The sequence below is a fragment of the Hippopotamus amphibius genome, chromosome 8 (assembly GCF_030028045.1).
Source record: "Hippopotamus amphibius kiboko isolate mHipAmp2 chromosome 8, mHipAmp2.hap2, whole genome shotgun sequence".
Taxonomy (NCBI): Eukaryota; Metazoa; Chordata; class Mammalia; order Artiodactyla; family Hippopotamidae; genus Hippopotamus; species Hippopotamus amphibius.
In genome coordinates, this window is record NC_080193.1 from 83,595,465 (window position 1) to 83,647,569 (window position 52,105).

The window sequence follows — 52,105 nt, forward strand, 5'->3', positions numbered from 1 at the left end:
CAGGCTAATGGTCCTAAATTCGGTTGAGCAACTTTCATGTTCCAGAGGAACCAGCTGGGAAAACCCAACCAGCTCCTAGCAACACCTGGACTTGCTCCTAGCAGGTCTGGCTGATGGTAGTTGGCCATCTCCTAGAGGTTAAGGGCTGCTTTTCTCTTTCTCATAGCTTTGTGACCTTAAGCAAGTGATTTAACTTCTCCATGGTTCAGTTTTCTCATCTCCAAAATGAGATTACAAGAGCACCCATCTCTCCACCTCTATGATTATTATCAGTATTGAGGTAACCCATGCACAAATTTTGGGATAGTGCTTGGTATATAGTCACCTATCAATGAATGTCTTTCAAAGATTCTAAATTGCACTCTGTTTTCACACTTTAACATGTCTGGAATGGAGATGTGGTCCAAACAAAGGCTGTTTACAATGGATACTATGTGGAATTATTATTTTCAAAAGGCTCTGGTTTGGGGGACAATTCCTCTTCACCGGCAAACTGCTAAATCCATACCTGGGTGCATGGCTTTACTTTTCAACCCTTGTCACTCTCCCCACTTCTCTGGAGAATCCCTACAGGCCTCTCTCCCGGCCACGTAATTTTAGGTGCGCGGCTTCCTCAGCCAATACGGGCGGCGGCGGCAGCACTCAGGAGCTTACGGCGGCGCAGCACCCACGCGGCGGAGGCGCCGAAGCGAAACCGGCTGGTCCCCGCCCGCCCAGCCGTCAGCTGATGGGCCGCCAGCCGCGAAGACCGCCGCCGCCGCCGCCGCCGCTGCTGCTGCTGCCGCCGCTGCCGCCCCGCGAACATGGCGGCCGAGATCCACTCCAGGCCGCAGAGCAGCCGCCCGGTGTTGCTGAGCAAGATCGAGGGGCACCAGGACGCCGTCACGGCCGCGCTGCTCATCCCCAAGGAGGATGGCGTGATCACCGCCAGCGAGGACAGGTAGGGCCGGAGGGTCGTGCGTGCGGCCGAGGCGCGACGGGGGCGGCCCGGACTCCCGCCGGCGACCGGGTGTGGGGACCGTGGGGTCGGCGACCTCGTCCTTCTCTGCGTGGGGGCGTCCACGGCCCCCGGGTCCCGCGGCCTGTCGCCCCCGCCGGCCCCTCTGGCCTCTGGGGCCCCCCGCCCCGGGTCCCCGTTCGTGGGTTCTGCAAGTCTCGACCCCCGTCGCTCCCCTCCGGCCCGGGACCCCGTCCCTGTTTCGCATCTCCAGTCCGGGACACCTGTCCCAGCCCGGTCCACTGCGCTCTCCCAGCCCGAGACCCGCGTCCCTGCCACCCCCCTCCAATCCGGACCCCCATGGTAGCCCTCCAGTCCCGGACATCCCCTCCTCCTCCTTTGTGGGATTTCGCCCAGAGCTGGACGCGTCCCCTCCGCGGTCAGTTCCAAGCCGCCTTCTCTGGGAACCGGGACTGGCGGCCGGTTACCGCGGGACCCAGTGCCAGGAATTCCCTTCCTGCAACAAAACTCCAGGGGCTTTAAAACTCTTCCTTCTGCTTTACACTGGGTTTTACACCTCTTTCGCGCACAGCAGGTCCCTAGATCAGTTGTTTTTCCACAGCTGTTAGAACCACCGGAGTTATTTACAAAATAGTTTTTTTCCCTAAAAGTGACTCACTTAAGAAAAGACTTAAAATAATAATAGTAAGAGATATTTTTTAAGAAAATATTTTATTTTTATTTTTATTTTATTTTTAAGAAAATATTTTACTTTTATTTTTAAGAAAATTTGATATTTCCACTGTTAATGGAAAATCGGTTATCACTTGGCATAAAAGATTAAACTTATAGCTAAACCATGTTCATCTGTTCGCACCTAAAGTCAGCTCTATCTTGTAACAAGAAGTCTTGGGCTCACCATACTTTGGGAAACACTAATGTGACGCAATTTTGTCTTTCTACCCAAGAGGAAACTGAGGCCCATGGAGAGGCACAGAGATACTGGCATAGCCAGAAATGCATCCCAGTCCAGCTCTCTGGTCTTCCCAGGCTGTGTGATTGGACAGGAGAGAGATTATTTGTTTTAAAACTTGAACGTTTTTTAAACTCTGAAAGTTTAAAAGGCTTAGCGGCTTTATTGTGGGAATTTGGAGGAAATGACTGATGTAACTGAGAGAAACTGCGTTTCCTCGCTACAGTGAGTGGTCTTAAATGGTGATATTACAAAAGTGGAAAGGCTTTCTCGAAGAAGCCTGTCTCGTAAGGCCAGAGGCACAGTCCAGCCTTTCGTAATCTATCTTTTGAAGTCAGTAGCTTTGAGGGCCTGTCCCACATGGGAAGAGGAAACCTGAAGCCCCCAGTGTCTATTAGACCTTTGTATTTGCTTTTGAGTGAGTTTATTGTGAGCAGCCAATTTACATGTAGCTAACCTCAAACAAGGTGGGGGGTGATTGGTAGCACCTGGGTGTGGGTATGTCCCCAAGAAGGAAGTGGGAGAGAGACGGGTGCCTGCCATAGGGAGAAGAGGGGAATGTAAAAAAAAGGCAAAGGACAGAATAATGATATTTGCATGATATGAACATAGATGCAGACAACACTATACAGGTTAGCTGTCTTTATTCAGTAAAATATTTTATTCATGACTCGTGTGTTGGATAAATTGCTGAATATTTGAGATTACTGGCCAGGAGCAGTGCTGATAAATGTTTTATGAAAAGTGATTACTTAGCTGCTCTGGGACTGAAATGTTCTGGGGGAGCCTTAGATCAGCTCATTTCTTCACTGGGACACAGCAGGGTCCTGGCAGATGACTGGACCAGGTGAGAGTTGGGGCCTTGGGTTTCTAACTTGTGTTTCAGGCCCATGGAACTTCCTGGAAGATAGGACACTCTTTTCAGCAGGTGCTACACTTTATGAGATTTATGAAAGCACATGGCTATGGGATTTTTGTTGTTGTTGGATGTGGTGGTTTATTTTTACATTGTCATAAGTAGTGTCATATTCTTCAATCATTTATTCATTCACTCATTTGTGTATTTAGCAATACTGTACTTATTGAGTGCCAGGCCCTAGAGATAGAACAAGGATCGAAAGTCATAACACCTGCCCTTATATAACTTCTGAATCATTGATTTTATGGCCTCGCCTCTGACCTACTAGAACCAGCCTGTTGAGGAAACAGAACACTGACCACCCTAATTCATCAAACAAGCGTTTGTTGGATACTTATTGTGTGCCGGGCCTGTGCTAGACTAGTGGGTAGAAAAAAGTGATGCTGAAATTGGTGTTTCCAAAGGGCTGGATGGTGTGGTGAAGAGATGGCCCTGTGCTCTCAGCTACCTGGGTGCTAGGGAGACACAGAAGGGGGAGTATCCTTGGGTGAGGGCTGGGTTTCAAGGAAAGCCTCCTGGAGGAGAAGTCATTGGAGAAAGAAGTGGTCTGTGTGACCCTGGTCCAGGCAGAGGAAAAGGACAGGTGAATTTGGACTTTAGTTTGCAAGCAGTGGGAGCCCATCAAAGAGTTCAGAGCAAGCAAATGACAGGATCAGAATTTGTACTTTAGGAATAACAATAGTTAACCTTTTAAAAGTACCTTTCCTCTCAGTACAGGAGTGGACCAGTGTACCTGACTGCATCCAATCCTCACATATCCTCGTGAGGTGGGTTCAGTCACCTCGTCTTATCAGCAGTTCCAAAATTCAAAGTATTTAAAAAGTCAGATGTGTTTTCGCTTGTTTGTTTCTGAGTTAGGCCTGAAAACTCATTGATGCTAGAACTTGACCTACATAGCTGAAACTATTTGTAATCTGTATTTATCCTAGGGGTGTGAATATTCATTTGTTTTACTGCGGAAACAGCAGTGCATTTAATTGCAGGTGCTACCCTAGGCCTGGCTGGGAGGTTTACGGAACATACGGTATAGGCATCTTACTGCAATGGGCATTTGACCATTTAGAAAACTGGGGCACGAAGGACGTTGAAGTAACTACCCAAGGTCATGTAGCTAGTGAATGATGGGATTGAGATCTGAACCCAGGCCTGACTCTGAGGCCCGTTTTTTTCTGCCATGCGCCTAGTTCTCCACATTTGGAGCACCTGAGTCCAGGCAGTGTCAATGACTGACTACCCTGGCAGCAAGTGTAAAATGCTAGGATTCTGCTGTCCCCCAGATACTTGTCAATATCTGGAGACATTTTGTTGTCATAACTAGGGGAGGGTACTCGTGACTTCTAGCGGGTAGAGGTTGCTCAACATCCTGTAACACACAGGTCAGTCCCTCATGAGAAGGATTATACAGCCCCAAATGTCAGGAGTGCCGAGGCTGAGAAACCCTGGTCTAGGCTTAACGTACTTGTTTATCTGGTCTCTCTAGACACTGGTTCTCAAACTTGAGTGTGCATCAGAGTCACATGGAGATAGGTCTCGTTAAAACGCAGAGATTCTAGTTCAGTGAGCCTGGGGCGGGGCCTGAGAGCTCGCATTTCTGTCAAGTTCCCCATGCTGGTGCTGCTGGTCTAGGAATCACACTGCTGTACGCAAAAGGAGGATTATTTGTCATGGTGCTTGCCTGTGGAGGCCCACTGGGAGAGAATACTGTTTATACTTTCTTGTCTTTTTCGTCAGCTTTTGTCAGGATGTATTTGCCTGGAGTCATTTACATATACCCACCTATTTCCCAGTAAAACCAAACTATATCTGAGAGGTAAACACAGACAATCTGCCCAAGGAGTAGTAAACCATTGTGGAGTGTGCAGCTTAATTCCATCAGACCTGGAGTCACTGCTGATGGTTTGGGCAGCGAACTTAGGGGTCTAATCAGAAACCTTGAGGGGTTACTGTGCTGTGAAGTTAACAGAGAATGGTGCTAGTCTCTCATATGCATTCAGTTATATTTTGTAGAAGTAATAAGTACCCTAAGCTGTTTTGTTTAAACTTCGTTTTTCACGAAACCTTAATTAATATTTTTATTTTTATTTTTTTATTTTTTTTGGGGGGGGCATATTTTTAAATGTTATTTTTCAGTTGCTTGCACTTGCTCTTTGGAACTAGAATATTTGAGCAAGCAGAGTAGAAGAATGATACATTTGTAAAGTGAAAAAAGATATTCTTGGGTCAATGGAGTATGACTGTATTTCTAGTCAGGAAACTGTAAAAATAAAAGTAATAACCTCAGTATTACGTTTCAGAATTTGAACTACAGCAGTCTTTTCCTGGTAGGGGAAACAGAAAACGAGACTGCTTTCAGGACAGCACTGAAATGTGATGAGGCAGCAGGAACTGATTCCCCAGACAAGTTTGCTTTTTGAGCTTCTTTGCTGTGAACTGCACCAAAAATTTAGACAGTCAGTTGGTTGAAAAGGATAGAGGGCATTTTTTTAAAGGTAAAAACTTTATTAAAAGCCTTACCTGTAAGTTAAGGCTGTGGGCCTGCTGTCCTCATTTTAGAAAAATAGAGTTTGGAGAAAAACTTGCTAATACTGCTGTTTCAGGGGCCTGTAGGCCAAGATTGATTTCTGTAAGAAACTCAACTTCGTCTGGCCTAAGTCAAACAAAGAGAGAGCTCATATGTTTTACGATATTTTAGGATGTTGCTCTTAGGCTGTAAACTAGAGATTACAGAAAATCAACTTTTAAAATATTTTTGGTAGCATCTTCCTTCCTTTTTCTATTTTTGGTACACCAGCAATTTTTTTTTTCTTTCAGATCTTTTTTGGAGTATAATTGCTTTACAACGTTGTGTTTGTTTCTGCTGTACAACAGAGTGAATCAGCTATATGTATACATATATCCCCTCCCTCTTGAGCCTCCCTCCCACCTTCCCTATCCCACCCCTCTAGGTCGTCACAAAGCACCAAGCTGATCTCCCTGTGCCCTGCAGCAGCATCCTACTAGCTGTCTATTTTACTTCGGTAGTGTACATATATATCGGTGCCACTTTCTCGCCTCGTCCCATCCTGCCCTTCCCCACCGTGTCCTCAAGTCTGTTCTCTACGTCTGCGTTTTTATTCCTGCCCAGCCACTAGGTTCATCGGTACTGTTTTTCTTTTTAGATTCCATATATACACATTAGTATACAATATTTGTTTTTCTCTTTCTCACTTACTTCATTCTGCACCAGCTATTTACTTTAATTTTTTGTTTCCTTTTAGACATTTCTAAGCATATTAAGATGGTTTTAAGGAAACATTGTGTATTTACTAGCCGTTCACATGGAAACAATCTTAAATAAACAACTTGCTTTTTACCTGTTATGCTTAGGAGGAAACCTGGCATAGCTGGAAGTTTTTAATTCATATAGAAAACCAGAATGTTAACTGCTGTGTTTTTGTGTTAACTGCTGTATTTTTGTCATCATGCAACAACAGTGCCTAAAAATAGATTCTTTCATTGTTATAAAGTGAAGAAGTGAGAAGGGAGGAAGCCTGGGTGGGAAAGCATTTATTCCTCTATCATTAGTTTTTCACTGTTATTTTATTTTTATAGCATAGTTTAGAACAGATTCTAGATCCAGAATGCCCAGGTCTGAATCCCAGCCATGTGACCTTGGGCAGGTTATTTATTCTGTCTGTATCATAGTTTTTTTATCTGCAAAATGGAGATAATAACAGTACCCACCTCATAGGGTTTTGTGGGAGTTAGATGAATTCATGTGCAAAGCACTTTGAACTGTGCCTGGCACAGAGAAAGTGCTTTATATGTGTTGGCTATTACTATTTTCATTCCCATTTGTTTTCCATTTAATTGCTTTAATCTCATCAGAAGCTAAAGATGTCTGTGCTTACTGTGTCTGCAAGTGTGTGTAAATAAAATGACATTTTCCCTGTCTAAGTCGGATAATACCATTTTGGAGGTCATTTACAGAACTAAGTCCTTATAATTGTCTTTGAGTCATGCCTTTTCATCATTTCCATATTTGGTCACTTACAAGTCATATCATTTGTAAGTTTTCCCTTATAAACATCTTTGCCCTGCTGTGTTAGGAGCCCCAAGACCACCGCAAGTTTCCTTGATTCACTAGGACTGCATTTATACCATCATCCTCACAGCCATGATTTCTTACAGCAGATAGCACAAAAGAAAATCGCTGAAGGGAAAGGTATGAGGTGAAGTCTAGAGGAAACCGGGCGTGAGCTTCTAAGAGTCGTGGCCCTGTGGAGACACTCAGGAGGTGCTGCTCTCCTCCAGCAGTGTGTTATACCACGTGTGAAATACCAGCTACCAGCAAGCTGGCTAGAGACTCAGTACCCAGGGCTTTTACTGGGGCTTGGTCATGAAGGCAGCCTCTGCCTCACGCGTGCCATAATTCCAGACTCCCAGCAGTGAAGCATGTGGTCAGTGGTCTCTCAAATGTTAGTTTGAAGTCGCGGGAGGGAGGGGATATGGGGATATATGTATAAATACAGCTGATTCACTTTGGTGTACCTCAAAAGCTGGCACAAGAGTGTAAAGCAATTATATTCCAATAAAGAGCTTAAAAAAAAGTTAGTTTGAGTGAATCAATAAACAAACAAACCTGGTAGGAATGAAGAAGCATGGACCAGAATTGAAAAACAGGCTACTCTTTCTTCCTGCCTCCAACTGCTGCTTTTAGGTTAGTTTAACCTTGTGTTTCAAGACTTCTAGGCTGTGAACAGTTTGAAACTTTTTTTTTATTTTTTAAGTTCAAGAATCAATGTTGGGACTTCCTAGGTGGCACAGTGGTTAAGAATCTGCCTGCGAATACAGGGGACATGGGTTCATTCCCTGCTCCAGGAAGATCCCACATGCCACAGAGCAGCTAAGCCTGTGCACCACGACTGTTGAGCCTGTGCTTTAGAGCCCATGAGCCACAACTCTTGAGCCCTTGTGCCACAACTGCTGAAGCCTTCGCACCTAGAGCTTGTACCCCACAACAGGAGAAGCTATCACAATGAGGAGCCCGCGCACTGCAACGAAAAGTAGCCTCCACTCACTGCAACTACAGAACGCCTGTGGGCAACAATGAAGACCCAATACAGCCAGTAAATAAGTAAATAAAGTAAATAAATGAACAAATAAATAAATTTATTTAAAAAAAAAAAGAATCAATGTTGCGGGACTTTCCTGGTGGTCCAGTGGGTAAGTTGCATGCCATAACTAAGGATCCCACCTGCAGCAACTAAGGATCCCACGTGCTGCGACTAAGACCCAGTGCAGCCAAAATCAATCAATCAACCAATATTAAAAAAAAAATAGAATCAGTGTTGCATGGACTCTACATTGACTCTATCCTGTCTTGCTCCTGCTCCTCAGAGGTTGTGATAGCTTTTACCCTCCTGAGTGGCACTAAAGTCACAAAAAATAATTTTGATGCTAACAGTGAAAAGATAACTGAAGGAATGGTTCCTCAAGTAAAAAAGAAAACATCTGCAGGTAAAAAACCCAGCCATCCGGCTTCTGGAGTGGCATTCATTATTCATTTTGGGACTAGCACAGGTACCATGCACGTGCAAGTGGCCTCCCCTGCCAGGATAAAAATCTGCCTGTGACATACTCGGCAGTCTGTGAGTCACCATCATCACGGACCCTTGAAGCTGCCCAGGATTCCTTCCCTAGACTGTAGAGGGGATGACATTGTTTAATTTTAATTTTTTCTAAGCCAGTCTGATTCTCCTTTATAAAAAGGCTGGTTTCCCCACCTTTCAGTTTAGATAATCAATTCAATAAAAGTCTAGTGTTTTCCACCTTTGTTATCAAAGGAGAAAGGCTGCTTTCTGCCCCAGTAATGGAGAGGGCAGAGTTCAGGAGACTTGGCTAGAAGGAAACTGCTGTTCATTTGATAAAAGCAGATTGTACCATATCCTTTCCTTTCCCTTTTAGGCTAACATCTTAATGTTATAGAAACCACCCAGGCTACCAGAATTATGCACTTGTGTCTGTAACCCAGGAGGTATTGCCAGACTAGAGAAGAATATCCTTTGTAGTAGGTACCACAAATGTTTGATGATTTACCAAGATATAAAATAGCATCAGCAATCCTAAGAGTGACTGGAAAATCAGATTTCCCAAACTTACAATTTGTTCAGAGTTTAAAAGAAATCATGCCTGGGGCTTAATTAATTTGTAACATATGCTATACTCTGTATTCTTTTAAATCGATTTGTTGAATAACCCCTTATATCAGTTTACAATTTAAAGATGGTTAAATTGCTTTAATTTAGCTATTTGGGGATGATTAGGGTGTTTTTTGAGAACATTTTTATTTTCCTTTAAATTTTTTATTTTTAAAAAATATTTATTTAATTAGGCTGTGCCGGGTCTTAGTTGAGACATGCGGACTTCTTAGTTGCAGCATGCATGTGGACCTAGTTCCCCGATCAGGGATCGAACCTGGGCCCCCTGCATTGGGAGTGCGGAGTCTTATCCACTGGACCACCAGGGAAGTCTCCCGAGAACTTTTTTTAAAAGAGCTGGTTTTAGAAATGCTGATGTGTCAGGCGATTGGCCTTGTGATTTTACAGAAACACTTGTGTGCTATTTGAATCTATTTGTCAAAGTGTGGGCATGATTTTCAAGGTAATCATACCAGAAAATAAAATGTATTGAACCCAAATGTATGTTCTCGTGGAGTTATAGGTTTGAAAATGGTATTAATCATGACTTACACAAGTTGCCTCCTAGTTTAAAAGCCAGTGCTTTTCAGAAGAAAAATTATGCTTTGAATCTGTCTTTGTTCTACTATGTTGTAGCTTAAGTGGATGAGGCTTTATAGACTTGGTGATTTCCTAAAATATATTTTTAACTTGCTTTTAATCAGCTCTTTGAGAGAGTCAAACAAAGGTACTAGAAGAAATAAAAGGAGCCTCTGTGCTCCTCATCAGGAATATTTTTGAGCAGATCACAGATTAATCTCCCTGGAATAAGTACTTCTTTCTTAAAAAAACCTGTAGTTTTTAGTCTTTTTCTGTGCCTACTGTAGTAAGGTAAAAGAACATACAGAATTATTATCCTCGATAGACAGTATGAAAATATTGAATAATATTTAATTAAGAGTAATGACTTCACTTATGCTTTTATAATAACATCTTCAGTTTCTTGGGACTCAAATTAGCATCTGAGCAAAGTGAGGATCCTAGAGTTCAGTTAAAAGTTAAAGTGGACTTATGTGTTTACTCAGCACTCTGAAATTCTTGACACTCGGTCAGTGCCAAATGCTGTTTTTTACTTCCAGTTTTAAGGTCAGATTCCTAACTATTCTTAAAGATATACTACTTGGAATGGATAGCATTGTATCTGTTAGCTGTTGCTGTGTCGCAAACCGCCCGAAAATTCAGTGGCTTAAAACAAGTGTAATCATTGCTCATAAGCCTGTGGGTCACCTGGACAGTCCATCTAGTAACAGCCAGGCTCACTTATACATGTGTTGGCCCTGCTCATCATAGCCGGTCTCTTTTACGTGGCTTGCTAGCCTCAGACTAGTGGAGGATGGCTTCACCTGGCACTGTGGGGCTCTCTTCTGTGTGCTTTCTCATCCTCCAGCAGGCTAGCCCCTCTTGTTCATGTAACCATGGCAGGCTTCCAGGAGAGGGGCTCTTTACTCAGAGCTGGCACTGCATTGCTACAACCACATTCTTTTGGCCAAAGCAAGTCACAAGGCAGCCCATTTTCAAGGTCAGAGAAACAGATTCAACCTCTTGATGGGGAGAGCTGCAAAGCCACATTATAAAAGGCATTGATGCAGGGAGGGGTAAAGAATTGGGTGCGTTTTTTGCAATTGACTGCCCCAAGCACTTACATATTGTATTGCATACTGTAATTGATGTTGAGATAGTGAGAGATTTTGTTAGAATCACTGTTCCTGTTTAGCACAGAAGTCAGGATTTTTTTGAACTAAGTGAGAATTTTGGAGTTAGGCCTATGCTTTTCCACATTCTGCATTTATTTGGAGAAAAAAGGAATTTAATGCTTCGTGTTTCCTTATTGTGTATGAGTTACTGCTTTGGAGGATAAAATGTAGAGTTTTCTGAATGCCCTTAAAAATTGTTTTATGTATTAATTAATTACCATATAAAGCTTCTTTGCTTTAAATTCTCACTTTGGTAATGTTTCAAAATGTGAATTTCCATCACCTTCTGGCAGAATAAGTAGACAGAGTCAGAAAATCTGGTCCGGCGCTGCTGTGGGTTTGTTTGATTTTAGGACTTTCTTCCTCCTGGCTTCTGCATCCCTAAGTATAAAACAGAGGTCTTGCTGCCATCTTTGCCAGGAGGATGTGGCATCATCTGCTCCACAAACCACAGCTTTTCTAGACTCCTGATGACGGGCAGAAGGTGGGAGGTAGCGTTGCCTGTACCACTGGGGCTCCTCGTCCGTGAACCTGAAGAAGTTAAGCGGGGGCACGTTTGTGAAGAGGCACGGTTTACTGCCTTGTATTCTTCAGGCCACCAGGTCCGGGGCTTTTTGGTGTCCTCACTCTCCTGCCTTTCTGCACCATGCTTCTTCGCCCAGCTCTGCCCCTGCTCACTGCTCCCGGGGAGTGGCTGATGCTCTCAAGGCCCCGTCCACGCAGGCCTGCCTCACCCCTCTGCGTTGACCTCCACGGGTGCATGGGATCCCCTGACAGAACCTCTTAGAATCTGCCGCACTGAAGAAGGAAGGTGGTCGTGCCCTGTTTGAAACGGCCTCTGATTCTAGTGCCTGCAGCTGCGCCAGAGCGTCAGCCTGATCCCTGTTTTACTTCTCAGCCTCACGTGCTCTCAGTGGTAAGGATTTAGCGGGCACACTCCCAGGGAGCGGACGGTTTTTACATTTAGAATCTAAGATAGCGACACTTGAAAATCAGACAAAATAAGTCCTTGTGTGCCTCAAGGCTTATGAGGAGGTGTTTAATTGTTGGTGGCCCTGCTGTTCTTCTGCTTCTCAGCTGCTCCACATCTTTTCTCTGGGGACCAGCCCACCCTGGGAGCCAGAGTCCTTGTCTGCCCCACAGGTATGTTCCCTTCTGTCCTTCTTTCTGCCCCGATCAACCTCCTTGCCCTCCCTGCCCAGGCCAACTCAGTGTAGTTACGGAATTTAGTTCTATCATCTTATATTAAGCTCAAAAAAAAAATTATTATAAACATTTTTTTCTTGGTTCCATGGTCTTCATAACTAATTTTAATGACTAGGCTATTGAATTACTATGTTATTAATGCATTTCATTATTTAACATTTTCCCCTAATTTTTGCTCCTTTCAATAATGCTCATATGAACTTTTAAAAATATATAGTTCTTTTTTTTTTATCTTCTAGTAAAAAATGTCTTCAGAATCAGTTGCCAAGCCTGGAATTCCTAAATCAGTGTGTTGTTGCTGTCGTCCTCATCCTCATCATCATTATTGTTATTATTATTAGGCAGGAAATGTGTTTCTCACTAAATGGGGCAAAATTCTTGCCAAAGAATTAATTCTAACGTACAGTGCTGACAGAAGATCGCGAGAACCCTAGAAATGGCATGCTGTTATTGCTTTCAGTCGTTCCTTCGCTTAGCCCTGCCCGGCAGTACATTTTAAACACATCTCAGTCTGAAGTACTTAAAGAAATGCTCCAACTCCGGCATTTCATTTATCTAGAAAATAAATGGGTGGTGGTCCACCATGTTGAACAGCGAGATAAGGTGATGGTTTGATGTGCATACAGGGGATTGTAGTCTTACCGAGAGACCGCCTCTCATCTCTCCAGGGAAAACCCTGCAGTCCATGCTTCTCAAACTAAGAGGGCAAAGGAGACTGATGGTAGAGCCCTCCGCGGGGACCGCAGGAGCGTGGGGAAGTTTGAAAAGCACTTATGTAGGCTCTGAAAGAAATGACACATTTCCTTTCTAAGTACCTTTTGGAAAAATATCAGGCTATTGTTTTTAAAATAACTTAAAAATAGAACTTGACAAAGATGAACATGTTTCTAAGGTTCTGGTTTTAAGGAAAGACTTTTTTTCCAAATTGACGCTGTCTTGGAACATCAAACAAAATCCCTTACTAGAAAAATGGTAGAGTGAGCAGCAAGCAGAACATGAAATGAGTTTAGGTGAGTGGGTGTAAAGCTGTCAAAATAGTGAAGGGAAAGTGAAGTTGTTTTATCTCAGTCAGGGGGTGGCTTAGCCATTCATCTAGGCAGAACATATTGTGGCTCTTGTAAAAATAAAGCCATCTGATCTTGACGTTTTGGTGATTATACAGTTCATTAATGTCATCCTAGAGTATTTAATAGTTTGCTCCTGTAAAGTGTTGCTAAACTGCATTATTGTGAATAGTAGATTCTGTTTCCAATTTACTAAATAGTAAATTATTTTAGTCTGTGGAATTTGTTGAGTTTTTTAAAATAAACAGCTCAACTTAAGGCTGTTTTTATAACCATTTTTTAAACCAATAAGACATGTTCTGAATATAATACAAAACAAATTTCTACATTACTTAGTAGAAATTGTACAACTTTGTTTAATATCATAGTTTCTTGAGAGTGCTGGAGTATTAGGAGTTAAAGTTAATATTGTTTTGATTTTATCTCAGAAGTGGGAGATTTTAATGTGTTGCCCAAGGAAGGAAAAGAGTATGGCTTGGAAAAGAGAAGGAAGGGTATTCTAGGTAGAAAGTGTGAGTGCAGGGGTAAAGCCAACTATCAAGGTCAACTGCCTCATTTAGAACCTGATTCCCAAGCAAGGATGGGCTTAGCCTGGATGTGATAAATAATTTTCAAATGAAATACCCCAAGAAATAATTTCAGTCTTACCAAATTCTAAGTGTGTCAGCTGGGTGCAGACCAAATGGTAGTAACTGATATTTGTCCTCCAGAGGAAATACTGCTGCGTTTCAAAGATGCTGGGGTCTGGGTAGGTCCCATTTTGACCTTGGGCTAGTGTAAATATCATTCTGAAGCTGCATGAAGTTAAAATTTGACTTTTCCAGGTTAGGTGATTGGATGGAAGAGACAACCTTTAGGGTTTCCTGCTCACAGCGACTTCTCGGCTGTTTGAAATCACTCTTCTTTCAAGAGGACACAGGGAAGAGCACGTGCCACTGACGCAGTCATGACCCACAACTTTTGGGGTTGATTTGGGGGATTTTAGACTAGTCGGCATTCTGGTCTTTAGCCCCTTAAAAAAAAAGGGACAGATAGGTTTAATCCCTTTGAGTGAATGGAAGCGCTGCATGGCACCCTCACCTTCAAGTGCCTTGGCCTTTGCTGTCCTGTCTTTGCAAGTGGAGTAAAATCCTTGAGCAGATCTATTGCTTAGGGCAGAGTTGCCTTTAATTTCTTATGACTCCTGTTTCATCCCCTACGTTGAACATAAATAATGAAATGAATTCATAAACGTTCTGTACTAAGTAACATAAAATGTAGTCAACAAAAGGTAATATTGTGTTAATAGTTCAGGCCCAAGGATCATCATTATAAGCTTGTATTGATTAATTTAGGTGAGGGAGGTCATGCTGAAATGGTACCCATCCTGTGTATGCTGCCCAGCTGTACTACTGCCTGGAGAGAAAAGTCCTTGGTAGGGTGGTGAGGGAGGAGGACTTAGCATGTAACCTGAGTTCGGCGTATTTGGGGCACCTGAGGATGACAGCTTGCTGGGATGCAGGTCAGGGTCTGGGAATCATAAGTGTGTCAGTTGAACCCCTGATTTGAGACACTCAGTGGTAGGGTCTGGGAATCATAGGTGTGTCAGTTGAACCCCTGATTTGAGACACTTATTGGTAGGCTCTGAGCACAGGGGCAGTGGGACGCATGGCTTCTTGGGAGATGTAGCCAGTAGTCGACATGCCCAAGGTGGACCAGAGGGAAGAGCCCACCACGTAACCTGAGAGGAGGCTGCACTGAGGCATGAGTGATGAGGGCTGGACGTTGGCGGGCGTGCTGAGAACAGAGACAAGGGCCAGTGTCCCAGGTGGGCATTACTGCTTACTTCTTCAAAAACAAGCAAAAACAAGCAACACCACTATCACACCTAAAGAAATGAACAGTATTTTTTAATATCAAATATCTAGTCAGTGTTCATATTTTAAGTTGTTTCATGGTAATATATGTATATTTAACCATTTGATTGAATCAGAATCTAAATAAGTCTGCACATTGTAATTGCTTGATGTGTCTGTTAAACATCTTTAGTCATAGCCTGGTCCTCCACCTCTATTTTTTCTCCCTTGCAAAATTCATGTTGAAGAAACTGGGTCATTTGTCTTTAGAGTTTCCTGTAGTCTTGATTTTTGTTGACTGTACCCCGGTGGTGGTGTTTATTGTGCTTCTCTGCATTTCTTATAGGTTGATAGTTGGATCTAGAGGTTTGACCAGATGTATTGTAAAATAAAGTTGGTACCATACTGCACTTATTTGTGTAGGGCTTTTACTTAACATTGTATCATGAAGATTTTCCCATGCCATTAAGTATTTTTCATAGCTTCATTTAACTGGTTGCAAACTAGAAAGATCTGTTCCATGAAAATATCTTAACCTTAAACCTTTAATTTTTAGAATAAAACTAAATAATCATGAACAGTAACCAAGAGCCCACAAATAATAACAGAGTAGTTTAAACGTTGCCTCAAAGAGTGTCAAATTTTGATATAAGATGTCGAACTACAAATTGTAAGAAGTATAGGTCTGTTCACAGATGCTTTAGTCTGATCTTCCTCCCTCTTTCCCTTTTAATTTTGATGTGAACTTGAACTTTCTAGAACTTCCTATCACAATGTAGGCGCTCATGAGTTGGCCTGAGTGTCTTGCCTTGTGAACCTTGTCATGTAGGAGCTTGTTTAATGGTGCTTGAATGAAGAGACTGTGTCCGAGAGTCTTCCTGGTTTCCCGTGCTATGTCTGCATAGTGTATTAGTACCTGCTTGACTGCAAACAACAAATGTAATTCAGATTCACTGAAGCCACTGAGGGTGTTTATGGTGAGGATGCTGGGGCATCTGCCTCACAGAACCTAAATCTAGGAAAGTAGCAGCTTCAAGAGCAGCTGGCATGTGGGACTCTCCACCTGGACTCTCTCCAGCTCCTGCTTATCCTCATAGGTCAGTTTCATTCTTTACATTTTATTAATATACAGAATTCTCCAGTCTAAATTGCAAAGTGTGTGACTACTGGAGACATGCTGATCTATTTCTCTCTCTCCGGGTTTCCTATTTCCCAGGGAAGGAACTGACTGATCCCATTTCTGGTCTGGCCAGTTGTTATCAGAGGCGGGATGTAGAGAAAAATTCTGAGCGATTGAAGTTGGTGAAAGGTTCCATCATGACCAGTTAGCAGTGGTTGGAAGATGGGGCGTGTTGTACAAATGGCTGTTCCTACACTAAGGCCTGTATCCAGTTCACATATAAAATAGCATGATGCCTGCTGTGCTGCTAGGTCATCTTATTTATTTGGATGAATGAAGGTCAACAGCTAGTCTTTATTTGCTTTTATTAAGGTCTAGTCATTTACAATAGTCTGTAAGATCTTAAGTACAGCTGGGCAACTTCTGACAAATGCACACACCCATGCCCACCTACTCCCCAGAGCCTTGCCGTGGCCCCAGGAAGTTCCCTCGTATCCCTTTGCTGCATTCTGCCCTCATCCCCAGAGCCAACCACTATTCCAGTTTTTATCCTCACAGACCAGCTTTGCTTCTCTTAAACGTCAAACAAAATGGACACGTATAGTGTCAGCATTTAGCCTTAATGTATTTTAGTTCAAGGTTGTAAACATTAATTTGGTGCTGGCTGTGGGCCAGAATCTGTGCTGCTGTTAGAAATACAAGAGTGGAACAGAGCTGACAGTAAGGGACACTGAGATACTTAGGAGTCATTGCGAAGGCAGAGCACAGCTGTGCCGGAAAAGGCTGCGATTGTCCTACTCAGAAGAGGAAGAGGCCCAGAGCTTCCTGGAGGTTCCCTGAGCACAGGAGAGATCTTCCTTACTGTTATTGTGAATAAGCCAGAATATTAAACCTTGGCTATTTTGGTCGTGTGTCATTTTCCTGCCCATGTCCAGGATTTCCTCATCTCCCTGTGTGTGTTCTGGTAAAAGGAGAGTCCCAGACACTAGTGTGAAAGGATTTCCCTACGGGGCTGAGACTGGGAGTTGTGTGTGAACGAGCAGTGGTGCGGGCTCTACTTTGTATACGTCTCTTCCAGTTCTCCAGAAGCGTTTTCTTTCCGTTTACGTCTCCTACTCTCATTTGGCTGAGACAGCCAAGGGACCAAGTTTGCAGTTTGTTGCCCAGGAAAGTAGTTAATAGTTCTCAGCTTTCTTTGTATATCATTATATAATGAGCATTTTCCATATTATTAAAGTTATTTAGAATCCTGACTCCTAGTTACTGCATAACTTACCATATATGGACATACTGTAGGTAACTATATAGAATGTGTGTGTGTATACACACATATATACTAGTATAAAATATACTATATACTCTGTGTGTGTGTGTGTGTGTGTATTTGTCTAATTTGTCCAGTTGATTCATGTTTATAAGGTCAATGGAAAATAGTATTGAAAGTAAAATAAAAAGTTTGCTTGGAGCAGAAAAGAAGATAAAATTATTAAAGGCTACTCGTTTTTTTCTTTTCTTTTCTCCACAGAACTATCCGAGTATGGCTGAAAAGAGACAGTGGTCAGTACTGGCCCAGCATTTACCACACGATGGCCTGTGAGTAGCCGAACTGTTCCACCTGAGGAAAATGTCTCTGATACCTTTGATGATTTAAATTTCAAAATTCCTGATTAAAAAGTGCTGCTGGATTTCAAAATGAGCTTCTTAGTTGCCTAATACCTCTGACAGGCTGTGTTAAACTGCAGGAAAACTTCCTTCCTCTTGCAAAGGAAGCTGAGTCTACTGGCTTAACGGAAGCAGACTTGAACAAAACTTGAAAAAAAATAAACAGAAGAGGAAAGCGCCCTCCCATCTCCCCCATTTTCCTTTGTCTTCATTTTGCCAGCTTATATTAGTAGTAACTTTCTACTTGGTGATCGCTGACACTAAAACGTGGCTCTGAACACTCCTCTGCCTTGTAACCGGCCTTTTGCCCAACTTTGTCGTGAACTCAGGGTGCTGTTGGGAGATTTGGTCAAAAGCACAACACATTCTAAATGGAGATTTTTCTCAGTAGTCAAATACGTTCTAAAAATAAACCCAGAAGATAAAGCTTTTGCACTGAGATTTTAGAACAGCCCTGAGATGCAGTGACATAAAATTACATTTAAATCCTGCCCTTCCTGCAGATCTAAGCAGCTTTGCATCCTTCTCTCCCACTTCTCCATCCTTTATTGAAGAAAGTGCCTGGATACCACCCAGGCCCAAGCTGGGGTCGAGTCTTGCCACCCCCAGTGGCCACACGGAAGGCATCCATAGCTGCTTTTTTTCCTGGTGGTTTGGGTGCTTAATGAGGGGTTTTCCTCAGTTAAGGTTTCGATATTCAGAGATCCTCTGGGGAAAGACAAAGGCTCTGGGGCAAGCTTGATGGTTTGTTACTGAAGACTGTTGTGAAATTCTCTAAAGAAGAGTGTTTGCCAGTTCCAGATGCTGTGGACACTGTTCGCAGCTCCCTTAAGAGTTATTCCAGGGGCTGTGGACTTTCTTACAAGCACAGAGCTGCCAGTTATTCAGCAAATTCCATATAATCAGCTTGAGTCATCCTTCCAAGCACCTCCTTTCTTGGCTAGCACTTTCTCATTTGCACATTTATTGCAGGGTATATGCAGGATTTAGATCCTATAAACACTAGTAGATTATCAGAATTTTCATTTGTTCCACCTTCTGCTGACAGCTTGGGCAGGCTGGTTATCTTCTCTGTCTTGATAACCATTCAGTGAAAATGAAGTGAACATCTTGGAATACTTGTTTAGGGCTAACTATAAAAGGAACCATAAAACTGTACCATATGTAGCATGTTAAGAATACCTGAAATCCTAATCATGATGTATTGTGCCAGGCAGTAGTACCTCCTGTCCCGTGTCCACATGTATCCTTGGTTACTCAGTGTGAAATTCAGAGTGGCTGTCGTCTTATCAATGTGCTTATGGAGCCTGTGTGATAAATTTACTTTGGGATTTTGGGGGAGCAGGGCAGAGGTAGGTGGGACAGCCTGGGCCTCTGAGTCTGTCCTTCATCCAGCTGAAAAATAAGAGGCTTCTCTTAGAAGGATAACTCCTTACTTCCACTGACCCAGTGATAGATCCGATAGCCGGGAATAGCAACAGCCCGGGGACCTGCTGCCAGTGCTGGGGGATGTTTTGCCGTCTTTGTGGACAGTCTTGTTAATGCTGTTGCTGTTATTCCTCCCTCCTCTCCATTCCCTACACGTCGTATTCTGACCACAGCTCAGTCTCCTTCAGACCTCAGCCTTGGAGTTCATGCTGTTTAGAACAGAGAGACTGAGATAGATTTTTGTCCAGTGTTTAGTTCAGTGACTCTTTGGCTTGTATTTCCCCCACATATTTAGTTCACTTTATAATTGATTTCTCTCCCAGGGCACCAGAACCTAGCAGTAGGAGTGCACACTCTTCCTTGGCTTTTGGGTCTTAGGGACATGGCTTTGCTCTCTCTGTTGCTGTCCCAAGCTGTCTTGGCCTAACTGTATCCTCCGGAAGTAGCTCCCAGCACAGTGTGGCTGGAAAGACCAGTAAAAACAGGAAAGAACAGGCACAGCATCTCTGCTGCGGGTGACTGACACCCTTGTGTTTGTATCTACACACATACAGCCTGTTGCTTCCAGATGCCTCTTTATCACCTCTATCTGGAGCAGTGTCCGCTGATGAAATTGCAAGAACACTTCCAGAAGAAAACAGAATGAATGAATGTTGAGAAATAACTGCTTATCTGTTTTAGGATGACTTTTAAAATTAAATTTGAAATGAGAGGAAAAGTGCCATGTTGGTTTTACAAACTATATGCAAATTAACCAGTTGAGGACACTTTAGTGGTCCACCAATTTAAACTGTTTCCTGTGACCTAACAGATGTGATCAGTAAGCAAAACCTTAGAATATTGCTGTACATGGACCAATTATGATTCAGAACGTTACCTCACATAACACAAATAACTTTAAGAATCCACTTTAGCTGAAGAAAAATGAACTCTTAGTTTCTGTATCTACTTTGTGCCTCATGCATTTTTTTTTTTTTGGTACTATTTTATGAAATCATCACAACAGCTATACAAGGTAGGTGATATTTTCACCATTTAGTAGACAAGGAAACTGAGGCCAGAGGTTGGAATTCCAGTTCACACCCATCTGGCTCCAAAACTGTGCTGCTCACCACAGCATGGGGTGGATCCACAAACTTTTTCTGCAAAGGACCAGACATAAATATTATACTTTGTGAGCCAAAGAATCTCTGTGGCAACTTCTCCCCTCTGCCATTGCAATACAGAGGCAGCCATAAGGAATGCATAAATGAAAGAGCCTGACTGTATTCCAGAAAACGCTTTGTTTATAAAACTAGAGTTTTAAGCATATGATTTTGGACTGCAATGGTGCCTTTTTAAAAGGTCACTGGTTTGAAAGATGATTTGTGTTTTGCTTGTTTATAAAAGTATGTGAACATTCACATTTAAAAAAAAATTATAGTTTAATCTCAGTAGAAGCTTCCCTTCTAGGAAAGAAGCCAGGACATTTTTAGATACAAAACAAATAAACTAGGGAGGCATCTTTTTAAATGTGAGAGTTTCCTAGCCTTATAAAATTACTCAGCATGTTGTAATTTTTACACAAGAGGTTTTAAATATCTATGTACAGTTAGTTATAGAATTGGGCATAAAAGGAATTGAAAAGGAGCTTAAAACTAAAGCATTAAGATTTAGTACCAACTGAAAAGCAAGCAAAAATCATGACTGTGGATCTTGAAAATCATCAAAGAGATTTGATTTGTCAAAGGTAATTTTATGCGAGGTTATTAAAAAGCACTTTGCATGAAAATACATATATCTTTGTGGTTATAATTCTTAAACACGATCATTCTTTGTAGTTTCAAACATCAGTGCAGTGGATAAGGGTGTACAGACTTGTAGTCAATTCTGATTGTTTTGTGTAGAGACAGTTTTGGTATCTACATTTCAACCAGAGAGTTCTTTGAATGCAGTTGAAATAATCTTTCTCTATAGTATGATCATGCAGCTAACTGTGTTTCTGCCATTGAGTACAATTCAGCATTGTAGTTTATTTCTTCCTTTGGTGGAGAATATCAGCCATTGTCGTTAGAGAACTTTAAACTGTTTTCAAACAGTAACTTCATTTATATGATTTTTCTCTTTTACTTTTTTGTAAGAAGTTTTATTTCAAAGTAATCTCAAGTTTGTTTTTTTCTGGCATGCATTTGTTTCCATGGTCAATTAAAATTCTTAAGGCTGAAGTGAACCCAGACATTTCTTTTGCAAATGTTCCATTTTCTAAATCACTTTAATTCTGATTTTTAGCAGAGGAGACAATTTAGAGTTTCTCCTTTCTGAAACGCATTCCCTGGCCCATGCTTTCTGGAAGAAGAATAGGTAGAACCTGGAAGAGGCGATGCATGCATGGGAAGAGCGGGGGCTGTCCCAGTCACATGACACTGCTGTGGACAAAGAAACATGTCTACCCCTCACAGCTCATTGCCACAAACTGGAGTTGTATGAGTCATTGCAAAACGGAACATTTTTTCGACCCTTGGGAAAAAAGAAGTAATCCCAAAGTGGCTTTCCCAGCTTGCTCACATACCACGGAAAGGGAACTGTGGTGCTGGGAACCCTCCTTTCCACAGATGCCAGGTGCTGTTTTACCTGCGATGGGGGACGGGGAGGGGGAGGATGACCTGCGGAGCTGGAGGGGCAGATCACCTCCTCTAAGCACTGGTCCCCAGACCTTTCCAGAAACAGGTAGGAATTTCAGTGAGATGAAACTTCATGCTAGCTCATTTCACCCAAAGGTATAAAAGTAACTTGGAAGATTGTTAAGGTTAACATTTTCAACTAAAACAACACAAAGAATTTTAATAATTTTTTTTAATAAAGCATTTTTGCTCTCTTTTGTTAAGCCTGAGTTGTTTAGCTCTTTGTAGTAGTGTACCTTGAACAATGACTTAACGTGCTTAGCTTTGCTCATAAGGTGGTCTTTGTCTTTCTGCAGCTCCTTGCTCCACCATGGCCTACCATCATGACAGCAGGCGCGCATTTGTGGGCCAGGATAACGGAGCCGTGATGGTAGGTAGCTTCCAGAGTGTATCCATTATACTGACCTCCCCGTGTTCACTCCTGTTGGGCAGTTTAAATAAAGCTAACAATGAATGCCTGATTGTTTGGCATTAGAAAATGTTTCATTCAGTACAAATGTTAGGCCTAAAAATGGATTGATTTTAGTTAACGCTTAACTGTAAACGACACATCTTCCTCAACTTATGATGGTGTTATGTCCTGACAAACCCATTGGCAGTTGAAAATATCATAAATTGAAAATACATTTAACACACCTAATCTGCTCATTATCATAGCTTAGCCTAGCCTACCTTAAATATGCTCAGAACACTTACATTAGCCTACAGTTGAGCAAAATCACCTAACACAAAGCCTGGTTTCTAAGGAAGTATTGAATATCTCATGTAATTATTGAATATGTACTGAAAGGGAAAAACAGAATGATCGTATGAGTCCAGAATGGTGGTGTGTTGGTTGTTCACCTTCATGACTACACGGCTGAGTGGGGGCTGCGGCTGCCCCTGCCCAGCCTCACGAGAGAGGGTCGTGTGGCGTCTCTCTCACCTGGGAAAAGGTGAACAGTAATCAAGGCACGATTTCTACTGAATGTGTATCGCTTTTGCACCATCGTAAAACTGAGAAATCATATGTCGAACCATCAGAAGGCAGGGACCATCTGTAGTTGCTCGGAGCTCTGAAGGCTGTCATGACCGATGGCTCAGTGCTCAGTCTAGCCCACAGAGCACAGCCTTCATACAGGGAACAGGAGTCCTGTAGCAGCCCTGATCCCTGAACCCATGACGAGGAGGCTGGGGCAAGGAAAGCATGGGGGGGAGCGCGTGTGTGAGTGTGTGAGTGTGTGTGTGCGCGTGTGTGTGTAAGAGGAGAAAGGAGGAGAACAAGATTAGGGGCTAGTCATTCAGACAACAACTCATATAACTCTTTGAGGCAGTGCTTCTCAAACCATCTTTAATGAAGGACCAGATATTTAAACTTTCAGTTTATTATAGATTGGTATTTTTGTGGGTCTAATTGTGTGTGTCTATGCATATATTTAATTGAGATGTAATTCATATACCATAAAATTCACCAGTTTAAAGGGTGCAACTCAGTGGTTTTATAGTATATTTACAAGATTATGGAACCATTAATACTCTAATTCTAGAACGTTTTTATCAGTCCCCCCTCCCCTCCAAGAAAAATCCCATACCCATTAGCAGTCATTCTGCATTCCCTCTTCCTTCAGTTCCTGGCAGTCACTAATCTACTTTCTGAGTTCAGAGGTTTGCTTATTCTAAACATTTTATGTAAATAGGATCACATAAGATGTATAGCCTTTTATGTCTGGCTTTTTTCACTTAGCATAATATTTTCAAGGTTTATCTATGTCGTAGCTTGAATTCATACTTCATTCCTTTTTGTTGTGGAATAATGTTCTGTTATATAGATACACTACACCTTTATCTATTCATTAGTTGATGGGTAGTTGGGTTGTTTCTACTTTTTGGCTATTATGAATAATGCTGCTATGAACAGTTGCATAAAAGTTTGTGTGTGAACCTAAGTTTTCAATTTTATTGGGTATATACACCTAGGAATGGAATTGCTGAGTCATATGATAACTCTGTATTTAACGTTTTACAGAACTGCCAAACTGTTTTCCACAGTTGCTATACCATTTTACATTCCCACCAGCAATATATAAAGGTTCTGAGTTTTCACATGTTTACCAACACGTTATTTTCTGGTTTTGTTTTGTTTTATTTTATTGTGGACATCCTAGTCACTGTGAAGTGGTGTCTCATTATGATTTTGATTTGCGTTGCCCTAATAACTAGTGGTCTGAGCATCTTCTCATGTGCTTGTTAGTCATTTGTATATCTTCTCTGAGGAAATACCTATTCAAGTCCTTTGCCTGCCCCCCCGCCCCCTTTTTTTTAAATTGTTGAGTTGTAAAAGACTTGGACCTTCAGCCTGGAAGAATTCGCCAGTGAAGCCGTCTGGCCCTGGGCTTTTCGTCCAGGAAAGTTTTTTGAGTGCTAATTTAATCTATTTACTTGTTATAGGTTTTCTGTTTCTTCTTTAGCCAGTGTGTGTCGTTTATGTCTTTTTAGGAGTTTGTCCATTTTATCTAGCTTATCTAATTTGTTGGCATGTAATTGTTCATAGCAGCCTTTTATAGTCCTTTTTATTTCTATAAGGTTTATAGTAATGTTCCCCCTTTCATTCCTGAATTTAGTAGTTTGAGTCGTCTCTCTTTTTTTCTTCACCGCTCTAGCTAAATGTCTGTCAATTTCGTTGATTTTTTCAGAGAACCAGTTTTGACTTCATTGATTCTCTATTGATTTGTTTTCTTTATTTTTTTTTTCTATTCTCTGATAATGTATTTCAGCTCTTATTATTGTTCCTTCAGTTTGCTTTGAGTTCAGTTTGCTGGGTTGATAATTTGGGTATTACACTGTTGAGCAAGAAAGTTCACTGGTTTTATCTGCTTGGATGTCATAACAATATTCAATTGCTGTAAAGGTTTCTGAACACTCATTCCCTATTTCTCTGCTTCTTTTCATCAGGACCAGTGGTCCGCAGACCGCACTTTGAGTATCACTGCTTTACGTAACTGGGAATAGTAATAATAAGTAAGATTTAGCTGGTGGGGTTCCATCACATGTAAAATGGAGAAATGCACAGAGCAGTGAGAGCACAGACCGGTGCCTGCACCTGGCCGGAGAGCCGCAAGGCCAGCCTGTTACTGTGCCGTCGTAGAGGATAGCCAGGAGTCAGCCAGGGAAGAGGGAGGAGGAGGACTTCCAGACACAGGAGACAGTATGAGCAAAGACAGGGGTTTTTAAAGTCGGAGTGTGCAGGGAACAAGAATGAAGCAGCTTGGCAGCATGAAACAGGTCAGACTGAAGAGGTGGCTGGAGCAGGTCACAGAGAGCCTTGCATTCAGACCTCCTTCAGCACCAGGTGTCGTGCAGTGCTAATTAAGAGGAAGGTAGACATGGTCCCTGCTCTCAGGGGTCTTGTGGCCTTGTGGGAGGGACAGGTAATAAATACACAAGTAAACATCAAATTGCAGTGGAGAAATGAACAGGAGCAGTGAGAGAGGGAGTCCAGAGAGGTGAGTGGCCCCACCCCTAGCAAACAGGATCTTCAGGAAAGAAAGCTGCTCCAAGGATGTGACGTTCAGCTGAGGCCTGAAAGGCAGGTCAGAGACAGCCAGGCAGAGCCAGAGTGAGTTTTCCACAAGTGAAAGTATGTGTGAAGACTCAAGGCAGGAAGATGTCTGTGTGTCTGAGGACTTGCAAGGGGTCGTCTTGGCTGGATGGTGCTGAGCGACAGGCCAGGATGAGGGGCGATGGGACAGATGGGCAGAGGCTAGGTCATGCAGGGCCTTGTAGGTCTGCGTAAAGTTTTAAGTTTTCGAAATCTGTGGGAAGCTTTTACAGCGTTTCCAGCAGAAGGATGGCATGGTTTAATTTACATTTTTCCAAGATCCCTCTGGCTTCTTGGTGGAGAGTAGCTTGAGAGGCCATAAGGGTGGAGGCAGGAACATGAGGTGTTGTCACTTTCTGGGTAAGAGGGCGGTGGTAGTGATTATGGACAGAAGCAGATGACTGAGATACATCTGTGGCAGGTTGGGTGTGGGGAGGGGAGGAGGAGGAGCGACTCAGGTGATAGCCAGGTTTCTGGCTTGAGTAACTGGTGGACAGTGGTGTCACTGATTGAGAAGAGAAAGGCTTAGAGGTGTGTGGGGAGAGGGGGCATTTAGAGAGAAAGAGGACAGCGAGGAACCAGCTGTACAGTTGAGGTTGCAGTGAGATACCCAGTGGCCATGTGGAGTTGCCATGCTATTTGCAGGCCTGGAGCCTGTGGGAGCCTGGGTGGGTGGGGGTCATCTGCACATAGGGCATCTTTCAAGCCATAGGAATAGCCGTGATCCCCTGGGGAGAGAATGAGAAAAGACAGGGCCTAGGCCTGAGTCCTAAATGACTCTGATTCAGGAGTGGGGTTGATGAGGAAGCCAGCCAGGAAGGAAGGGGCAGTGACGATCCCAAGTGTTCATTAAGGAGCCTGGACTACATGGTGTAAGCAGAGCTGCAAGCCTGTGTAGTCCCTGGTAGGTATCATTTAGGGAATGTGTTGAAATTCACGTTCCCTAGCTCCACGCCAGACCCACAGCTTCAGAAGCACTAGGAAGAGGTCTGGGAATCTATATTTTAGCAAGTCTTTTCGGTGACCCTTCAGATCAAGTGCATTAGGGAATCACTCCACGACGGGGAGCCATTGAAGAGCATCGGTCGGGGGAGGGTGGAACGGTCAGGTGTCTGTTTGCTTAGTGTGCCCATGTGTGGAAGATGGGTTTGGGGGGCAAGGCTGAAAGTGGGGGTGCCAGTTAGGAAGCTGAAGAGGACTCCAGCATGAGACTGTGAAACACTGGGGTGGTGATGGAGAAGAGGTGATGGCTTCAAGAACCGTCTGGGCCGGGACTTCCTATGTGGCGCAGTGGTTAAGAATCTGCCTGCCAGTGTAAGGGGACACAGGTTCGATCCCTGCTCCAGGAAGATCCCACATGCTGTGGAGCAACTAAGCCCGTGTGGAAAAAAGATAGAAAGAACCGTCTGGGCAACAGACAATCAGTGTTTCTTTAGATGTAGGTGTTTCATAGAGAGCCGTGCTGATAAGGTGGTGTCCAGGTTTCTAACCAGGGTGGTGGTGAATGCTTAGCTGCTCCCTGAGACAGAAGAGATGCTGATATTGAGGGGAAAGGTGGCAGGTTCGGTTTTGACACTTGGGTTCATGCGCCTGAACCTCAAGGGTTTGGTCTGCGCTGGGGTTGGAGGTCCTCCGAATTTAGGTCTCAGTGGAGACCACGACTGTGGCTGGCATCAGTTAGGGATAGCGGGTAGGTTGAGAAGAGCAGAGGGCCAAGGTCACGTTCCCTGGGGAATATCAACATTTAAGAGCAGCTCAAGGGATTGGGAACCCGCAGGAGAGACAGACGGAATGGGCCAAGTGGGAGGAGGGCCAGACAGGACAGTGTGGTCGTGGTAGCCGGAGGGGCAGTAAGTTTCAGGTGGGGCAGAGAGAGGATGATATCAGGACTGGAACATGACCTTGGGGGTGGCAATTAGATAGCAGCGGGTGGTCGCAGGGAGCGCCCTTTCCATGCAGTGGGGGTGTTGCCCTGGATGGATTCAAGGAGCTAGAGAGCCTGAATGTGGTGAGTATGGGCTGATTTGTAGAGAAGGTTTTGATGGAGGAGAGGATGAAGAACGTTTTAGTATTAAGAGAATTTTGTTGTTTTTTGTTTGCTTGTTTTGCTTTTTAAATTAAAGGGGAAGAAGTCTTGAGTGTGTTTAAGGGCCAAGAAAGAAAGAGCCAGGAGAAAGGACAGCTCTCTGCTTAAGCAGTTCACTCAACAGTGGGCGGGTGGCAAGGACTGGGGGGCTGCAGGGTTGGGGGCAGATGCCCACCAGCTCGGAGCTGCTGTAAATACGTTGTGCGGTAATAAATGCCAGTGGTCTCATGTTTCTCCTTCTGAAGACTTTAAAGGAACATCGTGGTGATGTGCATACACTTTATAATGAGAAGTCACGAGTGCAAGCCTCCAATAGCTTCTTCTGTCGTGGCAGTGGCCACGGGTTTATTTCTCTAGGGACCCTTCTTGTGGCTCCTGGTTACAGGATGGCATATAAAAACTCGTACAGCTCCTCAGTGGAAAGGGGCAATGTAAATCCAACTTATTATTAGTTAGTGTTGATCTGTTGATTTCCCCCCAACAGAAATTAGTATATATAAAATGCTGATACATTTTTGTATTTTATAAAAAACCCAAGGTGAAGGACAAGGAATCAGTATTCCTTTGTGGGTTTTTGTTTTTTTCATCCTGATCAATCAGCAATTCATGATGATCATGTTATTGAGACCCTTAAGAACTTATCAATTTAGCACTGATCAATAGAATTTTTAATTAGTGCTTTTTCTTTAGAGTTTTATCTTCTCAGTTTTATGCTGAGGCTCATTTTTTTTTATTAAGAAATATGTACTTCTCATTTTTTCCTAGTTGTAAAGTATTACTTAGTCAATACAAATTTTGGAAGATATGGAAGTATTAAAAAAAAAAAAACCCAACACCCACAATGTCTAAATTTCCTTTTGTGTGTGTGTTTATATATTCAGTATATATAGTTTTCCCCTTCCATTGCTTCAGATACCCGGTGCCTTATTTTCACTGGTACTGAGAACTCCATTAGTAATGGTTCTTTGTATGTAGTTTTGCTCTGTATGTATCATCTTGAGGAAATTTGAGTGAAGCCAAGAGAGCAAAATGAACAAGATGCCTCCTTTGCAATTAGAAGCAAATACAGGGCACTTATTTGTAGAGGAAGACTTAGACAACAATGCTGTCTGGTCACAAAAGAAATAGTGTCCCAAGGACAGCACCAAGAAAATCCCCTATTGTTTTTATGTAGCTGATCTTGAGTCCCAAGGCTCGTGATGGCCATGTTTGGATTTTACTTCCTTTTCAAAGTTAAGCTCCTGTTGTTTTTAAAACCGTAACTGTTTTCTTACTGCCTGTGTTTACTTTTAGGAATTTCACATTTCTGAAGATTTTAATAAAATGAACTTTATCAAGACCTACCCAGGTAATTATAATACGCACACTCACTTGTACACATATACACGTAGGTAGACACACACAAAACTGGAACACCATGTCTTATGATCACAATTGGGTTTTCACCTTAACTTCTTCGGCAGTTTTACTACCCCAGTTATGTGGGAGGCTCTTAGCTCTTCAGAGTTATTCACCATCCTTTTCCTGCTTGTTAACATTTGAAACTTTGTATACTATTCCACTGGGTGCATGTATCAGATTTAATTTAACCATTCCTCTATTTCTGAAAATGTATACTGCTTCCATTTTTTGATAACACATGTTAACGTATATGGTGGTGTGAATGTAAGTATGTATGTGTATGTCTGTATGTGTATTTCATATGTAAATGTATATACATACGTGTGTGTGTGTGTGTGTGTGTGTGTGTGTGTGTGTGTGTGTGTCCTTGATGGTTACTCTGACTCTAATCCTGTGACTCTGATTGCTTGTATTTAAGACAGATTACTAAAAGTAGAATAACTGGTCAAACTGTGAAACTTTTTTTTAATACTCTAGATTTATTTTGCAAAACTCTTTCCAGCAATAGTGTAAATTTTTAATGAATGGTGATTCAGAGTGCCTGTTCATTAAGTCTTCATTGCTCTTTATAAATGTTTATTGCCGGTTTGATAGTCAAAAATAGTTCAGTTTTAAAATTATTTAAGCTTCATTTAATGTTGGCCATTTGTCATGTTTTGTGAATATCTGTTCATGATTTTGCCCACATTTCCAGGGAGTTGTAGTGTTTTCTGATTAATGTATAAGAAAGAGTCCCTCCATTTTTCTGAAGCATCCTACACAGCTGAGAGCAAAGTCATAGGTGTCTCTATCTAGCCTCTGACTTCATTCATCAGACTGGGCATTTATTAAACACCAGCTGCATGCAAGATCCTGTTCTAGATAAAGTAGACAGGTCACTGCCCTTGTGTGGCTTACAGCTGACCTGGAAATACAAATATTCCAGAAGTTGGGTAATAGAACACCTTCCTCGTTCTCAGCTGTTGCTTTGGAGTACAGAACTTTACAAATGCTTCATTTTAAAAATAATAAAAGGTTAATTTCAGAAAATTTCAGTTGCCCTTTTTACAATGCCAGTGTTTTCTAAAGAGTCAAAACACTGAAGGTATAGACAGTAAAAAACAAACAAACCTGTTCTGTTGAGAAAAGGCAGCTGTTCTCCACATGGAACTTATTGTTAGTTGTATGTGTGTATTTTAATCTGTTCTCTAATATATTATTTGAATCGCTCTTGAGCATTACCCTGTAATGATTTGTAGCTTCTGATGTCTTTCCTGTAGGGAGGCAGAGGGCAGGGCCATGGGGAGCCTGTGACAGGTCGTGGGTTGGGTTGGACTGGTGCTGTGCAGCCTGTTTGGAGCGCACGCATTTCCGGGATAGGACTGTTGAGCCTGTGAGTCTGCAGGCCGACCAGGTGGAGAAGGGGAGCCTCAGTTCTCACCCACGGAAACTGGATTCCCAAGGTCAGGTTTCTTCCTGAAAGGCGCAAACTTTTGCTTTCTGTTCCCACAGCTCATCAGAACCGGGTGACGGCAATCATCTTCAGCCTGGCCACAGAGTGGGTGCTCAGCACAGGCCACGACAAGTGCGTCAGCTGGATGTGCACCCGCAGCGGGAACATGCTCGGGAGGCACTTCTTCACTTCCTGGGCTTCGTGTCTGCAGTATCCTTCCCCGCCCAGCGCCTCCTGGTCTCAGTAGTGCATTGTGAATCTGATCGTAAATTGCTAATTGAGATCCAAAGACTGAATAATTCCTACATATTTCACATAAAATCAAGAATTTCTGTCTCTACTTTTTTGGGTATAAAATTGCTTTGTTGAAGATGATAATTAAATGCATTGCTGTTCTCTGCTGGGATGTGCTATAGGTGTTTTAATACAAAATCTCAGAAAACCTAAACCTTATTAATGCAAACCCCTCCCTTCACTCCTTTGCTGTTCAAAGTGAAAGAAAAGACTTTGTTGTATAAAGAAAGAAAAAAAGGAGTGAATCTTCTAGTAATGTTTTATTTGCAGACCCAGCAGGAGAATATAATAAGGGTCTGTGACCCTGGAGTTCATAAGTGGGCTGCAGAGTTGTTGCTCAGGTTTTGTGTGTGTGTTTGGAGAGGGCTCATAGTCCTTATAATACTCTCAAAGGTGCCTCTGCATCCCCAGAACATTACGAAATTGCCGCTCTAAAATTTTTCTACTACTATATGGGATTCGTTTCACGTAGAGCTCACTCTTGCTTAAGGCTGCCTGGTGGCTGTGCATCTTAGTGATGGCAAGGTCAAGGCTGTCAGCAACAGGCAAGTGCCCCACGGTAGTTTCTCTTTCAGAGTTGGACATTTGGTGTAGTAAAATTCTTTTCTTCCATTGAAAGCCTTTATAAAAAATGTTTGCTACAAATGAATGCACAGCATGAGATATTTAAAATAGTACCATACACTTTAGAATCAAACAAGGGAAGACTACTGAGATGTATCATGTGCTAAGTAAGTTTTTCTGTTATGTGGCAGGCTTTCGTATGGTTTGATAGAAAATGGCACAGAATCATACAATCATGGCCCAGCCTGTGACCCTCCTTTTGATCTATGTTTTAGAGTTAAAACAACTGATTTGCTACAAATTTCTGTGGCCATAGAGTGACCAAGAAAGTCATGCGTTGTTGCCAATAGTTAATATATTTTTAAATGTAAAATTTACTACCTTCCCAAATAACTGCCTTTTGGATGATTAAAATTAAACTCTTCACAGCAATTTAAAGTAAACCATCCTTGAGACTTCCCTGGTGGTGCAGTGATTAAGACTCTACGCTCCCAGTGCACGGGGCCCGGGTTCCATCCCTGCTCAGGGAACTAGATCACACATGCGTACCGCAACTAAGAGTTTGCATGCCACAACTAAGGAGCTGGTGAGCTGCAACTAAGGAGCCCTCCTGCCTCAACTAAGGAGCTGCAACTAAGACCCAACACAACCAAATAAATAAATAAATATTTTTTTTAAAAACTAAACTATCCTCTTCACTTAAAGCTAAATCATCTAGGCCCCCTCCAAAAAAGATAGGTTCATGTCCATATTTGCTATCATTTTTAGATTATTTCCAGAGATATTTCATGAAAAGCAGTTTTCTTCCAGTTCTTTTTGGCTGCTTTCATTGTTGAGTATTTTACTTTTTAACACTATTATAACTTGCTTATAGTTATGTCTTGTAATTTGCTTATAAGTATGTTTTTATGTCTATCTTCTCTATCAGCTCTTTTTTGTTGCCAATTCCTAGGATATTGGTTGGAATAGTAACAGCTACTCAGTGAATTCTTGTTGAATGAATGAATGAATATTAATTTTCCTGATAATTCTAGCTTAAAGCATTTTTTTTTCTTTAGTATTTACATGCTGTATGATTTCCAGTTGGGTATTTCTTTTCTCATAGTTTTAAGTTTGTGCTTATTCTCTTTAGAATGTACATTTTCTGCTTCATAACTTTGAGATGGATTGTGTTGTATATACATCCTTGACTGCTTCTCCACAGATATGACTTTGATACTCAGTATGCTTTTGTCGGCGACTATTCTGGACAAATCACCCTGCTGAAGCTGGAACAGAGCACCTGTTCAGTTATTACCACCCTTAAGGGACATGAAGGTAGGCTGTGTAATCATCACCACTTTTCACCTAATTTGAGCATCTAAATTTAGTTCTCAGCTTTGTGGTTTCACAAATGATCAGCTCCTTATGATCAGTCAGATTTCAGTTTGGCCAGATGGGGGATTTAAATCTCAAAAAGATCACAGAGAGTGAAAACTAAGTGAAGGCAAGGTGTTGGGTAGGGTTTTGTGTTGTCCAAATCCCTTCTAGATTGCTTGTGTGGATATTACTTTCTATTTTGTGTACCTTTTTAAATTAAGTTACTTTTGAAGACCTTTTAAAATTTCTTATAAATGGTAAGACCTTTGGAAGAATGTTGTTATTACTATTTTAAATTTGTCACTTTCTAGTACGCCAAGCAAGATGTAGTAGGGCAGTACAATTAGAAGACATGTATCAGCTGGTTCTGTTTCTCCTTGAGAAGCATCCCCTGGGGAGGGACGGAGGGCAAAGAATGACTGGGTGGAATTTTATTATGTCTGTAGTGTGGTGAGTTGCCAGGCCTTAGTGGAAAGGTTTTAAAGCTCAGTCGGCTGTATTGAGTAACAAATTAGAAGCTTTGAGGCCATTTGGTTCAAATTGAAGAATTGGGGGTTGGTTGAAGGCGTTAATGATGGATTTATTTATGAAAATAGTGTTTTTAAATATAATAAGTGAAATGTCCTCCATAGCTAATCTGTGTGTAAAACCGAGTCTATCAGATCAGGGACCTTGAAGAGGAGAAGGGAGAGAGAAGGACAGTAAGTTTGAGTAGATTTAGGCAGGAAAGCACAGGCCCTGAAGAAACCACTTTCTGTTTAAGACTAATGGTCTCATGATCCCCAGGCTCTTAAGTATGCTCTGGGTTGCTAAGGACGGAGTGGGTTCTGATCAGTGCTTAGCAGTGCTCATGTAGAAGGACCTTGCGTGTCTGCTGTTAGGCCTCTAGCTGAAGCGCGTGGGGTGTAGGATCAGACAGGGGCAGGACTTCTGCAGAGTTGATCCCTGAAGCCAGGTTTGCACAATACTTCTTTCTTCACTTTCGTTAAGCTTCTGTGAGAAACTAATCTCTGTTGTTTGCTTTTGAATATGGCTTTATCAGTTTTCTGTATACCCACCAAAAATATTATGTGACTGGTTCAATTTTATTAATAATTTTTTTCTAGACAAGCAGCAATCAATGGAACAATGAAGAGATCTGTTGAAAGAGAAATCTATAGAAAGGAAGATTTTCCCAAGGGTATTATATTTAATAAGTTTAGCCAATATAGAGTGTGAAATGTAGGATTTGGATTTTTTTTACCTAAGTCCTCTGGCATAATTGCGTGGTACCCCTGCATCTGCTTTTTTTTTTTTTCCTCTAAGACACTTAATTCAATTTTCTTAAACATAGGCGTCCTGGGGTAAGACACCTGCAAGGTCCCCGAGACCTAGAATAATCTAGATCTTTATCTTATATAAGAGAACCACAGAAAAATCACTGCCTTTTCTCATTAGATGTTGGTGGCTATTTTTTTCCTTCAAAAGCTTTTTCTGAACTAACCCTCATGTGCAGCTATTTTATAATTTTTTGGTATAGACGAGGAAAATCTTTAAACACCTTTGTGTTCAGAGCAGTTTGATGCACAACTGAAAATCCTAATCTTGCAGCTTGGGACAGTGGATGTGCTATGTCTCCTCTGTGACTCATGTTAAAGTGTTAAACGCCCTTTTGTACAACGGAGCTACATTTTCACTTAAAAACTCAGCTGGTCCTCGTTCAGCCTTCTGCCTCGGATATGTGTGTCCTGATGTAGAGTAACATTTACCCTCCCTCTCTCACCCCAGGTAGTATCGCCTGCCTCTGGTGGGACCCTATTCAACGGTTACTCTTCTCAGGAGCCTCCGACAACAGCATCATCATGTGGGACATCGGAGGAAGGAAAGGCCGCACGCTCTTGCTCCAGGGCCATCAGTGCGTGACTGTTTGTGGGGGTGGGGAAAGAATCTGAGTTGGGGCAAGGCAGGGGAAGTGTTAATATTCTGAGGCTACTTTCGCCAAACCCTGTCTTTTATCAGACAGTGAGCCCTGTGTGATAGGACTCAGTCTGCTTCTGACTGCTTTTCTGTTAGTCCTGAGTGTCTGTTCTATCACAAAAATAGAGGCCAGGATTTTCTTCCTTCTTGGTGCAAAGAGCACTTCCTACCTTTCTCTTCCAAGGAGTCACCCCACTGAAATGTCTGCTTCAGGCAGACGTGGGTTAGAGACTGTGAGTGAGGACTTTTGACCATGAAAGATTGCATGCAGTGCAACACTAAGCCTTTCTCGAGCTGGATGCCTTATTGGTTTTTTTTTTTAAGTTCTAAAATGTATTTCATTAAGAAGTAACGAGTGGTTGGACGCAGTCGTGTTTGCCTAAGCTACGACATCTTAATATTCATGCTTTTGCTGTCTAGTCTTGAAAGAAAGAGGAACCCTTTCCTCCTTGTTGGTTAGGCTGTCACTGTTAGCTGCAAGCAGAATCAAGTTGAAAAGTTGCTAAGGAGAGGAAAGATTCTCCCCTCAAGTCTAAAGGTCAGGAGGTTGTTTCCTGGGGTGTCCAGAGGAGGAGTCGGAAAAGCATGAAGGAACGGGACAGATTTCTTCACCCTGTCCTGTGTGCATGTGTGTGAGTACATGTGTGTACGTATGCACCAGTAATCTCCATAGTGTTTGATTACTTGTTCTTCTGGATTATGTAAGGGAGTTACACCTCCTTTAAGGTTTACCTACTTGTTCAGAAATAGTCTTGTGCACCTGAAAAGGAAATCATGGTGATTTGTCCAGAAAACCATGGTCATCGTTTCCTCCCTGACCTGCAGTTCTTAATGACTAATTTGAAAGTAGTAGCGTTTATTTCATAGAAACTGTTATTCTGTATAATAAGTTATAGAATGCCAATTAAAGTTTATACTGGGATCTAGATGGTCATACCAAATAGTCAGTGATAAAATGCCAGTTGCTGATTCCAATGAAGGGAGAGATTTGAGCCTGCACAAAGACAAGGCCTGTATTTCCCACATTGAAACACGTGACTGTTGTGTGTGCTGTTTGCAGTGACCGAGTGCAGTCGCTGTGTTACCTTCAGTTCACGAGGCAGCTGGTCTCCTGTTCCTCGGACGGTGGAATTGCAGTGTGGAACATGGACGTTAGCAGAGAGGAGGTAAGAGAGAGCAAGGCAGGGCTGACCGGGAGAGATCCCACAGGCTGCCTTTTGGTTTTCCACCCAGTGGCTGGAGATGCCAACCTGAGGTGCAGACAGTCCCAGTTCCTCACCGCTGTGCTTACTGGTTATGTAGGACGAGGTCCTGTGTGTCGCTTAGTACTGCATTCTCTACTCATTGGACAAGCAGTACACACACACTGGGCATTTAGGCTGATGTGCACAGAGAGGTGCACAGAGAGGATGCTAGAGATGGTCCAGCACACCCAGGGAATGGACTGCAGGGAGGTGCTCCGAGGTTGTCCCCCAGCACGCCTGTCGTGGGATCCCCAAGATGCGCACCAGGGACCTAGCTCCTCTGGAAAAATATATCTCTTCTCTGCTTTTATTTTCCCCTGATTTCTGTTCTACTGAGTCCATGTCAACTCAGTGTTCTTTCCAGGAGACCTGAGTTCTAAGTGCCTGAGTCTCCGTTCCTTCTTCCATAAAGTGAAATAGTTGAATAAGATGACTTCTAAGGTATCTTCCAGTTATTTAGACAGACATTCTATCTAAACAATCTCTCTGCGTTTTTTTCTATTTTAAATAATGCTGCAGTGAACATTTTTGACCTTGTCATTGTGTGATTGTTCATTTATTTATTTCAGGCAGACTTCTGAAAATAGACCCTTTGGGTCAAGGATATGTACATTCCTAAGGCTTTTTATAGATGTTGTCAGATGATTTCTAGGCAGGATTTCCATTCTCATCTCTGCCAGCACAGGTATTATCTGTCTTTTCCAAAAGGCATCGAAAACCTGTGATGTATAGATAGTGGAGTTGACTCAAGAGAAGATTTTAGCATGAGTGGTATTAAGGACTTATGATGGCTTAACTTCAGAAACACTTACTGAGCACCTAAAGGGTGTCCTTAAAGTCTGGAAACTTAGGTGTATATGCATCATAAATGATACTGCTTCGCAGTACATACTGTATTGCCTGACGTCACGTGACGTGTTCCCGATGCTGTCCGTTACACAGTGTGTAGGTCGGTGTGCTGCCCACCACTGTGGTGGATGGCAGACGCGAATGCAGCATTCCCACTGACCCCTGCATGCATCTGCTTTGTGTTGCCTGGTAACTTGTGAGTCTGATTCTCACTGAATAAAGTTGCATCTTTAGCATACCCTAGGGACACAACCAAAGGGGTTCAGTCTATTAAAAAAAATAGCAACATTACTCACTTCCAGACTTTATGATTACCATGCTCTATACACAAAGATTCTTACCTGCAAGAAACTTGTAATCTAGTGAAGGAAAATAGACTACCCTATAAATAATAAAATGCAGTCTGTAATCTGGAGAACTACCGATTGCTAATTTTTTAGTGACCTTGTAAGACAAGTCAGTTAGAGGAAATCTTGATTGCATGTGTACTGGTTAATTTCTCTTTTTGAATTTTCTATCTTTTGGTAAGGCTTAGTGTAACTTGTTATTGAATATACGTAACATTGGCTCAATATTACAGAATATGTAATACTTTCTTTGCAAAGATTTCTTTGAACTGTGTTCTTTATCATCTGCTAGCTACTTGCAGCAATGGCAGCTAGAGTACTGTTCTGTTTCCTGGACTTGGCCTGTTGTTTTTCAGTCTGATTCTGAGAAAGCAGGAAACTCAGGGAGAGGATGTGTTCCCTGGATCCTGAGGCAGGAGACCACTGGGGCCTGATGCTACTAGTGGCTCTTGTAAGGGTTTAACCACTTAGATTTCAGTCCACTGTTCTCATCCTTGGTAGATTCTTTTAGAAGTAGAAAGTAGGAGCAGGGTTCTTACCTTCAATGTTGTATGAGTGTGGAGTTTATTTGTACCTCTAGGGAAAGAAAAGACAGTCCATTCCTGTGGGGGCCACTCTTTTCCTTTTAGTCACTTATGTAAGATTATCCCAAATCATGTGCACACTGGCTGGTAACACATTTTTTTAAAAATATTTATTTATTTATTTGGTTGCACCAGGTCTTAGTTGCAGCAGGTGGGCTCCTTAATTGCTGCTCCAGGGCTCCTTACTTGTGACGTGTGAACTCTTAGTTGAGGCATGCATGTGGGATCTGGTTCCCTGACCAGGGATTGAACCCGTGCCCCCTGCACTGGGACCACAGTCTTAACCACTGGACCACCAGGGAAGTCCCTGACTGATAACACATTTTGCTCTACTAGCTTATCTGTCTCAATAGTTGGCAATATTAGTGGGAAAGAAAATTATGTCAAAAAGATGCAGAATTTTTAGTAAGGCTTTTTTGTTTTGTTGTTTGTTCGCTTTTTTTTTTTACCAGCTGAGTAAATATTAGTGTGAAAGTAAGCAGCCTTTGATCTGTTAGATTCTGACCTTGAGTTAGGGATTTGTACAGTTTGTAGGACTTTCTTAGGCACAGGCCTAGAGGATTAATTCCAGATTCTCTAGCCCACAGCGTTTACTGGGATTTCTTTCTGAGTCACCTGGAAACACTGACTGGAGTGTTTCCAACCCACAGTCGCTGTCGGCCACCACACTGTCAGTTGGAAGCAGATCTACCTCCCTGCCAGATCGTAATCAAAGGGACTCGTTTCTGGAAGTAGGCCTGAAACATAAATGAGCAAGTGACAATAATTAGGATGAATCCTCTTGAAATGAGAGATGTATTTGGAGCTAGTCGATCACAGAATGGACCTCTTTTATAAATGCATGCAAAGCAGATTAGCACACCAGTTGGCAGCAGCAGTGCATTGGGATTTTTCTTGTTCCATCATCTTTGTGCAGGCTAGGCAGATGGAACAAGATGTAGAAAAGAGAGCGAAATAGAACACTTGATTAATGTTCTCTTTTGCTCTTCTCAGAACAAAAGAAAACTTTTTCTCCTTAGAGAATAAGCATTCAATAGGATGGTTCATGATAGCTTACATTTAATTCTATTCAAAGAAACAAAGTTATGGGTATTTCTTATTTTAAAATATGTTTCCAAAAGTCTATTTCTGTTTGTTTTTTTGTTTGTTATCTGAAATTATTTTAAGCGCATCTTTTCTTCCCTTGTGCCCCTCTGCCCTCCAACAAAGTGATATTCTTTCCCAGCCCTTAGACAGAACCATGCTCCCTGGGGGCAGGAACTCAGTGCCATTGGTTGTCATACTCCAGAAACATGTTTGGAGACCTTGACATTTGAAGTGAAGAGGAGTGTGTCCAGAGGCTGTGAGACAAGTGTAGGGACCTGGGCTGGACTCCTGGATCTTCTGGGATCTCCGCGCACTGACCAACCATGGACAGTTGCTTCAACCTCTGAGCCACAGTTTCTTTGCCTGTAAAATGGGGAGAATGTTGCTGTGTATCTCCTAGGGTTGTGTTGAAAATTAAAATAAGGCATATAAAACCCCTGGCACACTGCTGGATTTATATGGCACTTGCTGTATACCAAGCACTGTGCAAAACACTTCACAGATGTTGAATCACTTAATCCTTGCAGCCTTATATGGTGTGTACTCATGCTTGGTATGTTTTTGCCCTCATCTTCTTCCGTGTGACTGTCCCGCATAGGGGTGGTATTGCAGGAGTTACACTGGCAGGTGTCACAAACGTCAGACGAGCTGGTGGCCCCTGCTTTCCTTCCTCCTGCGATTTAATGTCCCCACAGTGTTGGCAGCAGGGCCCACCGTGTCGTTGTAGCATGGTTTTTCCTTCAGGGACATTGTTCACAGGCAGTGTTCTCAAACTACCTTCTCTTTTCCCTGATCACAGAAACAAGTCATTCTGCATCAAGTAGTCGTCGTCCTCACATAGGTACACATCTCTTTATCACTGTTTCTGTCCTCCCTTCCCATTTCCAACCCTGCCCCAGTTATTTAAAGAAACCCCTCCTCTGTCTCAGCCCACCTCATTTGTTTCTGTCTGCCTTGTCCCCCCACCCCCCAAAGGAAAGACCTTCATAATGGCTGTCCTGTGTAGAACTATTTCCAGTGCCATATCCAGAGGAAGAAATAGGAAAGCCAAAAGTTTTGATGCAGTAGGAAACAGACAAAGAAGTTGGGACACTCATTCTTTAAACCAGCAGAAGTCCTCTTTCGAATCTCTGTAAAGCTGACTGTCTTCACTGCATGTTTTATAATGGTCAGGGCAGTTCAGTTCCTGTGGTTCTCCCATCGTTGTCTCCTCTTATCAGATACAGTTTTCTTGAGTGTTAACTTTCAAGATCAAGAAAAGATTGTTTCTTGCTTCATGATCTTTGGTTTAATTTTCTGGAAATTAGTATTTTCTATTTTTATTGCATGTATATGATAGTAAAGTGATTGAGGTTCAATAGGCTTTTAACAGGTTCATTGTGTAATCGAGTACAATTTGTACATAATGTTTTGTTTAGAGAAATATTTTCTGTGTTCTCAATGAAGTCATTTTGAGGCGTAATTGGCCTGTTTCAACAAAAATTCATTGAGATCCTACCCTGTGGTAGGCTGAACATAAAGATGAAAAAACCAGTCACTAATTCATAGGCTAGTTGAATGGGTTGGGGGGAAGAAAAGTGCATAAAGAATTGCGGTGCAGAGAGAGCACTGCTAGAGTGGGGGTCTGCAGGCTGCCTGGGCAGGCACAGGGACAGAGGGAAACCCACTGGTGGGAGCTGGGAATGGGGCTGGGGGTGGCAAATCTGTCTGACATGATGCCCCCCCAGAAGAACTCCTGGTCATCACCTTGTAACCTCGCAAGCCTTCCCGAGTGGTATTTCCCAGATTCTACAAGAAAGGTTTTTGGTCAGCTGAATATAGATATCAGACAACTTAGAAAAATCTTTGGGCATAAAAAAGAAACGAATAAAGACATCTCTTAAGAGTTCACGATACAAACTGAATTACTCCCTCCTCTCTATAGATTAAAAATTGAACAATCCTGAAAACATTGCAACAATGGTAAAGTTTTCTCAGAACACAAACATAATATTGAATTTGGCAACAGCTGAGGAGCTAAAAAAGAGGATAGCCCCAACAAGGTCTACAACTGTTGTATGAATTTCTGAAAACTCAGTACACACAGGCAGATGCTCTGACATTGGGCTTGACTTTCTCCTCCTCCAGGCTCCTCAGTGGTTGGAAAGTGATTCTTGTCAGAAATGTGAGCAGCCCTTTTTCTGGAATATAAAGCAGATGTGGGACACGAAGACACTGGGGTTGAGACAGGTGAGCAGCCAACATTGTGGTTAATCATTTATTTTGTTATTTATGTGATTACTGCGTCATTTTGTTTGGAATCACACTTTTCCCTGTAAATGCTGTAAAGTCCTACATTTGTGATACCGCCATCATTGTGTGACTGACGATGGGCGGGACCTTTTCTGGGGTAATAGTGAGACTGTTACCAAGCTATGCTGTTGCTTGTCCTGCATTGGAAAAGCAGGGACACACAGAAAACCCTGAGAGCCTGTTCATAAATAGGTGAAAGATCTTTGAGTTTAGGACTATGAGTTGTTAAAGTCAGTGTTTGTACTAGCACATCACAAAATCAGAATGAACCAGGGCGTCTAAGCCTTAACGCTTTCACAAACACATAAGAAGTAACAGGTTAGCCCTCACTGGAATACTAAGAATTTTGAGTTATGTGTAAGCATACCTGGAACATTTCTATTAAGCATGTTGCAAGTCCATATTGTTATTTATTTTTTTAATTAAAGAAACATGTCCCAGATAGCTCAAAGAAGTTCTTATCACTAGGAATTCATATAATACTAAAGTTATACAAAAAACATATTTCTATAGCAGCCTTGAAGGTAGCCACTCACTCAGATTGAATATGAATTTGTGCTGATGAGTAGAAAAGAATGCCAATTTTATTCGTTTTATTACTGGGTGCACCTCTCTGAGGGATTGGCCGAAAGTTTGTATTAATAAACTTTCTTTGACTTTACTTACAAAGCTACTCCACAGCAAGGTCAGATATGAGACTGGCAGGCAGTGCAGGAATGATTTTAGCACTCATAACATTCATTTATTATTATTATTACTTATTTATTTTTATTTTTGGCTGCACTGGCTCTTAGTTGTGGCATGCGGGATCTTTCGCTGTGGCATGTGGGCTTCTCTCTAGTTGTGGTGCATGGGCTCCAGGGCACGTGGGCTCTGTAGTTGTTGCACGTGGGCTTAGTTGCTCCGCAGCATGTGGAATCTTAGTTCCCCAGCCAGGGATCAAGCCCGCGTCCCCTGCATTTCAGGACGGATTCTTTACTGCTGGACCACCAGGGAAGCCCTAGCACGCATAACATTCTAATGCTTGGAAATAGCACCCACACTGTATCCTCAGCCTAGTTCTTGCAGCACACGTCTGGTGGTAACTGGTGGGTCAGGTAGGCCCTACTTCAAAGGAAACATGAGGAATTAATTTTAATCTTATGAGTTAACAGCTAATAGGAGAGGAAAGGTACAGGTCACAAAGCATTTAGTGGTGTAAAAAAAATATGTATATATGTTGAAAGCAGTAATAATAACTGGACTATTTTGGAATGTTCTTGAAGCTTATTTCCACTTGAATCACAATTTGAAAGGTTAAAAGAAATAGCAAAACGTGATTATGGATATTTCTTTCCTTCTTTTTTCTGGCCGTGCCCTGCGGCTTGCGGGATCTTAGTTCCCCAGCCAGGGATGGAACCCGGGTACCTGACAGTGAGAGCACCAAGTCCTAGCCACTGGAGTGCCAGGGAATTCCGTCAGTATTTATTTCTTAATGAGGTCAAATTACATTTAAAACTTTATTTCAAAACTTTTCTCTGTAATAGGAATAAGTTTCTCCTTCCTGAGGTCTCTAGCCATTTGAGTTCCCTAATGAGCTTGAACTTGGTTTGTTGTCATCTAGACAGATAATATGAATGAGTAAAAAGCACTATTTGACCAACAACAAAGCAAAGATGTTTGGAAATCCATGACAGGTCTTGAAATTGTCTGCCTTTGGCATGGTAATTGATGCATTGAATTAGAGATGATTATAATTCAAGGCACATCATCCCCACTCCCATCCCCCTCCTCTAAAGGGAAACCACGTGCATTAAAGCAAAAGGTAAACTCCATCTTCTTCTCCTTCTGGGCCCTGAAGCATCACTGCAGGAAGTGCGGGCAGGCAGTCTGTGGGAAGTGCAGCAGCAAGCGCTCCAGCTACCCTGTCATGGGCTTTGAGTTCCAGGTCCGCGTCTGTGATTCCTGCTACGACTCCATCAAGGATGAGGAGTGAGTGTTTGCTTATCTTTGTCTTTCTGTGTGTTCATCTGCATTGGGAGAGCCTGAGAGATGACACGGATACACAGTTGACCCTTGAACAACACAGGGGTTGGGGCGCAGCCCTCCTCACAGTGGAAAATCTGTGTATAACTTAGAGTTGGCCCCTCCTATCCATGGGAGCAGTACTGTGGTATTTATTATTGAAAAAAATGTGGGTATGAGTGGACTGGCGTAGTTCGAACCCCTGTTGTTCAAGGATCAGCTGTATTTCTGCCCACTCATTTGTCTCTTTCATAAACAGTTTCTAAAGAGAGGACTCTGCCCTAGCTTTATGACTTAAGACAGGTTTCTCCCAAACACTGTGAGGAGCGATGCTGCTAAGACCAGTCCGGCAGCAAGCAGCCGGTCCTGAGCCCCCTCGCCACTCAGGGTGCTGTGAGGGTCAAGGCCGTGTGCACACTGATGGGTGGCTGAGCTGGCGCTCTGCGAAAGCACCCCAGCTTCCACCTGTGTGCACACACGCATGGACATTTTATTAGTGGGAAGACTCTGGAGACCCAGGTTCTCTCTTGCACAACAATCTGACCTAGCAATCTGTTCTTAAATAACTGTGTATAAAACAGGTCTGTCTGTCCCCCAGTTCTGTCCTAATAGATCAGGCAGATCTGTTAGGGCGGAACCAGTGTTTTCTTTTGTTCCTTTTTGAATCATCTTTGAAAGTAGCAGGTGGGCACACCTTGGGGGAGGCCCAGGTGGGAGAGCTTAGTGCAGCACTGCTGGTGTCGGTCAGTGAGCTGGTGATGGGGCCGGGGCTGCTGCGGGCTTTGGAGCAGAGCGAGGGCCAGTGCTAGGCAGAGCGCTGCTTCTCATGCCGGGGTTCTGAGGGAGCCTGCAGCCTGTGATCTCCCGCGGTGTAGTTCCTCTTCCCTGGTAAAGGCTCTTGTCCTTTTGTCTAGGAATGTACCAGCCTTTCCGTTAAAAAAAAAATCAGTTATTTTGAGAGTTTTAGAAAATCTTTTATGAAATAGTCTTGCAACTCGTCATGCTTTCCATCATCCTTTAATTATCGTTAGTTTTCAAAACTGTAGCCACATTTTTAGGAGCAAATGTTGACACTGTTATCATGAATATTTCCTCTGTGTTGCTAAGGAAATTCATCCCTAACAGTGGGGTAAGTTTAAATGGTCTCTTTTCTCTCTGTTAGCCGGACTTCTCTAGCAACTTTTCATGAAGGAAAACATAACATCTCCCACATGTCCATGGACGTCACGAGGGGCCTGATGGTGACCTGCGGGACCGATCGCGTGGTAAAGGTAACCTGCCTGATTGTGCCAGCTAGCACCTTGGTGTAGATTGCTCCACCATCATGCTGTGAATGTGCGTAAGGCGTTTCTGATGGGCGAGCTTGCCTTGCCTTTTGATGAACAGCCTATAGCCAGATGGAAACCTGGAACAAACTGCATGGTTGTGAGTTTCCATGCATGCCCTTGGTGGCAGCTCCTTCCGGTGGCATCTCCCGCTGCCACCTCGTTCTCTCCAGGTGAGCCGGCGAGGGCCTGGCACTCCCCTGTCACTGTCTGCGCTGAACCAGCCCCAGGGTCCTCCTTCCCACTGCCTTAGCTGCCCCCTTTCTCTGATCACTCCTTCCCTGGCTAGTGGGCCTTTCCTCCTGGGCAGAAGGCCTCCCCCTTGCAAGAAATAACAATAATTTAATTTTTATTAAATCCCTGGGTTGCTAACACAGAAACTGAAAGTAAGTGTTTTATACTTAGTACCATTCTTGAGTTGTGAAACTGTGACATAGTTTATTTCATAATAAAAAAAATGGGCTTTTTCCCAGTGGGCTTTTTGTTAAAAATAAATCTATAGTAAAACATTATGATGTAATTTGCAGGTGTGGAGAGAGGTACGGCTTATAAGCTTTTTTCATATTTTAGGGAACCGCCTTGTTTTGTCACTAGGTAAATCTCGAGAAGGTTTTGTAGGGAATGCCTTAGGTTGACCCCTTTGCCAGTGTAACAGCTGTCTGTTCTCAGTGCCAGCAGCGCCTCCTGTGGGACCACGTGACCCGTGCTGCGTCTCCAGGCCAACTCCTTCTCTTGCAGATTTGGGACATGACGCCCGTGGTGGGCTGCAGCCTGGCAACCGGGTTTTCTCCACACTGATCCAGGAGCTGGGCGGGGTCTGCGCCTTCCCAGCAGCAGCCTTCACCAAACGCGATGCTTCCCTGTAGCTCCACAGTCACTGTCACGTGGATGGACAGCAGCCCCTAAAAAACAAATCAACATTTTTAAAAAGAAAAAAATGTAAAGGTGTGTTTTTGGGCGTTTGTGGAACCACCCGTGGGAACTGATGTAGTGGGTCCCCGAGGAGTGGAGTGAACTCCAGCGAGACGTCCTCGGGAGCAGTGAGCTGACGTGTGCTGAGGCAGTAATTTAGCACATGAGCGTTTCGGAGGAAACATACTGAACGAAAGAGTTAAAGCCTAGAACTTTCTTCAAGCAGTTCCAAGTACAAACACACCTCCCCCTAGACTTGGCTGGACCCACGGGGGCTCCCGCACTTCTCTGCGGGCAGAGCAGGGGTCAGGGGAGGAGGACTTGTTCTCTCCCTCTGGGGGTGCAGTGGGACTTAGGAGCCCAGAGATCCTCCTGGTCCACTGGCAGTGTGTGAATGTTCCCTCTCCTTAGTCACTGACGGACCTCTCCACGGTACCTGTCCTCTCCAGGTAGTGCCAGGTTGTGTTTTGCCCCAGCCAGCAAGCCGTGGGCGCGCGCTCACGGTTACCACTAAGGGAGTTGTAGTTTCTGTGCTCACCGGGGCAGTCCACACGCTTCCCTTTCCCCCATGTGGTCTGAGGACAAGGCGTTTCTATGGTGCTGTTCACACGGGACTCACACAGGCCGCCTGACTCTTTCTCGTTGCCATCAGTGGTGACTCATGGAAAACCCAGCTACCAGCGTGATTGTGATGGGAAACATCACTCCCTTCCATGGAACAGCCCAGTCCTCCTAAGAGACACAATCTGTTTGCAGTCCCAAACGAGCCCCTGCGATACCGTGGCAATTTAAAGACACCTCAGAAAAGAACTCCAAAGCTTTTAAACTAGGTTGACTTGTAGTTATAACTTATTTCATAGAAGGAAGTTGGTAACCCAGAGCAGTAACTGTTAACCAGTCCTGCACAGTAATTCCTAACTTGTAAATTACTTTCATAACAATGAGCAAACTGTTGTATCAAACGGCATTTTAAAAGTTTTTGGCTACTTAATACCAGGATGGGGAAGAGGTAAGGGATGGGGAGCCTGTCTTTTAATATTCACGTATCTTTGTTTTTGACAGCAGTACATTATCTGTTACTTTAGGGCTATGGAAGTGAGTGGAGAGAGGCCTCCTTTTTTTTAAGGACAGATTTTAAAATAGATAGCAACAGTATTTTTGTCTTTTAGTCTTACTAATGGATATTGAAAAAAACTACTGCATCGCTTTGGGGGATCATAGCAAAACAACATTCTGTGTGATATAACTAAGGGACTAAATATTTTTAAATAACAGCTGTTAATTAAAATGTTTTTTAATAATACTTTTAAGACAGGCAGTTAAACTAAGATGTCTTAATGGCCAAGTGGCACAAATAAGGAAAGGAGGTCAGGCACATCATGTTCTAGAATGATCTGCAGTAGAAGTTGACTTGCCTTCAGAAATAAGACTGAAGGGTCTCGTTGCTCCTTGTAATTTTTGTGTTATATCACCTAAAAAAGATGTTTTCTTTGAAAACTTTTCCTAGACCCTTTGCAGAATGTGTGTTACTAACATAAATCCAGAAGAAAAATTGAATGATGGTAACTTGAACGGCAGTGTTGGATGTTAGCTTTAGGTTAGTTTATAGTTCAGCTTATACAAAGGTGCTATCCTGGGGATTCTGTGAAGTCCTGAAAGGAAAATGAAACATGATCTATTCCTTGCCATGTTGAAGAGTGCTGAACGGTGGATTTGCTTTCCTTTAACCTCTGTAAAATGTGATTTTATGATGTCTGTGGTAGACTGAGCACAGTTTTGCCGCTGCCGAGAATATGCCATAGCTTTCAGACTTTTTTTATTTTAAAAAATTCTTAACGAAAAGCCCAATGTTTCATAGGGAATATAAGGCTGATACAGCACCTCCTAACGGGTTAAGCTAATCGCAAGTCAAGGAAGAAGGGTCTATGTGAGGAAGAACTGGAGTGGAGTATTCAGAAAAGGAAGGGAGAATATTTCAATCTATTTTCTCTCCACCAGAGCTTATTACAATTTTTTTTTTTAAACACACATGGCAGGCTCGCCTTGTCTCTGTCACACACGAGGTAGCAAATGGGGTAATATTTTTTATAGAGGTGGGTAAAAATTATTTTCACAGTTGTAGTGACTGCTCACATGAGTACAGCTAGACTTCTCGTTACTGCCTTATTTTGACTGTGTTACTCTTAAACGGGTCACTTAAAATAGTTCTTCAAGTAACGGTTTACTAGCTTTTCCATTCCTGAGTACTCACGCTGTGTCGCGGTTAGGGATCACGGAGTACAGAATGTCAGAGAGCCTTCCGTTCAGATCTAGCATGTTTGTGATCGGGACTTGCCAGTCCCTCATTCTAGACATGTTTTAAAATTGCTCTTTATTAGTGGAAGTGACAGGAATATGCCCTTATAGCATTAGGTGGAAACAGATTATTCATTACGTTGTAAATCTCTGTTTACTGTGTCCTAGCTCTGTCCTGCTACCGAGAGAATATAAACAAAACATATTGCTCTAGAAGGTGGTGTCACTTTGTTCTCCCCCTAAATCATTCAGTTTGTTAATACGTACATTTTTAAACTGTTGAAACTGGCTGAAGTATGGAATAAATGCCATAGTGGCTCAGACCCAAGAAGATATTTTCTAAAATCAGTTTTCATTAAATTATTTCCTACTTCCGTTACTGGATCTGGTATCTCCTAAAATGTTAGAAACCAGTTACTATTAATGATAAACCATCTGCTCATTATAAGTATGAAGTTTAACAAATAAGTAATAAAAGCTATATTTATTCAAGTGTCTATTGCTTAGTTGTTAATTGTGAGCAGATTATTGGATGCCTACTCTATTTTCTGCAGTTTACTACATAATAAGTCTTTGAGTAAGTTGAAGTTGAATTGTGTAACAAATTTATATTAGAATACAATTTAAAGTGTTCTTCTCTAAGGACTTTTTTGACTGGGGAAGCAAAGGGCAATGTTGATCAGTACATTTTGTCTTGTACTAGCAATGTTTCTGTAAGATAGGGTGCCCTGTGTGTCTCAGAGAGCTAGAAAACTTTGTTCTTTGCTCCTCTTTGTGGGTTCTGTTTTTGTGGGGTTTTGTTTTTGTTTTTTGTGGGTTTTTTTTTTTTTTGAGAACATGCATACAATAAAATGTTCCTTGCTTGTTAAACGCTGTTGCTTAATTTAGCTTTTGTTATTTTTGATCTGGACATAGGGCAGCAGTAGTAGGTACCACGGTTTCGTGCTGTCTGTGCTGGGTCCTCTGCCAACGTTGTATTATTCAGTCCTGGCAACACTTCTGCAAGGCATTGAATGAGAAAACCAGGTAGATCCTGTCTGTCTGTCAAGTGAGCACATGCCTTCTTCATACCGCCTGCCTTAATGTGCTTGTGTGTAATGAGTGCTTTATATAAAGGAAGTAGGTGTGATCTGTCTTGAAGTTTGTGAAGCCCTGGAGTCAGATCGCTCAGGATAACCAGGCTGCCTGAATGCGCTGAGCTACGTGGAGACACCATGATCTCTGCCCTAGGTCCTCCCCTCCTCCTGCCCCCCAACAGCTCAGTCTTATGAAAAAACACAGGATGGTTGAGACCCAAGAGAACTGAGTCCTCTGCTTGACTGATAAGGGGTTGGCTTAGAGATCAGAATGGCAGTTTATTGAGGTTTGTTTTTGTTTTTTTTAAAGAACTAAAGCTTTATTTTCTCTTATCATCAAAATGCTATGTTAATTCCCTGGTGGTCCAGAGGTTAAAACTTGGTGCTCTCACTGCCAGGGGCCCAGGTTCGATTCCTAGTTGGGGAACTAAGATCCCATAAGGCACGCAGCATGGCCAAAAACATATATACAATAATAATATGTTTATTATAATAAAAAGAAAAGGAAAATAAAAAGAGAATACCAAAAGGTATTCAAAAGATTTTTTTAAAAATCTTTAAAAAGTATTTAAAGACTTGTTTTCTTTGGGTGGGTCCAACCACCCAGAGAAACCACTGTTAAACTTACCTTGTTTCTCTTTCCAGTGACTTTCCGATGCACGTGTACGTATAGAACACACACTTAAGATATATTGTTAGTGGATGCCTGCTTTTGCCCCACCTGATGTAGTATATAGATAGTTTGCTGGAGTCAAAAAATCGTGCACCCTGTTCGCATTATCAGTTGCTGCAGAGCTGCGGCACTGTCCCGACATGCACTGGGACTGCCGGTCTCCAGCTCAGCGAGGTTAGGTCAGGCCACGTGACTTGCTTTAGCCAATGAAGTACGGACAGAAGCATTTACTAGCAGGCGAGAGGCTCAACAACCGGTTTCTTCCCGAGCGGTTGTGGGAGTACATGTATGAAAGGAGAAATGATGCCGAGCTATCCCATGGAACGCAACTTGCCCTGGACCTGCAGTGGATGTTACATGGGGAGAAAATAAATATTTGCCGTGTTAGTCCACTGAGGTGGGGGGGTGTGTGTGTTTTAGTTGCAGCATAATCTAGGCTGTTCAGCGGTATTCCACTGTTCCATTACATGGCTAAATCAGCATTTATTTCACCAATCCCATGTTGAGATTAGATTATACATTTTTAGAATATTTAAAATTTTAATTAAAACACTGAATATTTGAAAATACTAAGCTCGGCTTGCTTGTATGTTCGTCTTTGCCCATTTTTCCAATTATTTTTTTAGGATTCATTCTTAGAAGTAGGACTTGCTAGGTCAAAGAAGGTGCATATTGTAAGTTTTTATTCTTATTGCTAGTATCCTCATACCATTGCCAGCACTTGAATTTGTTCCTTCGAATAGGCAATAAACAGGCATAGCTTAGTGTCAATCTATGGGATGCCAGTGTACTAATTTACGGGTTTCTGTGACACAGTCTAGGTAGAACCCAGGTCACCACTGGAAGGCTGTTCAGTGGACAAGGGCCCAGGGGAAGAACGGTTGCCCTGATGACCTCAGTGCTGTTACAACAGCCTGATGTGCTTGTTGCCAAGGGTGCTGGAGAGTTGACTGGTCACTTTTCACTTGCAAAGTGGAAACAGACCAGCAAGCTGTTTCCTGCCTTCCCTTTTTAAGTTTCACCTGGCTTAGTTGTAAAAACGTTCTCAGGAGGGTAATGCTGGTACTTGAAGTTATAGCTTCCTTTCCCATCCATCACTCCTTAGTCCCTAAGTTTCCTTGACTATACTTAGATCTCTTTCTAAGCCTTTTCACTGCACACACAAATCATCCTTTAGGAAGTTTATTACATATTGATACATACGGTTTCCCAGGAAAGCTGAGTAACATGCTGTGAGGCACCTTCTTGATTTTCGGCTTGTTTGTGATATAGAAATGGAGCCTGAGAGAGAGCTTTCCATGTCAAACCCAAGTGGAAAACTGAAGATTCAAGCTCTGGTCTGTCTGACCTCAAAGCCCATGGTTTTTCTAGTACCCCATCTGGCTCTTTCCTACTTGAAGAAATTTTAGATCCTGAATTTGACATTCTGGAGAAAGATAAAGTAAGAGAAATTTCGTTACACCCTTAGCAAGGGCCGTGTGGCATGTCTTCCCACGCCCTAGAATTGAAGGTCAAGAGGGGCATTAGATTTCCACTCGCCACCCCACCCCACCCCACCCCAGAATCACGAATCAGTGGAGTCATTGATTGGTGGCTTGTGTGGTGACATGTGTAATGCCAACTTTCTTACAAACCAGTCGTTTCCCATATCCTCTAAAGAGCAGTGATTCTTAATCTGTGTTTTATGATATTTATGATACTCTATTTTTACATCATTTTGAAACTGTTAAAAATTCCTTCTCAAAAGTAAATTTTATTTTTATCTGAAATAGATCGACATTAATGCACAGCAAAGAATGTAGCAATGTCCCAAAATCAAGCTAATGAATTTGAAAGAACTTCAGAATCACTCGTCTAAAGCATGGCTGTTAAACCCGTGATACTTGTCAGGGACTTTTACTTAAATCTGCCCTCGTAATTGGGATTATCATTTATTCCCTGCAACATGTAAGAATAGCCAATAGCCCATAGACTCTACCAGCATCAAACCCAAAATCAAACTAATAGAGTCACAAAACAGTTAACATGGTTTTACTATTTCAGAATTCAAAGTATCATTCCCTTATTAAATAAATATGATATTCTTTTGACAAGATAATGGTAACCAGATATTTCAGTAGCTGTAGCTTGCTCCAGTTAATGTTATGATATCAAATTTGCATGATTGCACAATTTGTTGAATTTGAGATACCTTAAGTCACAGAAAGAAAAATTATTTTTGAACAATTGCAGGTTTATTTAAACTCTTCTTCTGGACCCAGCACATGCTTTAACTCACAACAGGAGACTTGATACATATGTGGTACTGGCCTGCTAACGTGTGCTCTGGTTCTTGCCTGAGAGCTTCTGGAAGGCAGGGACCAGCCTTTCTGTCTGTATCCTCATTGCCCATCATACACGTGTCTCTTCCCATCCTTTGAAAGTTCAGCATTAGGTTGAATACGTTGAAGGTTTTGTGTGCTCTTCCTTGAGCTGTTGCCTGGAATTAGAGAAACTAATTGGAGAGCAACTTCTAAAATTAAGTAGAAACATCTGGTGAAATTAACCCAGTGTAGTATCAAAAAGAGGAAGAAAGGGAGAGGAAAAAGCATATGGTCAAATTTATTTCTGGATTTACTTGTGTAAAAATAATTCTTTGCTCAAGTGACTTGGGACTTTATTTCTTTATTATTAATGTACTTTCCTATTTATTTTATTGACATAGTATCGAATGCCTTTTGCTGCAGGTGTCATATCAGCTGTAACCTATCAAATAAATCCCAAGTTGCAAATGTGTGCTGAAAATACAGGCAAGCTTGCAGACACAAACCTCAGTACAAGCTTATTGGCTCTACGCTCAAAATGTATCCCAGAACGGCCACTTTTCACCATTCAGCTGCTAGTACCGTGGTCCAGTTCCCTGTCATCTGGATTGTTCCGGTGGCCTGCTAACCAGTCTCCCAGCTCCTGCCCCTACCAGCCTGTTCTCAACACACGTGTTAAAACACAACTCAGATCACGCCATTCCCGTACACAAAACCGTCATAACTCCAC

General features: G+C 42.5%; 1 protein-coding gene across 2 annotated transcripts; it reads left to right on the plus strand.

The window, feature by feature from the left end:
• The first annotated feature begins 697 nt into the window (after positions 1-697).
• On the plus strand, positions 698-51,406 carry WDFY1 (WD repeat and FYVE domain containing 1). Of its 2 annotated transcripts, none has more exons than XM_057745527.1 (12): positions 698-940; positions 17,492-17,559; positions 22,013-22,086; positions 28,673-28,727; positions 30,272-30,422; positions 32,275-32,387; positions 34,197-34,323; positions 35,446-35,551; positions 40,623-40,724; positions 42,628-42,758; positions 43,954-44,062; positions 44,855-51,405. In XM_057745527.1, the coding sequence occupies exons 1-12, from the start codon at positions 804-806 to the stop codon at positions 44,912-44,914; spliced, it is 1,233 nt and encodes a 410-aa protein (XP_057601510.1). In that variant the 5' UTR covers positions 698-803; the 3' UTR covers positions 44,915-51,405. The 2 variants fall into 2 exon arrangements, with proteins under 2 accessions (XP_057601510.1, XP_057601511.1); XM_057745528.1 differs by lacking the exon at positions 698-940 and adding an exon at positions 16,118-16,226 and having other exon boundaries at positions 44,855-51,406.
• Positions 51,407-52,105: the final 699 nt, after the last annotated feature.

Excerpts from the sequence above, each read along its gene's own strand:
- WDFY1 (XM_057745527.1), top strand. The coding sequence starts at position 804 with ATGGCGGCCGAGATCCACTCCAGGCCGCAGAGCAGCCGCCCGGTGTTG. Across the intron at positions 28,728-30,271 it reads CTTTATCAAGACCTACCCAG|CTCATCAGAACCGGGTGACG; the intron begins GTAATTATAATA and ends CTGTTCCCACAG. Across the intron at positions 44,063-44,854 it reads GGACCGATCGCGTGGTAAAG|ATTTGGGACATGACGCCCGT; the intron begins GTAACCTGCCTG and ends CTTCTCTTGCAG.